At 44.1% G+C, this 72,089-nt stretch overlaps 1 protein-coding gene across 1 annotated transcript; it reads left to right on the top strand.

Annotated features, from left to right (window-relative positions):
• Positions 1–18,557: 18,557 nt before the first annotated feature.
• On the top strand, positions 18,558–59,422 carry LOC120991567 (INTS3 and NABP interacting protein). The gene is made up of 4 exons (XM_040420351.1): positions 18,558–18,687; positions 43,494–43,596; positions 52,568–52,658; positions 59,088–59,422. The coding sequence occupies exons 1-4, from the start codon at positions 18,663–18,665 to the stop codon at positions 59,181–59,183; spliced, it is 315 nt and encodes a 104-aa protein (XP_040276285.1). The 5' UTR covers positions 18,558–18,662; the 3' UTR covers positions 59,184–59,422.
• The last annotated feature ends 12,667 nt before the right edge of the window (positions 59,423–72,089 follow it).

Genomic DNA, 72,089 nt, shown 5'->3' with positions numbered 1-72,089 from the left:
GTTTAGTAGCTCTTCTCTGAACTGTCTCCAAAGTATCAATATCCTTCTGGAGATATGGTCTCCAGTCCTGAGCACAATACTCCAAATGAGGTCTCAGTAGTGCTCTGTAGAGCGGCATGAGCACCTCCCTCTTTCTACTGGTAATGCCTCTCCCTATATACCCAAGCATTCTGCTAGCTTTTCCTGCTGCTCTATGACATTGTCTGCCTACCTTTAATTCTTCTGAAATAATGACCCCTAAATCCCTTTCCTCAGATACTGAGGTTAGGATTGTATCACTGATTTTATATTCTGCTCTTGGGTTTTTACGCCCCAGGTGCATTATCTTGCACTTATCAACATTAAATTTTAGTTGCCAGATTTTTGACCATTCCTCTAGTTTTCCTAAATCCTTATCCATTTGGTGTATCCCTCCAGGAACATCAACCCTGTTACAAATCTTTGTGTCATCAGCAAAAAGAAACACCTTACCATCGAGGCCTTCTGCAATTTCGCTGCTAAAGATATTAAACAATATGGGTCCCAGAACAGATCCCTGAGGTACCCCACTGGTAACAAGACCATGGTCTGAATATACTCCATTGACTACAACCCTCTGTTGTCTGTCCCTCAGCCACTGCCTAATCCATTCAACAATATGGGAGTCCAAGCACAAAGACTGCAATTTATTGATACGCCTTCTATGTGGGACAGTATCAAAAGCCTTACTAAAGTCTAGATAAGCGGTCTACTGCACCTCCGCCATCTATTATTTTAGTCACCCAATCCAAAAAATCAATAAGATTAGTTTGACATGATCTCCCTGAAGTAAACCCATGCTGTTTTTAATCTTTCAATCCATGGGATTTTAGATGTTCCACAATCCTCTCCTTAAAGAGGACCTTTCACTAGAATAAAACATCTAAACTAACTATACAGACATGTAGAGCGGCGCCCAGGGATCTCCCTGCACTTACTGTTATCCCTGGGCGCCGCTCGTTCTCCCGGTATAGCCTCCGGTATCTTCATAGTTAGGCTCCACCCAGGGGAACCTGCCGGTGTCTCATTCTCCCATGCTGTAGTGCTGACCAATCGCAGCGCTCAGCTCATAGCCTGAGAGGCTTTTTTTCTCCCAGGCCGTGAGCTGAGCGCTGCGATTGGCTAGCGCTACAGCATGGGAGGAGACCCCGGCAGGTTCCCCTGGGTGGAGCCTAACTATGAAGATACCGGAGGCTATACCGGGCGAACGGAGCGGCGCCCAGGTATAACAGTAAGTGCAGGGAGATCCCTGGGCGCCGCTCTCCATGTCTGTATAGTTAGTTTAGATGTTTTATTCTAGTGAAAGGTCCTCTTTAAGTATGGTTTCCATTAATTTCCCCACTATTGATGTCAGGCTTACTGGCCTATAGTTGCCCGATTCCTCCCTACTACCTTTCTTGTGAATAGGCACAAAAATTCGATAGGGTAAGCTGGCAGTGGTTATTTGAAGTCTTAAACCATGTAGGCATAGCTGGTTCCATGATGGCCTGGATCCATTCCCTCTATAACAGCCCCTCTGCTGCAAAGAAAGTGAATGGAGTTTTGTCGCCCTCCTTTGAAATACGAAACAGGACCCGACAGGGTTGCCCCCTCTCCCCTTTAATTAATTAACAGTCCAGTTAAACCCCAATATCATGGGTCTCTCGGGGAGGGGGGGGGGGGGTCAGGAATATAAAATTGCAGCATACGCAGTTAACTTGATGTTCACAATCACTAGGCCTCTGACCTCTTTCCAGAACCTGATCACTAAATTTAATACATACCAGAATATGACCAATCTAAAAATTTACTTTTAAAAATTAGAGGCATTAAATATTTAGCTGACAAGCTCGCTGGATACTAATCTAGCGACCTCCTTCCCATTCCGATGGACAACAGGAGCGGTCAAATATCTGGGAACATGGATCCCAAGAGACCTACGAGAAATCTACAGCAGGAATTACACCCATCTGCTAGGTCGGAACCGGGGAGATCTCAATAAATGGGCAAAAAGCATGTACACATGGTTTGGCAGTTGTGCCGTTTTGGGTATAGAGCGGAGGCCATGGGTTGCTAGATGGCCGCTAGCACATCCGCAATACCCAGTCCCCATAGCTCTGTGTGCTTTTATTTTGTAAAAAAAAAAAGATTTTATACATATGCAAAATAACCTGAGATGAGTCAGAGCTTGAAAATATGACTCTTCTCTGGTCACACAAGATATGACTCTTTTATGTTAATTTGCATAAAAGGCGTGAAGTACTAGTAGATGCTGAAAAAGCTTTTGATAACGTACACTGGGGATGGATGGAGCAGGTACTTGAGGTGATGGGATTCGACGGGGCCTTCCGTCAATATATAAGGGCATTATACTCAGAACCATGGGCTAGGATTCATACCCCAGGGTTTTTGTCACAGCCCTTTAGGTTGGGCAAGAGTACTAGGCAGGGATGTCCTCTGTCCCCCCTTTTATTCAACCTGGCCTTAGAGCCCCTGTCCAGAAGGCTAGCTGGAGATAGCAAGATTGAGGGAATTAAGGTGGGGAATAGGGAACTTAAGCACGTGTTATTTGCTGACGACTTATTAGTCTTTTTAGAAAACCCTTTTAGAGACCTACCTCATTTGTTTCAACTACTTTCTTAATTTGGTGTTAGCTCAGGCTACCGAGTCAACGCAACCAAGTCTGAGATTTTATTTATTGGCCCAAATATTCCAAATACTGGCGAAAAGCCGCTAGGAGTCCCCCTCCAGGTTGCTACGAAGTCAATTAGATATTTAGGTATCCAGATAGGAAGGAACCCGGGGTCACTTTATTCTCTAAATTATCCACCTATTATCCAAAAGATCAACGGAGACTTGCAGAGGTGGATGCAATCCCCGCTGTCCTTAGGAGGTAGAATACAACTAATAAAAATGATGTGCACTCCAAAGCTTCTATATCCGATGCAAACGATCCCCATCTTGATCAAACATAAGGATATATTGGAGTTGGAATCGGCATTCAGAGCTTTTATTTGGAGGGGACGCAAACCTCGCATAGCTTTTCCGAAACTTCAACTGCCAAAAGGATCAGGGGGAATGGCATTACCTGACTTACGGTCATATAACTTGGCCGGCCTATTAAGACACGGTATTGATTGGATCTTCGGATCCAACTTCTACACTAACACACAGTTGGAGTCTCAATTAGCTAGACCATGGTCCTTGGGAGCACTTCTCCACACAAAATTCTCCGCTCTACCTCTTGTGGCCAAGCAAAGCACTCTGTTGACAGACACTATTGCGGCCTGGAAGGGAGTGCGGAAAATTTTCAAGCTCCCATTCATGGTTTCAAAGTTTATGCCAGTCTGGGGACACCCGGAATTCCCTGCAGGCATCGAAGCAAAACACTTTGAATCATGGAGGCGAAGTGGTGTGAGGAGGGTTCAAGACTTCTGGGATAGACAAACTAATACCCATTTGTCTTTCACTGAGTTACAAAATAGATTCCCACAAGTCAAACCACAGCACTTTCTGGCACATGCTCAGCTGATGAGCTTTCTCAGACCTAGAGTGAAAAACATGAATGGGGAGTTTTCTGTCAATGCTTTTGATCGTTTGGTGGGAGATGGTTCCAAAAAAAGATCACTTTCAGATCTATATTATGAGTTGCGGGATAGCAAGCAAAAGTGTCTGGCTGACAAGGTTTTCTCCCATTGGAAAAAAATATTCCCCTCACTGGATGCAGATACGTTAGTACTTCAAGGATGGAATATAGTCAATGAAGTTATAATTAACCAAGTCTGGAGGGAATCTCATTTTAGATTTATCCATAAGGCTATCTATGGGTTCCAATTCTCTTCACCCCTCCTATCCTCAGATAGGTTAACTAGATGCCCTAAATGTCACTTGGACAAATCTGATCTGAGCCATGGAATGTGGTCCTGTCCAGCCTCTCAGAAATTTTGGAAGCTAGTTAGATCTCAGATTAAAAGGTATCTGAAAATCTCAATTCCTTTGTCTCCTGATTTGATGCTTTTCCATGCCCAGGCGAATGGGACCAGTGTACAACCAGTTATCCACATCTTACTACTGGCAGCCAAACGCTGTATCCTTAAACATTGGCTCAAACCTCAATTACCATCAATGATGGAGGTCCTCAACCATGCTAAGCTTTGCCTGGATATGGAGAAGGTTGAAGCGGAACAAATGGGGGAGCGATTCATAAACTCCTTTTTCAGGAGATGGGAGTCTTTTATAGGAGTAGTATATTCAGACAGGGATATGCGCACTTTAATGACCCCATTCATTCTGTCAGAATGGTACTTAAAGAAAAAATTAAGCCAAGCCTTGGGGAGACTTCAGATTGACTGATAGCAATGTTAGCGCATTGGAGAACATTGGAGAAGTAGAGAGAGAGGGAGGGGGTAAAATGTTTTCCCAGTTGGGGGGAAGGGAGGGGGGAGGGTAGAGGAATTGAATGTATTATATTGTACTGTTTATGAATATTGTGCATATTGTCACTTTTGTGGAGACGAAAAAGTTGTACAATTGTCTTGCTTGAAAATAATTGGAAAACTTAATAAAAATTATATTTCAAAAAAAAAAAAAGGCATGAAGTACAAAAATGCATAATGCTTATTGAATTCGTCTGCAAATGAAATTAAAAAAGTGCAATTTATATGTTTAGGGTAACACAATGAACATTTAGAAACGCTCAGTTAGGGTAGCATAGTAGAGATGACAGGTTCCCTTTAACCACCTCCGGACCGCTGTACGCACAGACGCGTCCTGGAGGTGGTTGATTCATTCCTCCTGGACGCGCCGGCGCGTCCTCTCGCGAGACGCGAGATTTCCTGTGAACGCGCGCACACAGGCGCGCGCGCTCACAGGAACGGAAGGTAAGAGAGTTGATCTCCAGCCTGCCAGCGGCGATCGTTCGCTGGCAGGCTGGAGATGTGTTTTTTTTAACCCCTAACAGGTATATTAGACGCTGTTTTGATAACAGCGTCTAATATACCTGCTACCTGGTCCTCTGGTGGTCCCATTTGTTTGGATCGACCACCAGAGGACACAGGTAGCTCAGTAAAGTCCCACCAAGCACCACTACACTACACTCCACCCCCCCCCCCGTCACTTATTAACCCCTTATTAGCCCCTGATCACCCCCATATCAGACTCCCTGATCACCCCCCTGTCATTGACTTACCCCCCTGTCATTGATCAACCCCCTGTAAAGCTCCATTCAGCCATGTCCGCATGCCATTTTACGGATCCACTGATAGACTGGATCGGATCCGCCAAAACGCATCCGGACGTCTGAATGAAGCCTTACAGGAGGCATGATCAATGACTGTGTTTATCACCCAATATAGACTCCCTGATCCCCCCCCTGTCATTGATCACCCCCCTGTCAATTGATTACCCCCCTGTAAAGCTCCATTCAGACGTCCGCATGATTTTTTACGGATCCACTGATAGATGGATCGGATCCGCAAACGCAAGCCCGGACGTCTGAATGAAGCCTTACAGGGGCATGATCAATGACTGTGGTGATCACCCCATATAGACTCCCTGATCACCCCCCTGTAAAGCTCCATTCAGATGTCCGCATGATTTTTACGGATCCACTGATAGATGGATCGGATCCGCAAAACGCATCCGGACGTCTGAATGAAGCCTTACAGGGGCATGATCAATGACTGTGGTTATCACCCCATATAGACTCCCTGATCACCCCCCTGTCATTGATCACCCCCCTGTCATTGATTACCCCCCTGTAAAGCTCCATTCAGACGTCCGCATGATTTTTACGGATCCACTGATAGATGGATCGGATCCGCAAAACGCATCCGGACGTCTGAATGAAGCCTTACAGGGGCATGATCAATGACTGTGGTTATCACCCCATATAGACTCCCTGATCACCCCCCTGTCATTGATTACCCCCCTGTAAAGCTCCATTCAGACGTCCGCATGATTTTTACGGATCCACTGATAGATGGATCGGATCCGCAAAACGCATCCGGACGTCTGAATGAAGCTTACAGGGGCATGATCAATGACTGTGGTGATCACACCCATATAGACTCCCTGATCACCCCCCTGTCATTGATTACCCCCCTGTAAAGCTCCATTCAGACGTCGCATGATTTTTACGGATCCACTGATAGATGGATCGGATCCGCAAAACGCATCCGGACGTCTGAATGAAGCCTTACAGGGGCATGATCAATGACTGTGGTGATCACCCCATATAGACTCCCTGATCACCCCCTGTCATTGATTACCCCGTCATTGATCACCCCCTGTAAAGCTCCATTCAGACGTCCGCATGATTTTTACGGATCCACTGATAGATGGATCGGATCGCAAAACGCATCCGGACATCTGAATGGAGCTTACACGGGCGTGATCAATGACTGTGGTTATCACCCCATATAGACTCCCTGATCAACCCCCTGTCATTGATCACCACCCCTGTCATTGATCACCCCCCTGTCATTGATCACCCCCCTGTCATAGATCACCCCCCTGTCATTGATCACCCCCCTGTCATTGATCACCCCCCTGTCAATGATCAACCCCCTGTCATTGATCAACCCCCCTGTCATTGATCACCCCCTGTCATTGATCACCCCCCTGTCATTGATCACCCCCCTGTAAGGCTCCATTCAGACATTTTTTTGCCCAAGTTAGCGGAATTAATTATTTTTTTTTCTTACAAAGTCTCATATTCCACTAACTTGTGACAAAAACTAAATCTCACATGAACTCACCATACCCCTCACGGAATCCAAATGCGTAAAATTTTTTAGACATTTATATTCCAGACTTCTTCTCACGCTTTAGGGCCCCTAGAATGCCAGGGCAGTATAAATACCCCACATGTGACCCATTTCGGAAAGAAGACACCCCCCAGGTTTTTCCGTGAGGGGCATATTGAGTCCATGAAAGATTGAAATTTTTGTCCCAAGTTAGCGGAACGGGAGACTTTGTGAGAAAAAAAATAAAAAAATATCATTTCCGCTAACTTGTGCCAAAAAAAAAAAAATTTCTATGAACTCGCCATGCCCCTCATTGAATACCTTGGGGTGTCTTCTTTTCCAAAATGGGGTCACATGTGGGGTATTTATACTGCCTGGCATTCTAGGGGCCCCAAAGCGTGAGAAAGAAGTCTGGTATCCAAATGTCTAAAAATGCCCTCTTTGGAATTTGGGCCCCTTTGCCCACCTAGGCTGCAAAAAAGTGTCACACATCTGGTATCTCCGTACTCAGGAGAAGGTGGGGAATGTGTTTTGGGGTGTCATTTTACATATACCCATGCTGGGTGAGATAAATATCTTGGTCTAAATGCCAACTTTGTATAAAAAAAATGGGAAAAGTTGTCTTTTGCCAAGATATTTCTCTCACCCAGCATGGGTATATGTAAAAAGACACCCCAAAACACATTCCCCAACTTCTCCTGAGTACGGAGATACCACATGTGTGGCACTTTTTTTGCAGCCTAGGTGGGCAAAGGGGCCCATATTCCAAAGAGCACCTTTTGGATTTCACTGGTCATTTACCTACTTACCCACACATTAGGGCCCCTGGAAAATGCCAGGGCAGTATAACTACCCCACAAGTGACCCCATTTTGGAAAGAAGACACCCCAAGGTATTCCCGTGAGGGGCATGGCGAGTTCCTCGAATTTTTATTTTTTGTCACAAGTTAGTGGAAAATGATGATTTTTTTTATATTTTTTTTTTTTCATACAAAGTCTCATATTCCACTAACTTGTGACAAAAAATAAAAACTTCCATGAACTCACTATGCCCATCAGCGAATACCTTGGGGTCTCTTCTTTCCCAAATGGGGTCACTTGTGGGGGTAGTTATACTGCCCTGGCATTCTAGGGGCCCAAATGTGTGGTAAGGAGTTTGAAATCAAATTCTGTAAAAAATGACGAGTGAAATCCGAAAGGTGCTCTTTGGAATATGGGCCCCTTTGCCCACCTAGGCTGCAAAAAAGTGTCACACATCTGGTATCTCCGTATTCAGGAGAGTTGGGGAATGTGTTTTGGGGTGTCTTTTTACATATACCCATGCTGGGTGAGAGAAATATCTTGGCAAAAGACAACTTTTCCCATTTTTGTATACAAAGTTGGCATTTGACCAAGATATTTATCTCACCCAGCATGGTATATGTAAAATGACACCCCAAAACACATTCCCCAACTTCTACTGAATACGGAGATACCAGATGTGTGACACTTTTTTGCAGCCTAGGTGGGCAAAGGGGCCCACATTCCAAAGAGCACCTTTCGGATTTCACTGGTCAGTTTTTACAGAATTTGATTTCAAACTCCTTACCACACATTTGGGCCCCTAGAATGCCAGGGCAGTATAACTACCCCACAAGTGACCCCAATTTTGGAAAGAAGAGACCCCAAGGTATTTCGTGATGGGCATAGTGAGTTCATGGAAGTTTTATTTTTTTGTCACAAGTTAGTGGAATATGAGACTTTGTAAGAAAAAAAAAAAAAAAAAAATCATCATTTTCCCGCTAACTTGTGACAAAAAATAAAAAGTTCTATGAACTCACTATGCCCATCAGCGAATACCTTAGGGTGTGTACTTTCCGAAATGGGGGTCATTTGTGGGGTGTTTGTACTGTCTGGGCATTGTAGAACCTCAGGAAACATGACAGGTGCTCAGAAAGTCAGAGCTGCTTCAAAAAAGCGGAAATTCACATTTTTGTACCATAGTTTGTAAACGCTATAACTTTTACCCAAACCATTTTTTTTTTTACCCAAACATTTTTTTTTTATCAAAGACATGTAGAACAATAATTTAGAGCAAATATTTATATATGGATGTCATTTTTTTTTGCAAAATTTTACAACTGAAAGTGAAAAATGTCATTTTTTTTGCAAAAAAATCGTTTAAATTTCGATTAATAACAAAAATAGTAAAAATGTCAGCAGCAATGAAATACCACCAATGAAGCTCTATTAGTGAGAAGAAAAGGAGGTAAAATTCATTTGGGTGGTAAGTTGCAATGACCGAGCAATAAATGGTGAAAGTAGTGTAGGTCAGAAGTGTAAAAGTGGCCTGGTCTTTCAGGGTGTTTAAGCACTGGGGGCTGAGGTGGTTAAGATAAATATTCTCCCTTGTCTGCTATACCTATTTCAGACACTCCCAATAAAACTACCCCCAACTTCTTTGTTACAATACACAGAGACCTTTTTAAATTTATGTGGGGGAGGGGGGGAGGAGCCCGAGGCTGGCCCGCTCTCTGCTTTATGACCCAAAGGAGCGGGGGGCCTGGGGGATTACAGATCTCCGATAATACCATGCTGCTACCATGCTTCAGTGAGTATTGGACTGGTATTGCATGCTCCCTTCAAACAATGGTTGGCCATTGAACAGCAGTGCTCCCGGATCCCCGTCGTGCTCTTGCCTTTGGCAATGGTGCAGACTTCGACTGCCCACCCCACCATAGGTCCTACCTTACTCCAATTTCACAAATATTATCGCATGTTATCGCCCACACCTTCCCCACTATTTCCAGTCCTGGGACACCCAGATTTCCTAGTCAGTAGCTCTTCAGGCCCCTTCTTGCAATGGTGTTTGAGTGGTATATGTCGAGCTTCCTTCTATAGAACAGCAAGGAGATGGCTCACATATCCGAACTACAGAATCTGTCGGACCCTTGTGCCCTGGGACAGTGGAGAGCTAGGCAAATATCTTATTTCCTCTCCTCCTTCCCCAGGTTTCGACAGGCCTCTTACCCCTTTCGAAAAGGTGTAAATTGGCTCGTGTGTATACAGACACCCCTTGTCCAAGTTCTATAAGGCGTTGATAATGCCCTATGCAGGTTTCCACCCTCCATATATCGACAAATGGAGGTCTGATCTGGGAGTGGCCATTTCCCCCGACCAGTGGCCAAGACCTATACCATCTCACAAATAAATCATCCATTGCTAGTAAATACCAGGAAGCTAGTTACAAATTGCTGTCTAGATGGTACTCCATTCCCAACTCGTCTTCAGAAAATGTTTCCCTCAGCATCTCCACTGTGTTGGCGTTGTGAGTCAGCACAAAGGTTCTCTGATCCACACTTTTTGGCACTGCAGTAAAATCAGACCTTTCTTGGAATCGGTACATAAGACCTTAGCCTCAATCTTCTCCTTTCCCATACCAAATACCCCGGGCTTCTTTTTGTTACTCCTCTCGGACCCTACCCAACCGCTTGCTGAATAAATCATTCTTGCACCACCTAGTTAGCGCAACTAGGGCCTGTATCCCAGCCAGATGGAAATCACCTATCCCACCCTCCATAGACCTCTGGGTCAACAAGGTAGAGGATAGCCGGAGAATTGAGGAACTGACAGCTCTCATGAAAAAACACCCACGAGGCATTTATCTCTGCATGGACTCCATGGTTTGATTTTCAGAACACCCTGGAACATCAAGTTCTATTAGTTTAATGGATACCGCCTTCTTCATTTCATTCCATACCTTCCCTCCCCCTTTTTTTGTGACACACCTACTTACTTATTTACTTGTCCTTCCCTACTCCTTCTTTCGTGTTAGTTTGTTTCCCTCCTATAGATACTCCGATTTCCCTTAGTTTACAATTTGTGTTGCACTTAAAGTACCTTATATATGATATCTAACGATTGTTCTTATTCCTGTCACACATGAACTTCTCAGGATTGCCTTGCATCGAACCCCTTGGTATTATCTTGCTTTGTTGCATGTAGACCGAGTATTATTGTGCTGTTTTTGATCTGTCAAAAATTGCACCCCACACATCTGATATTGACATGTTTTATTATGATGATGAGACATTTGTACTTGTCTTTTTAAATTTTCTTAAATAAAGAATTTATTTTTGAAAAAAATCCTTATATGCAGCACTTTTTTGTCTGGTATAAAGACAGATCCTGAACGGATTCCATCATAATCGGCGCATGCGCGGACCTAAAGAACGGATCCGAGAATGCGGCAATTTTAATGCCGGATCCAGCACTAATACAATGGAAATTAATGCCGGATCCGGCATGTGTTCAGGATTTTTGGCCGGAGAAAAATATAGCATGCTGTGGTATTTTCTCCTGCCAAAAAACCTAAGAGGGACTGAACTGAAGACATCCTGATGCATCCTGAACGGATTGCTCTCCATTAGGATAAAACAGATTTTTCCGGTATTGAGCCCCAATGACGGAACAATACCAGAAAAGAAAAACGCTAGTGTTAAAGTACCCTCAGACAGATGCCATATTGTGGCATCCATCACCATAGAGTACCATTATTTTTTTTATATATATATATATATATATATATATATATATATATATATACACACACACTCACCTAAAGAATTATTAGGAACACATGTTCTATTTCTCATTAATGCAATTATCTAGTCAACCAATCACATGGCAGTTGCTTCAATGCATTAAGGGGTGTGGTCCTGGTCAAGACAATCTCCTGAACTCCAAACTGAATGTCAGAATGGGAAAGAAAGGTGATTTAAGCAATTTTGAGCGTGGCATGGTTGTTGGTGCCAGACGGGCCGGTCTGAGTATTTCACAATCTGCTCAGTTACTGGGATTTTCACGCACAACCATTTCTAGGATTTACAAAGAATGGTGTGAAAAGGGAAAAAACATCCAGTATGCGGCAGTCCTGTGGGCAAAAATGCCTTGTGGATGCTAGAGGTCAGAGGAGAATGGGCCGACTGATTCAAGCTGATAGAAGAGCAACGTTGACTGAAATAACCACTCGTTACAACCAAGGTATGCAGCAAAGCATTTGTGAAGCCACAACACGCACAACCTTGAGGCGGATGGGCTACAACAGCAGAAGACCCCACCGGGTACCACTCATCTCCACTACAAATAGGAAAAAGAGGCTACAATTTGCACAAGCTCACCAAAATTGGACTGTTGAAGACTGGAAAAATGTTACCTGGTCTGATGAGTCTCGATTTCTGTTGAGACATTCAAATGGTAGAGTCCGAATTTGGCGTAAACAGAATGAGAACATGTATCCATCCTCTGATGGCTACTTCCAGCAGGATAATGCACCATGTCACAAAGCTCGAATCATTTCAAATTGGTTTCTTGAACATGACAATGAGTTCACTGTACTAAAATGGCCCCCACAGTCACCAGATCTCAACCCAATAGAGCATCTTTGGGATGTGGTGGAACGGGAGCTTCGTGCCCTGGATGTGCATCCCTCAAATCTCCATCAACGGCAAGATGCTATCCTATCAATATGGGCCAACATTTCTAAAGAATGCTATCAGCACCTTGTTGAATCAATGCCACGTAGAATTAAGGCAGTTCTGAAGGCAAAAGGGGGTCCAACACCGTATTAGTATGGTGTTCCTAATAATTCTTTAGGTGAGTGTGTATATATATATATATATATATATATACACACGTTGGCCTATACTTTTTTTTTTTTAGGATCGAAAACTGGAAACTGCAACAGTGTTACACTATGCTTTCTCATCCTGCAGAGTCCTACAAAAAAAAACTATACTTTACAAAGGAACTCCATGGTGACAGATTTAACAGTATGGCATTTGATAATGTATAATTTTTTGTGTATATTGACAAAAATCCACCCTTACGTGCCCTATCCAGAGCTTCCGTTATTTTTGTTGTTCTGCTCATCTAACGGAGCAGAACAGAAATAAATAGGGGTGGTGTGAACAAGCAGAAAACAGTTACTGGTCTAAATAACATGAGGTAATTATAGTATAGTTATAAAGTCCGGTCCAATATGGCGGATCCTCCCTGTACTTTACCACTTGGCTTTAACCCCTTAAGGACACAACCATATTTCACCTTAAGGACCAGGCCATTTTTTTGCAAATCTGACCAGTGTCACTTTATGTGGTGATAACTTTAAAACGCCTTGACTTATCCAGGCCATTCTTAGATAGTTTTTTTTCGTCACATATTGTACTTCATGACACTGGTAAAATGAAGTAAAAAAAATTCATTTTTATTTATAAAAAAATACCAAATTTACCCAAATTTTTGAAAAATTTGCAAATTTCCAAGTTTCAATTTCTCTACTTCTATAATACATAGTAATACCTACAAAATAGTTATTACTTTACATTCCCCATATGTCTACTTCATGTTTGGATCATTTTGGGAATGCCATTTTAGTTTTTGGGGACGTTACAAGGCTTAGAAGTTTAGAAGCAAATCTTGAAATTTTTCAGAAAGTTTCAAAAACCCAATTTTTAGGGACCAGTTCAGGTCTGAAGTCACTTTGTGAGGCTTACATAATAGAAACCACCCAAAAATGACCCCATTCTAGAAACTACACCCCTCAAGGTATTTAAAACGGATTTTACAAACATCATTAACCCTTTAGGTACTCCACAAGAGTTATTGGCAAATGAAGATAAAATTTGAGAATTTCAATTTTTTGCCAAATTTTCCATTTTAATCCATTTTTTCCACTAACAAAGCAAGGGTTAACAGCCAAACTAAACTCTATATTTACTGAGGAAGGGAGAGCGAATCTACCCGAAACGCGTATGGTGAAACAAGTGATGTACCTGTATTGAGAAGCCTCCGATAAAACTGTATGGCCATACAGAGAAAGAAATTTTTTTTACAGTAAAGGAACAACTACTTTTATAGTCGAAAAGCTGTACCGAAGGAAATTGCGGAACAGAGTGTTAACTCCCGCGATCTTTGGAACTCCCGCGAAATTTGAACCAGCTTGCTGGAAGGAGCGATCAAAAAGGCCGGCAGACATTTAAAGCTCCACTCAAGCAACAGGGAGACAGCAGACACCAGACGGTAAGCCAAATACCGATTTAAAGTTTACCTCGACTTTAAAAGGAAATGCCATAAGAGACTTTTTATTCCAACATTATCAGGATTCCTGTGGACATTTTATGAATACACTACGTTCCCAGGGGAAATACACCTACAATATTTAAAGTGACACTCATTTTCCCAATCTGAGATAGATTCACAGAGGAATTACCTCCCCCTTCACAATAACAGCATATATAAGACCTGGACAATACTTGAAGTTTTTGGTGTGTGATTTATATCAGTGAATTTATCGACTATAGACTAGTATCGAATATTTTATTATCATATATTTTAGCATTCAATACAATATCGACTATACTATTATATCTACTATAGTTTATGTGATTGTAGTTTTTGTATGTCATTGCTATAATACGATTGTTTTTATTATTTTTATTACTTGAATTTTATGGGGATTTAATAATAAATATTTTCTGCATATGTCAATTTGGTTGCCAAGTGTATGAGTGCTCGCCCATTTTTCCATTGTTACATAAACTCTATATTTATTGCCCTGACTGCGGTTTACAGAAACACCCCATATGTGGTCGTACACTACTGTACGGACACACAGTAGGGCGTAGAGGGAAAGGAGCGCCGTGTAGTTTTTGGAAGGCAGATTTTGATGGACTGATTTATTTACACCATGTCCCATTTAAAGCCCCCCTGATGCACCCCTAAAGTAGAAACTCCCTAAAAGTGACACCATTTTGAAAACTACATCCCTCAAGGTATTCAAAACTGATCTTACAAACTATTTTAACCCTTTAGGTGCTGCACAAGAGTTATTGGCAAATAGAGATGAAACTTCAGAATTTCTATTTTTTGCTAAATTTTCCATTTTAATCCATTTTTCCCACTAACATTGGACACCATGTCCAATTTGAAGCCCCCCTGATGCACCCCTACAGTAAAAACTCCCTAAAAGTGACCCCATTTTGGAAACTACGGGATAAGGTGGCGGTTTTGTTTGGACTATTTTAAGGATACATATGATTTTTAGTTACTCTATATTACATTTTTGTGAGGTAAGGTTATCAAAAATAGAAATTCTAAAATTTCATCTCCATTTGCCATAAACTGTTGAGGAACATCTAAAGGGTTAATAAAGTTTGTAAAATCAGTTTTGCATACCTTGAGGGGTGTAGTTTCTTAGATGGGGTCACTTTTATGGAGTTTCTACTCTAGGGGTGCATCAGGGGGGCTTCAAATGGGACATGGTGTAAAAAAAAAGGCATCAAAATCGGCCTTCCAGAAACCATATGTCGTTCCTTTCCTTTTGCGCCCTGCCGTTTGGTCATACAGCAGTTTACGACCACATATGGGGCGTTTCTGTAAACTGCAGAATCAGGGTAATAAATATTAAGTTTTGTTTGGCTGTTAACCCTTGCTTTGTTACCGGAAAAAATTGATTCAAATGGAAAATGTGGCAAAAATAGTTGTTTTGGCACCGTTTTTAATTTTTTATTTTGGACTGTGTTAATCTGGGGGGTTAGGTCATGGGGTATTTTTATAGAGGAGATTCTTACGGACGCGGCGATACCTAATATGTCTCTCTTTTTTACATTTATTTAGGTTTTACCCTATATTATCCTTTTATAAACAAAAAAATAACATTTTAGTATCTCCATAGTCTAAGAGTCAGTTTTTTAAAAGTTTTTAGCCGATTATCTTAGGTAGGGGCTCATTTTTTGCGGGATGAGGGGACGGTTTTATTGGCATTATTTTGGGGGCTATATGACTTTTTGATCGCTTGCTATTACACTTTTTGTTATGTAAGGTGACAAAAAAAATACTTTTTTTGCACCGTTTTTTATTTGACCGTGTTAATCTGGGGGTTTAGGTAATGGGGTATTTTTATAGAGGAGATTCTTACGGATGCGGCGATACCTAATATATATCTACTTTTTATATTTATTTTAGTTTTACTAAATATCATTTTTGTCTCATGTCTGAGAACCATAGTTTTTTTTTCGATAGTCAGTGGCTAAATTGGGGAAGGGGATTATAAATGCAGTACTCCATGGAAGTGTGGTACTCCCTGAAGCAACCAATAATGCAGAGGCCCGGATGATCGGGGGACGTATCACACTGAGTGGTGGTGTTCTTTCGTATTCCCCTCCTGTGACACACTCTGCACCTTTTTTGGGTCCGTCCCTTCTTTCCAGTATGGGGGACCACACCTGGAAAGTGTTGGCTAGGGACGATCAGGGCGCCTCCAGTTCCCGAGGTACGCCCACCTGCTCTTTCCCGGTCAGAAAAGATCAGGGCCTTGAGGACTGCCTCATAGAACTGAAGGAATCTCCCTGTGTTGACAGCGCTCTGGGACAGCACAAAAGAGTTGTACAAGGCAACCTGCACCAAGTAGACCGCAACTTTTTTTTGTACCATGCCCGGGTTTTGTGCATGGCGTTGTATGGCTTGATCAGAGAGATCAACTCCTCCGATTGTAGTCGACGATACAATCGGGCTCGGGGAACATTGCCGCAGTACCTCGCACAAGTACAGGCGTGATGCCGTTATTGTTAATTGTGGACAGTACAAGGACATCCCTCTTGTCCTTATATCTGACCAGCAGCAGGTTTCCAATGGTAAGGGAACGGGTCTCACTCCTGGGAATAGGTACCTGGAGGGGGTAGGTAGGGAGGCCGCGCTGATTTTTTCCGCACGCTCCCACAAGCGGACGTGGATCTGGCGGCGAGGGACTGGAACAAAGGGATACTAGTATAAAAGTTATCCACGTACAGGTGGTAACCCTTATCTAGCAGTGGGTGCATAAGGTCCCACACAAGTTTCCTGCTAACACCCAGAGTGGGGGGACATTCTGGGGGTTGAATACGGGAATCTCGCCCCTCGTACAAGCAGGGTGTATGCCTCCTCGGCCAAGAACGTCTGGCGGGCCATACGGGAGTGTGTGTAAATCTTTATTCAGTGTGCGTGTGTGTGGGGGCACGGTGTTCGCGAACTTTGTCCTACAGCTAAAAAAATAAAGAAAAAAAATAATAATAGAAAAGAAAGTTACAAATGCGCTGTGGGGTGAGCGATGTGCAAACAGTGTCGGCCAGTCAGCACATGCAAAAAAAAAAACTAAAATCTTTCTCCCCCCCAAAAAAGTGTGGGGGAAGAGCACCCCTGCAAGCTGCAGCACCCCTGGGGGTCTAGGGTCACACAGCTAAGTGCTGTGGACCCCAGACACCTGATTAAGGTGCTAAAAGTGCTTTAGAAATAAAAGCACTTTTTCCCCCCTATCTATCCCTGCCGAAATCGCCTATCCCTACAGACTACAGTGCCTTATGGTACAAAAAAAACACTTTACTGCGCAGCACAGCCGAAGCTCCGGCAATTCAAATTTGCCGCTCCGCCTCCCTGCCAGCCAATCAGATGCGATCCTGAGAGGTGGCGTGGTATAGGACCCCCCCCCTGGGCATTGTCCCACAGTGCCTGCTGATTGATTTCAGCAGGCACCGGGTTCCAATCACTGCCGGCCGAGCGGCGGTGATCGGAACTACACATGATGTACCGGTACGTCACATGTCCCTAACAGGTTAATAGCCTGCATTTACTGCATGCATCTCTCTCACACACACACCAGTGTGTGGTGCATGTGGGGCAGCGTGTGATGTATGAGAAGCATGTGGGGAAATGCGTGAGGTAAGAGGTGTGTGGTGCAGTGTATGAGGAGCAGCATGTGATGATCACACACTGCACCACATCGATAGATTACACACTGCTGTCACCTTGTTCGGCACATCCATCTTGATGTCTGGGATGTAGTCTTCAGCTCCACAAATGCCATATTTGCCGGGGTCCTTGGGAAGCGTGCCTGGCTCTTACTATAGCAACCCCGGGAGCTAGCCCCTCCTCCTTACAGCTCCCGCCAGCTTTATCTGCTGCAGGACACTAGCTCCGTATTTCAGGCACAGGTGGAAAAGTCTACGGCTTATTGGTACACCGTAAAAAAAATTATGAGTAAAATAGCCTTTACAGGCGTCTATGACGCTTGTACATGTGTTATTGCGACCTCTGGTCTGAAGTCATCCGAACATTCCCATATCATCAATACAGTGTAATATGCCAGTAATTACCCGATGAACAAAAAAAAACGTCAAACCGTGCTAATTACAGTCTGCCGCTGGCAAATAACTGGACAGCATGGAGACAAGCGATGGTGCAAAGATCGCTCCTCCCCATACTGCAGACAAGATCGCTGCATGTAATAGGAGCGGTCTCCTCAGCAAGCGATTCCTTCCTTATCGCCTGGAAAATCTGCCTATGTAATACACACACTACCAACAACATACAATCCCACACAGCTGCCCCCATCTCAGTGTACAATCCCACACAGCCCCCTTCACATACAACCCACAGGCAGACACCTACCTAGAACACAGACCCTCAGTCTCAGCATAAATGCAATATAGCCCCCCATACAACCAGATATCCCCTCCCTCAGCATCCACACAGCTATCTCCAATCTCAGTGTACAATCCCTCAAATCACATCCCCAGCAGCACGTGCAACGTATAAAATGACACGTGTGGTACACAGAGCGCCATTTTCCTAACCACAGCAGCCCCCCACATCTCAGTGTACAACCTCTCACAGTACACAATAAGTATATTAGTAGGGCTCCGCGCTGCTGACAGCCTTACACTCCGTGTGAAAAAGCGCGCGAGTCTCCTGTTTCCTATCCACGTGATCTAGGAGTGCCACGTGATGTTGTGACGTCAGCAGGTCCTTTCCGGGTATAGTATTTAGCCATTACCCTACGTGCCTCCTTGACGTCAGAAGGTCCTTGCCGTTCATGGGAGCTTTACCCTTCTACTAGCGGTTGAGCAAGATGGCGGCACCGCCTCCGGCTACAGGTAAAATGCGCCGATATGAGGGCCTTGCTCTCGGTTTAGGGATAACTGCCTACAATGAAGGCGCTCCATAGCAGCCTGCGTCTGTGCTGTGGCTCCTCCTAGTGCGGTGTACAGTCTGGTTTGCCTCGTAGTGCGGGGGCGGGTCAAAGGGGACTTTGTAGTAGTGGAGCTTTTCTCTCATTTCAATGAGTGCAATGGCCTCTTGCAGCTTCCCCTGCCTAGAACAGCTGATACATGGCGGGGGCAATCCATGGCAATTGGAATTTGTCATTTATTGCTACCCTGCTTAATCCACTTAGTGCCCCCACACAGTAGTTATGCCCTCCGTATTGCCCTCACAGAGTAGATTGTCTGCTTAAAGGGGTTGGCCATCTTGCTCTTTTTATTTGGTATATCGCTAGGAAATGCCGCCAATGTCAGGTAGGTGCGGATTCCACCTCTAGAATGGGGCCCCCAAAGTGAACAAGGACACCTTGTGTAAGCCTGGCCACCATCCATTCCCGTCTGTGGAGCTTGGCTATTTCATGAACTCCCACAACTTAAACGGGTGCTCTCCTTCGCTTTGAGGGCCTCATTCTAGAGATAGGTGTGGGACCCGCACCTGTCAGACATTTGTGGCATACCCTAGCGATACGTCACCAAAGTGCGAGATGGCATTTACCGTTAATAAAAATAAATGGCAGGTCTGACGTCGCCGTGCCTGATTAGCTGCGCACAAGAGCAGATGGTCATCAGTCCCTGGCCAGTGAAGTCACCACTCGGGGAAGAGCACTTGCAGCGTGAATGGTGGAGCTGATGGTTCCCTACTTGCACGCAACTGTTTGTGTCTTCAGGGAATACATACAGTTTTTATCGCGCGTGTGCAATGTGTTTTGCACGTGCGTGATAAAAAACCGACTGTGGTATCCAGACCCAAACTTCTTCACAGAAGTTCAGGTTTGGGTTCGGTGTTGTGTAGATGTTATTATTTTCCCTTATAACATGGTTATAAGAGAAAATAATAGCATTCTGAAAACAGAATGCTTAGTAGGTGATCAATTGAGGGTTAAAAAAAAAATAAAAAAAAATTAACTCACCTTCTCCTCTTGTTCGCGTAGTTCCCGGTATCTTCTTTACTTCTTTAAAGATGAGCTATGGGCTAAAGGACCTTTGGTGACGTCAGATCACATGCTCCAATCACATGGTACATTACCACGGTTGGAGTTAATTTTTTCAATTTTTTTTTTTTAACTCTCAATTGATCACCTACTAAGCATTCTGTTTTCAGAATGCTATTATTTTCCCTTTATAACCATGTTATAAGGGAAAATAATATAGTGAATAGACTGTCACCTAGCAACCATGCGTGAAAATCGCACCGCATCCGCACTTGCTTGCGGATGCTTGCGATTTTCACGCAACCCCATTCACTTCTATGGGGCCTGCGTTGCGTGAAAAACGCAGAATATAGAGCATGCTGCGATTTTCACGCAACGCATAAGTGATGAGTGAAAATTACCGCTCATCTGAACAGCCCCATTGAAATGAATGGGTCGGGATTCAGTGCGGGTGCAATACGTTCACCTACCGCATTGCACCCGCGTGGAATACTCGCCCGTGTGAACGCAGCCTAAAGTGGGACTGCTACCAAAATCCAGGACTGTCCTGCTGGATCCAGACCAGCTGGAAAAAATATTCCTAATTCTTTCGGATGACATAAAAAGCGGATCTGTGGTATTTCCATCAGAACAATGCACAGGGTTATAAACTGCTGCTGCTTCCTGGATTGTGTTATAAAGTATAACACCTATGGGGGAGCTTTATCAGGACTGGCATGCACTTATGATGGTGTCGATATCCCCTGTACTCCTGGGGGATGCAGGCCTTGTCATAAACTAGGGACATCCTCTGGGGATCTATGTGCCTAAACTGACATCTACTGCTTCTTCATTTACACCAGAAAACTCCTGTAAAAGAAGAGAATTGTGGCAGGTCTGTTAGGCTTCGTTCACATCACCGTTCAGCCTTTCCGTTCTCCGGAGCAGGAGAACGGAAAGGACGGAAAAGGCACATAACTGACGCCAAACGGAGCCCTCAGGACCCCATAGACTATAATGGGGTCCGTTATGTTTCCTCTCAGAAGATTATTTTTAAGCAGAGACAAAAGTTGTGCATGCAGGACTTTTTTTTTCTGGCATTTTGCCAACAACTTCTCTATAGGGGGTGTGGGGTTTCTCTCTGGTAGACAGGATTAGCGGACACAGTATAGAGGCAACAACAAGTTCTTTGGATCAAACAGTTCAGTGTTTTATTCACACTTTAGGCAAGTGACAAAACAAGCAGTCATAATCAAGCAAAAAGTCACCTTGCGGTGTTGGTGGTAATTCACACCATGCAGCAATTCTACCTCAGAGTCCTTTAGCATAGCAGCACCAACCTGTTTTCACGCCAAACAGGTAGCACGCCTTCATCCCGGCACAAGGCTCCAAGATCCCAACACAGAGAGACCTGGCTTCTGAGCCCAGCTGCCTATTTAAGGACTGCCAGGTGCTGCCAAAACCCAGACCGCCACTTAAAATCCGGTCCTGTTTTTGACCCCATCTGGCTGTAAATCAGCCTAGCAGCACATGCTGGGAGGAAAATACCTATTTTCCCAGACCAAACCTCTCACTGTGTCACAGGTGGAAAAAAAATGCCATGAAGAAAACATTTGTGGTAGGACACACTCGGACACATATTTATTTTGCACCAGAATGTTGTGTATGCTGCATTTTAACCTCCTGCCGTCTCGCTAACGCCGAAAGGCGTGATTGCGGCGGCTCTCCCAGGTCACACTAACGCCGATCATCTCGCGTGAGCCGAGATTTCCTGTGAACGCGCGCACACAGGAGCGGAAGGTAAACGAGTTTATCTACAGCCTGCCAGCGGCGATCATTCGCTGGCAGGCTGTAGATGCGATTATTTTTTTTAACCCCAAAAAGGTATATTAGACGCTGTTTTGTTAACAGCGTCTAATATACCTGCTACCTGGTCCTCTGGTGGTCCCTTTTGCTTGGATCGACCACCAGAGGACACAGGCAGCTCTGTAAGTAGCACCACACTACACTACACCCCCCCCCCCCCCCGTCACTTATTAACCCCTGATCACCCCATATAGACTCCCTGATCACATAGACTCCCTGATCACCCCCCTGTCATTGATCACCCCCCTGTAAGGCTCCATTCAGACGTCCGTATGTGTTTTGCTTATCCGCGGATCCGCAAAACACGGACACCGGCAATGTGCTTTCCGCATTTTGCGGATCCGCACATTGCCAGAACTATATAGCAAATGCCTTTTCTTGTCCGCAATTGCGGACAAGAATAGGACATGTTCTATAGGCTCTACAAAAAACGCAGTGTTCGCCCAATCAGGCCTGATCTTGTGTGCACACTTGCGTTCAGTCCGCCCCACCGCAGTGACAGAAATTATTTTTTGCTGATCACGGCAAAAACACAGTAAAATCGCTGCGGCGCTATAAAGATCACTTTTGAGGGGCATGGCGCGTTCATAGAAGATTTTTTTTTTTGGCACAAGTTAGCGGAAATTTTTTCTTTTTTCTTACAAAGTCTCATATTCCACTAACTTGTGACAAAAAATACAATCTCACATGAACTCACCATACCCCTCACGGAATCCAAATGCGTAAACATATTTTTTAGACCTTTATATTCCAGACTTCTTCTCACGCTTTAGGGCCCCTAAAATGCCAGGGCAGTATAAATACCCCACATGTGACCCCATTTTGGAAAGAAGACACCCCAAGGTAATTCGTGAGGGGCATGGCGAGTTCATGTAAAATTGTATTTTTTGTCACAAGTTAGTGGAATATGAGACTTTGTAAGAGAAAAAAATAATAATAATTATTTTCCGCTAACTTGTGTCAAAAAAATATTCTAGGAACTCGCCATGCCCCTCACGGAATACCTTGGGGTGTCTTCTTTCCAAAATGGGGTCACTTGTGGGGTATTTATACTACCCTGGCATTTTAGGGGCCCTAAAGCGTGAGAAGAAGTCTGGAATCCAAATGTCTAAAAATGCCCTCCTAAAAGGTACTCATTGGAATTTGGGCCCCTTTGCGCACCTAGGCTGCAAAAAAGTGTCGGGTGAGTATTCCGCGCGGATGCGATGCGTGAGTTGAACGCATTGCACCCGCACTGAATACCGACCCATTCATTTCTATGGGGCTGTGCACATGAGCGGTGATTTTCACGCATCACTTGTGCATTGCGTGCAAATCGCAGCATGCTCTATATTCTGCGTTTTTCACACAACGCAGGCCCCATAGAAGTGAATGGGGTTGCATGAAAATCGCAAGCATCCGCAAGCAAGTGCGGATGCGGTGCGATTTTCACACACGGTTGCTAGGAGACGATCGGGATGGAGACCCGATCATTATTATTTTCCCTTATAACATGGTTATAAGGGAAAATAATAGCATTCTGAATACAGAATGCATAGTAAAATAGTGCTAGAGGGGTTAAAAATAAAAAATTTAACTTACCTTAGTCCACTTGATCGCGATGCCCGGCATCTCCTTCTGTCTCCTTTACTGAACAGGACCTGTGGTGAGCATTCATTACAGGTCAAGGACCTGTGGTGACGTCACTCCGGTCATCACATGATCCATCACATGATCTTTTACCATGGTGATGGATCATGTGATGACCGGAGTGACGTCACCACAGGTCCTTGACCTGTAATGAATGCTCACCACAGGTCCTGTTCAGTAAAGGAGACAGAAGGAGATGCCGGGCATCGCGATCAAGTGGACTAAGGTGAGTTAAATTATTTTTTATTTTATTTTTAACCCCTCTAGCGCTATTTTACTATGCATTCTGTATTCAGAATGTATTATTTCCCCTTATAACATGGTTATAAGGGAAAATAATAGCAATCTACAGAACACCTAACCCAAGCCCGAACTTCTGTGAAGAAGTTCGGGTTTGGGTACCAAACATTCGCGATTTTTCTCACGCGAGTGCTAAACACATTACATTGTTTTGCACTCGCGCGGAAAAATCGCGGGTGTTCCCATAACGCACCCGCACATTTGTGTGAAAGAGGCCTTAGGATTTCACAGGGCATTTTTTACGCATTTGGATTCCAAATTACTTCTCATGCTTTAGGTCCCCTAAAATGCCAGGGCAGTATAAATACCCCACATGTGACCCCATTTTGTAAAGAAGACACCCCAAGGTATTTCATGAGGTATTTCATGAGGGGCATGGCGAGTTCATGTAAAATTGTATTTTTTGTCACAAGTTAGTGGAATATGAGACTTTGTAAGAAAAAAAGAAAAAAGAAAAAAATCGTTTACCGCTAACTTGTGCAAAAAAAAAAAAAAAATTCGAGGAACTCGCCATGCCTCTCACGGAATACCTTGGGGTGTCTTCTTTCCAAAATGGGGTCACTTGTGGGGTATTTATACTGCCCTGGCATTTTAGGGGACCTAAAGCGTGCAAAGTAATTTGGAATCCAAATGCGTAAAAAAATGCCCTGTGAAATCCTAAAGGTGCTCTTTAGAATTTGGGCCCCTTTGCGCACCTAGGCTGCAAAAAAAAGTGACACACATGTGGTATCGCCGTACTCAGGAGAAGTTGGGCAATGTGTTTTGGGGCGTCTTTTTACATATACCCATGCTGGGTGAGAGAAATATTTCTGTAAAATGACAACTTTGTATAAAAAATAAATGGGAAAAGTTGACTGTTACAGAGATATATTTCTCTCACCCAGCATGGGTATATGTAAAAATACACCCCAAAACACATTGCCCTACTTCTCCTGAGTACGGCGATACCACGTGTGTGACACTTTTTTGCAGCCTAGGTGCGTAAAGGGGCCGAAAGTCCCACGAGTACCTTTAGGCTTTACAGGGTTGCTCACAATTTAGCCCCCCCCCCCCCCCAAATTCCAGAACAGTAAACACACCCCACAAATGACCCCATTATAGGGGTATAGTGAGTCCGTGGGAGATTAAATTTTTTTTTTTTACCAGAAGTTAGCAGAAATGGAAACTTTATTTTTATTTATTTTTCCTCAAAGTGTCATTTTCCGCTAACTTGTGAAAAAAAAATTAAATCATACATGAACTCACCATGCCCCTCCGCGATTACTTTGGGGTGTCTTCTTTCTAAAATGGGGTCATTTGGGGGGTATTTATACTATCCTGGCATTCTAGCACCTCAAGAAACATGACTCAGAAAGTCAGAGCTGCTTCAAAATTCACATTTTAGTACCATAGTTTGTAAACGCTATAACTTTTGCGCAAACCAATAAATATACACTTATTGGATCTTTTTTAATCAAAGACCTGTAGCACAATAAATTCTGACACAAACTTGTATAGAAATGTAATTATATTTGAACAATTTAACCAGAGAAAGTTAAAAATACACTTTTTTTTTTGAGAAAATTGCGGCCTATTTTGATTAATATCGGAAAAACTAAAAATGTCAGCAGCAATCAAATACCACCAAAAGAAAGCTGTATTTGTGAGAAGAAAAGGAGGTAAAATTCATTTGGGTGCCAAGTTGCATGACCGAGCAATAAACCGTTAAATTTGTGGAGTGCCGATTTGTAAAAAAGGGCCTGGTCACTAGGGGGGTATAAACCTGTGGTCCTTAAGTGGTTAAAATTGCTCCAGATTTATTATTTGGGTTGTTAAATGTGTCTAAGGGCTCATGCACACGGCCTTTGCCTGGCCATGCCCGTATTGCGGTCCCAAATATGCGGACACCGGCTGTGAGCAACCCGCATCACTGATGTGGATTCATTCACTTGAATGTGTCCACAATCCGGAAGGTCCGGTGCAGAACGGAGGCATAGAACTTCATGGAAGCACTACGGAGTGCTTCTGTATAGTGTTGAGCGAACTTGTGTTTCGGCATCTAAAGTTCGGGTTATCGAAGAATCGCGTTATGGATTCTAAATTCTGTTATAGTCCGTGGTAGCGGAATCCATAACTCGATCCTTCGATAACCCGAACTTTAGACACCGAACTTAAAACACAAGTTTGTTCAACACTGCTTCTGTTATGTTTCTATCCGTGCCTCCGCACCGCAAAAAAGTAGTACATGCGTTATATTTTTTTTTACTGTGCAAATGGGCCACAAATCCATTCAAGTTGAATGCGTCTGGATCCGTCTGCGGATTCCGCACGGATGTTGCCTGTGCATTGGGGATTGCAAATTTCCGTCCCCAATGCACGGAACAGCCGTGCAACGGCCGTGTGCATGAGCCCTAAATCTGTGATGTTTTATAAGTGGTGAAGGGAAGATGTGACATACTGGTAGTATGCCACAAAAACCCTACTTGTGACACAATGCGACATAGGGCTTTATACTATCAGAAAGTTACACCAATTGGAGCTGGTGTAGTACTCGTCTAAGACTGCACCAAAACAAGGCGCACCATAGCGCTAGGCAAAAATCTGGTGCAAAAGTTATCTAAAAAAAAAAAAATAGCATGTCGTAAATGAAAGGAAATTGTGGTGAATGCACGTCATATATTTGGTGTAGCAAACATGTCCTGCACACTCAACTGTGTGCAAAACACACCAGAAAGAAAATGCTGCGAAAAACCCCAAAACTCTTGCACTTTCACATTCAGTTGATTTATTATTATTTTTTTTTTTTACAGGTTAGGCTACTTTTACACTGCCGTTTTGGCTTTCAGTTTGTGAGATCCATCATGGGCTCTCAAAAGCGTTCCAAAACAGATCAATGCATTCTGAATGGAAAAGGATCCGCTCAGAATGCATCAGTTTGCTTCCGATCAGTCTCCACTCCGCTCTGGAGGCGGACCCCAAAACACTGCTTGCAGCGTTTTGCTGTCCGCCTGGCGAAGCGGAGCCAAACGGATCCGTCCTGGCACACAATGTAAGTCAATGGGGACGGATCCGTTTTCTATGACACAATCTGGCACAATAGAAAACGGATCTGTTCTCCATTGACTTTCAATGGTGTTCAAGACTGATCCGTTTTGGCTCTGTTACAGGTAATACAAACAGATCCGTTCAAGATGGATGCATGCAGTTGTATTATTGTAACAGAAGCGGTTTTTGCAGATCCATGACGGATCCGAAAAAAAACGCTAATGTGAAAGTAGCATAAGAAAACGCCAGGGCCAAATTCATGTGTGTAAGGACCCATAGGAATAGATTCACACACAGGTTTTCAGTGATGTTTTTGCACTTGTGTTTTATTTTTATTTTTTTGCTGAAAAAAACACCAGCTCCAGATAATAGCTGAAGTTCTACAGTGGGATCGGCAATCCTCTGCACGCCATCTGCTGTGAAACGATAACTCCCAGCATACACACTTATGCCTTAGGCCTCTTGCACACGACCGTATGCGCTCCGAGATGTACGGTCCGCGAGCGGGCCATATGTCTTGGAGCAGCATTGACCATGCGCACGGGAGTACACAGCATCATAGATTACAATGATGCTGTGCACGTCGGGCCGTCCCCGGGGCTATTGTCTCGCACTGATGAGATCATATGAGTGCAGGACAATAGCCCTGTGGGGGGCCGACGTGCACAGCATCACTGTATTCTATGATGCTGTGTACTCCCGTGCACATGGTCAATGCTGCTCCAAGACATATGGCCCGATCGCGGACCGTACATCTCAGAGCGCATACGGTTGTGGGCAAGAGGCCTTATTCACATGTCAGTGTTTTGGTCCGTGATTTCCATCAGTGACTGTGAGCCTCCACAGTTTGCCCCTTGCACTGTCGTTAGATTTGTCTAATTTTTGATGAGACGTGGCAGTACTTGCAGTTGGGGTAAACACTAGTTTTTCGCTAACATTTACGCCTGTAAATGCTGCTGTTAGTATATTCCCGTCACGTTTTCTAAGCACAGCATGTTAAAGCAATAAATAAAATCACAAGTATGGTAATAACTGGGCTCAAACAATCTGCTCAAACAGGTCTCGCTCCTCTCTGCAAACACCACCTAAATGAACAACCATAAACCAAGTAGGAAAGTCTTTGCAATGGTAATAATAAGCAGCAGTGCAGTTAGTGTCAAAGCACTCGCTTTACTCCAAGGGGAGTGATCTTCTCACCATCCATGCAGGCACTGTCCCTTTACTAGCCTCCTCGTAGCATGCTCTTCGATGTTCCTTCCTGTAGACTTTTATAGATGACCAGAATGTTGCTGTAGATGGCCACACCGCAGCCCCATCAGACTTTCAGGTCACTTTTTACTAGCTGGAGCTGCTGGTTTTGCATCAGGAATATGGAGACACAACGAAACAGAGCCTTATACAGAATCATGTAAGGTAAAACCTGCTGTGTTTATTCAAAATACAAGGTGTTATAAAATGGTAAAAACCATCTCAAAATGGAGCTTGTAACTAGGGATCGACCGATATTGATTTTTTAGGGCCGATACCGATACCGATAATTTGTGAACTTTCAGGCCGATAGCCGATAATTTATACCGATATTCTGGGAATTTTCATTTTTGAGAAAAACAAAAAATTCCTACACAAATCTGCTGAAAATTAATATGTTTATTGTTAATGTGTATTTTTTTTTTTTTTTATAAATCTTTTTCATTTATACTTAATATTTTTGTGTTTTTTTTTTTTTTTACTAACTTTTAACCCCCTTAGGGACTAGAACCCTTGTCCTATTCCCCCTGATAGATCTCTATCAGGGTGAATAGGATCTCACACTGTCCCTGCTGCTCTGTGCATAGTGCACACAGCAGCATGGAGCTGAACATGGCAGCCAGGGCTTCAATAGCGTCCTGGCTGCCATGGCAACCGATCGGAGCCCCAGGCTTACACAGCTGGGGCTCCGATCGGAGGAGCAGGGGAGAGGGGATCCTGTGGCCACTGCCACCAATGATTAATACTGGGTGGGGGGGGGGGGGGGCGCACTGCGCCACCAATGTTTTTACTATTGGCCGGGATTTGGACGGGGGTGGGGGCCGCACTGCGCCACCAATGAAGATAAGTCTATCGATCATTCATATACAGGAGGCGGGAGCTGGCTGCAGAATCACATAGCCGGCTCCCGACCTCTATCAGCGGTAGCTGCGATCCGCGGCACCTGAGGAGTTAACTACCGCGGACCGCAGCTATTGCTCATAGAGGTCGGGAGCCGGCTATGTGATTCTGCAGCCTGCTCCCGCCTCCTGTATATGAATGAATGAGAGGCTTATCTTCATTGGTGGCGCAGCGGCCACAGCCCCTCCCCTCCTCTTATGTTCTATCCCCTCATTGGCGGCAGCGGCAGCAGCAGCACAGGGGGAGGAGACACTGCTTCCTTCTCCCCTGTGCTGCGGAGGGAACACAGAGAGCGCTGTCAGCAGCGCGTTCTGTGTTCCCCATACGTTATCGGTATATCGGCAAAATAGATGCCGATACCGATAACGTTCAAAATCCTCAATATCGGATAATCGGTCGATCCCTACTTGTAACGACCATACTAGTCTCAACTTCCAAGGCTTCTTGAAAGGCGAAACTGTTTGGGTCGTTACAAGCTCCATTTTGACAGCCCCTTTAAATGGATTCTCCGGTAATAATAACATTTTGCCAAGTGCCAGCAGTCTGCCCCAATAAGCTAAGGATTCACACTTACCTGCTCCGCGCCACTCCAATCCTTCATGCTACCTCCGGTGTCTCCATGTTTGGGTCCCTGGAGTGTTTACATCCGACACAGCATGGGTACAGTCACATGCTCAGCTGCAGCCAATGATTGGCTTTGGCCTCTTTCACACGGCCGTTTTTTTTTCCCGTTTACTGGCCGTTTTTTGCGGTCCGTATACGGTCCGTATACGGAGCCATTGATTTCAATGGGTCCGCAAAAAAAACGGAATGTACTCCGTATGCATTCCGTTTTTCCGTTCCGTTTTAACATAGAACATGTCCTATATTTGGCCGCAAATCACGTTCCGTGGCTCCATTAAAGTCTATAGGTCCGCAAAAAAACTGAATGCATACGGAAGTGCATCCGTATGTCTTCCGTATCCGTTCCGTTTTTTGCGGATCCATCTATTGAAAATGTTATGCCCAGCCCAATTTTTTCGATGAAATAACTGTATACTGTATTTGCCATACGGAAAAACGGAACAGAAAAACGAAACGGAAACACAACGGAAACAAAAAACGGAACAACGGATCCGTTTAAAACGGATCGCAAAACACTGAAAAAGTCATACGGTCGTGTGCAATAGGCCTTTAGCTGTGATGTAGCCACAGGGGTCACGTCTTCAGTGGAGAATGTGACCATGGCCATGCTGCACCAGGTGTGGTGGACACCGGAGGCAACACTGCAGCTGCTCGGAGCAGGCAAGTGTGAATCATTACCTTTTTGGGGCAGGCTGCCGGCACTTTTTGTAAAATGTACTGGAGAACCCCTTTAGGTGAGTATTGTTGCGTTTTTTTTTTTTTTATATATATATATATATATATATATATATATATATACACATACATATATATATATATATATTTTTTTTTAAACAATTTAGGCGGCTGGACAATCCCTTTTTTAAATCCATTGAGACAACATATCACCTATCCATAGGTAAGTGTCTGATTGGCAAAGGTGTGACCACTGGGGTCCCTGCCATTTGAATTTGGCAGCAGGCACAAATGGGTGTCCAGTGCTCCATTCAGCTCTATGGGACTACTGGGGATCGCGTACAAGTGTTCAGCTATCTCCAGCAGCGGAGCTGAACATACTGGAGTGCTGTCCCCATCATTTGCGGCCCCATTGAAGTGAATGGGTCCGCATCCGAGCAGCCACAATTGTGGCTCCGATGTGGACCAAAACAACTGTCGTGTGAATGAGGCTGTAAACAGGATGATCACAATGCTGGAATCCTGTATGCTTGCTACTGCTCCATTTATAGAGTCCCCGTCACCAGTTCCAACTTTTAAATCCAAGTACCTCTCCACTGAGTAAACCAATGCTGTTTTATTTCACTTTTGGGGCCAGTAGTTCCATTGCCGGTTAGCCAAAGTGCCGTCCCCTGTACTATGTGGGAAGTGACTCTGTCCAGACAAGGATGTACTCTGTGTTTAAGGCCTCATGCACCCGACCGTATGTATTTTGTGGTCCGCAAAAAATACGTTTGTGTTCATTCCGTATTTTGCGGCACGGAACAGCTGGCCCCTAATAGAACAGTCCTATCCTTGTCCGTAATGCTGACAATAATAGGACATGTTCTATTTTTCTGTGAAACGGAATGCACACGGAGTAACTTCCATGGTTCCGCAAAATACTTTTGTGTGCATGAGCCCTACGGCATAGCTTGGGTCAGACTTTTAGCTGTAAACATAAATTTTTATGTGGATTCCGTTTTTATTTTTTACACAAAATAGTTTTGTTGCAGTACTGCATGATGGCCCCAATCTGTGTAGACTGCTTCAGTGAAAGGGTTAATGGTAAAATCATAGGCTTCTGCTGGTTTTACGTTGATGAGTACACCCGCTGTCATTTGTGACGTGTGTCGTATGTGCAGAGTTGTATTCAGCCCTGCATAAGAATATTGTGAAAACAGCCAAAAGGTCAATAATATGAGTCAGATGTTCGCGCCATGTCAGTGTAATGTCATTAAGATACTTCTGTGTCTACTTCCATCATGTTGTGTAGCACTTAGCTGTAAATACGCTGTTAAGAGTGCACTTGCATCTAGTTTCCATTAGTGCTCAGTGTTAGCAGCACTGGCTATATATAATTCAGGTAGCCTAAGGTCTCTTTCACACGAGCGGATGCCGTGTGGGTAATCTGCTGCATGAAAGAGTGCCAAGCCCCGTTCCGGATAGCAGAGACACGGAGCATTAACATGATTGATAATACTCTGTGCCTCTCTGATCTTTTTACTACAAAATCACAGTGAGATAAAGTTGTCACCGTGATTTTTTTAATAGTAAAAAGATCACATAGAGGCACGGAGTATTATCAATCATGTTAATGTCTCTGCAGTCCGGAACGGGGCTTGGCTCTCTTTCTCACAGTGGGTTCCACGCACTGGATCCACTCGTGTGAAAGAGCCCTAAGGGATGATAGTATGTGACATTTCATGTGTTTGCTTCAGGTCAGGTTTGCTGTAAATAAGGATTTGGGGGTAGATTTATCAAAACTGGCTTAGTTGCCCATAGCAACCAGATTCCACCTTTCATTTTTCAGAGCTCCTTTGGAAAATGGAAGGTGGAATCTGGTTGGTTGCTATGGGCAACTAAAGTAAAGGAAGCGCTCCTTCCTGGCAATCACCTGCTAGTCAGTGGAGGGGATGGCTGCATGTAAATCTCCTCCACAGTATGGGGAGGAGCGATGGCGAATCCCATCACCTGTCCCCATACAGACTAGTTGTTTACTGGCAGCACAGCGTTATCATACAACGCGATCTGTTGCCGCCAGCAAACGACGATTTAGGTGCCTGCACAAACTAGCCTGTTACCTGACAAACGGGCATTTTGCTCGTTCATTAGGTAGTTGGCAGTACGTTTTGATTGAAGCTAAACCACGAGCAGATTCCCTATGGTGTCCATGCAGTAACCACACCAAAAATAGACATGTAAAAGGTCTTCAGCCATAATGCGAGGTGGTTTTTCGGCGCAGAGCAGAATCCACACGGAACACTGACACACAAATCTGTTGCGTTAATTTACCTTAAGGTGTGGATTTGTATGCAGAAAATCAGCATAAAATGCACATGAATGAAAAACTATTTATCATGGTTTTGGTGAGTTCTTTTGTGCGGTTTTTGGTGTGGATTTTCTGTTTAACAATTGGATTGAAGTCTATGGAAACCACTATATACAGTAGGTGCAGAATCGCACAAACAATTTTAAAATTCACATAACAGGTCAATATCAGCACATAATAAATATGGCAAGTGTGCGTAAGATTTGTTAAATCTCATTCACTTTGCTAGTGCTGTACTATGCTGTGTGGTGTGTGTGTGTGTGTGTGTGTGTGTGTGTGTGTGTGTGTGTTTTTTTTTTTTTTTTTTTTTTCATGAAAATCTATAATGTGTCCAGGTAGCCTAAAGATATGTCCATGCGTAGTTTAAGTGCTGCAGATTTTCCACAGCGTTTACAGTCTCAGTCCCCATGCTGCAGAAAGGATCCGCTATGAAATCACAACTTGACGTATACATTTCAAATCTGCAGCCTATCAATTTATATTGCGAATGTCATCCTTAGGAATACAAAGATGAAATCTGCGACAAATCGGCAGCATTTCTGCCCCAAAATCCACACTATTCTGTGTGGACTCAGACATACCCATATTCAGCTGTGGGACAGCACCTACATTGGCCATTAGTCACTATCACCTGCAATCCGCAGCCACCAGTATGAAGTTTCTGACATACAATGCATTCAGGATGACCCTTTCCCTTTTTTCATATCTTATGTTGCGGCCTTGTGCTGAAACTGAAAAAAAATTCAAAATTTTTCCCTATCAATCTGCACTTTATTATAATGAGAAAGCGAAAACCAAAGGTTTGAAAATGAAAAACTAAAATCTTCCACTGACATTAGGGATCGAACATGTGAACTTTCAGGCCGATAGCCGATAACTTTTATACCAATAGATATTCCCTATTCACCCTAATAGAGCTCTATTAAGGTGAATAGGACTTCACACTCTCCCTGCTGCCCTGTGCATAGTACCATGGCAGCCAGGGCTTCAGTAGCGTCCTGGCTGCCATGGTAACCGACCGGAGGACCGGAGCCCCAGGATTACACTGCCGGGGTTCTGATCAGAACTGGTACAGCCGGCACCTGTCTCCTGTAGTTTGTATTAAAATTGTCATTGGTGGCACAGTAGGCACTATGCTGGCTGCTTGACTCTGGGGAGGACACTTAGGAGGCTACTGCCGTTCGCTGAGCACACTAGCTGAGATGGTGCAGCGGTAAACCCTCCTCTGTCCCTCCTTCTGCTTTAATATTAGCCAGACATTCAGTGGTGCGGGCAAATTCAGAGCCCGCTCATTGTATTGGGCTCTGCGGCAGCCGCGTCATAGGAGGGAGGGATTCCCTCCCTCCCTCCCTCATTCTTCACTGAACATGGCAGCGTGCGCCAAGCGCCATGTTTTCTCATAATGCGTCCAGCGCTGGACGCATTATCGGCAAGGTTCGATGCCGATAACTTTGAAAATCATGAATATCGGCCGATAATATCAGTAAATCCGATAATCGGTTGATCCCTAACGGACATAAGTATTCATACAGTTTAGGGCTCATACATGAATGTGTGCCAGCTGTGCCCGTATTGCAGCCTGCAAACAACGGGTCCACAATACACAGGCACCGGCCGTGTGCACACTGTATCACGGATGTGGACCCATTCACTTGAATGGGTCTGCAGTACGGAAGATACAGAGTGGAAGGCCATGGAAGCACTGCTTCCGGGCATTTTTGTCCATGCCTCTGCACTGCAACAACATAGAACATGCTCTAATTTTTTTTGCTGTGTGGATGAATCGCAGACCTATTCAAGTTGAATGGATCTGCATCCGTCAGCTCTGGCCACACGGACTTTGCCCGTGCATTGGTGACTGCAATTTGCGTTCCCCAATGCACTTCATGGCTGGCAGACATCGTGTGTATGAGCCCTTACTCTGTATTTAATTGAAGCACCTTTTGACAGCAATTACAGCCTCCTTATTTGGTATGATGCAACAAGGTTTCCACACCTGGATTTGGGGATTTTCTGGTATTCTCTGCAGATCCTCTCAAAGCTCTGTCAGCCTGGATAGGCACGGTTGATAGACAGCCATTTTAAGGTCTCTCCAGAGATATTCGATTGGCTGGACTAGTCAAGGACATTCATAGAGTTGTCCCTAAGCCACTCCTGTGTTGTCTTGGCTGTGTGCTTAGGGTTTTTGTCTTGTTGAAGGTAAACCTTTGGCCCAGTCTGAGGTCCAGAGAACACTGGATCAAGTTTTTATTAATAATATCTCTGTACTTTGCTCCATTCAGCTCTTCCTCAACCTTGACCAGTCTCCCTGTCCCAGCTGCTGAAAAACAACCACACAGTGTGATGCTGCCACCACCATGCCTTATTGTAGGGATGGTATTGGGAAGGTGATGAGCAGTGCCTGGTTTTCCCCCCGGATGTGACACTTAGACTTGAGTCCGAAAAGGTCTATGTTGGTTTTATCAGTCCAGAGAATCTTGTTTCTCATATTCTGACAGTTTTACTGAGGACAGGCCTCTTTCTGGCCAGTGTGCCATAAAGCCCAGATTGATGTAATGCTGCAGTGATGCTTGCCCTTCCAGAAGTTTCTCCCATCTGCATACAGGATCTTTGGAGCTCAGCCATTGGGTTCTTGGTTACCTCGCTTACCAAGGTACTTCTTCCCCGATTACTTAGTTTGGTAGGACAGCCAGCTCTAGGAAGAGTCCCGACGTCTTCTATTTATGAATTATGGAGGCCACTGTGCTCTTCGGAACTTTCAGTGCCACAGAAAAGTTATTGTACCCTTCTCCAGATTTGCGCCTCCACACAATCCTGGGCCCTACAGGCAGTTCTTTCCTCTTCATGGCTTGGTTTTTGCTGAGATATGCATGGTCAGCTGTTAGACCGTATATAGACAGGGGTGTCTCTTTCCAAATCCTGTCCAGTCAACTGAATTTACCACAGGAGGAATCCAATCAAAGTGCAGTCTCAAGGAAGATCAAGAGAAATCAGAGCGAAATTTCAAGTATCATAGCAAGGGGTATTGAGTTCAGATTGGTAGACGAAAATAGATTTTTTTTATTTTAGCACATAACAAAATGTGGAAGGGTCTGAAAACTTTCCAAATGCATTGTTACATAGTAACTTGGTTAATATGGTTGAAAAAAGATATATAAGTCCATCACGTTCATCCAAGGGTTAGGTGGGGATGTGAATCCAAGAAGGAAGATTTCTACACATTTTCATAAGCACTAGACGGAATGCACACGGCAGTGTTCCACGGCCGTGAGCGTTCTGTGGTATCCCGGCCTGGATTCCTGTTGAGAGCAGGATCATACGAGTGTATTACTGTAGTGCAGCGGCGGCATGAAACGCACAGCGTCATGGCAACCAATGACGCCGTGCGCTCCTGCTGTCAGCAGGAATCCAGGCCGGGATACCACGGACCGCTCACGGCCGTGGAACACGGCCGTGTGCATTCGGCCTTAGGCTCCATTCACACATTTCGTTCCGCATTTTGTTTAACGGAATAGCGGACCCATTCATTCTTATGGGGCAGCACAATGTGCTGCCTGGACACGGAATTGCGGATCCGCACTTCTGTTCCGCCAAAAAATAGAACATGTCCTATTCTTGTCCGCAATTGCGGACAAGAGCAGGCATAGTCTATTAGAGCCGGCAATGTGCGGTCCGCAAAATGCGGAACGCACATTGCCGTTTTGTGGATCCGCAAAACATGTTGCGGACGTGTGAATGGAGCCTTAATGTCATTTACTTTTAAGAATTCCTCTAAACCAGGCATGTCCAAACTGCGGCCCTCCAGCTGTTGCAAAACTACAACTCCCAGCATGCCTGTATAGCTTACAGCTATTAGGGCATGCTGGGAGTTGTAGTTTTGCAACAGCTGGAGTGCCGCAGTTTGGACATGCCTGCTCTAAACCTTTATAGTTGCATTGTATAGGACATGTTTGTACTTGAAACAGCTGATTGCAGATGTTTAAAGGGAGTCTGTCTCCAGTGTGGCCTGTTTTTCACCATTTGCATCACACTGTAGCATTTCTTATGTAATTTCCGAATATACCATTTATATCGTCATCCCTCTTTTTTAGCCCTGAAAAATTGTTTTTTGGTAAATATGCAAATGAAGAAAAAAGAACCCATGGGACTTTACTTCTCTCCAAAGGATCCGAGCTGCGCCCATTACATTGCAGAGTTACCTCTATGTTCATCAGGAACCAATGATTAACATTGTAGCCATTTACATCCGCATATTATCATATCGTGCAGGATGTTCTGTATCTTTTTTCCGTGATTTGTTTAACTTGTCTTGAAGGAGTGGCACCTTCATTTGTGAATACGCTCCTATCTTGGGAGTAGTATTCATGTGCACTTTTGCCCCACCTATCTAATAGGCGACCTTGATTAACCCCTTCCCGACACATGACGTACTATTACGTCCTGGAAGACACTGCTTTCCCACATTTTGACGTAATAGTACCTCATGGTGATCGGGCGGGCACCGGAGCGGTGCGCGCATGATCACTGCAGGGGCCCAGCAGTCCCTGGTAGCCAGGCCCCTGCTGTAATCCGCCGGCATCGACTTTTAACACCTATGCGGCTGTCCGCGCTAACCGTGACATAGAAGGGGTTAGGGTGCGGGGACTCGATGTGTCAGAAGGCAGCCCGAGGACCTGCTTTCTACGGGTGCCGAGGAGATCCAGTCTCCTAGGCAACCTGTTAGTGTACTATTCACTGTAGTACACAACAGGCAATGCATTACAATACAGATGTATTGTAATACATTGCAGATGGGATCAGACCCCCAAAAGTGAACATCAGAAATAAAGTAAAGTAAAAAAAAGTGTTTAAATAAAGTAATAAAATGAATAAAGTAAAAAAAGAAAAAAAATGCCCCTTTCACCTTATTTTATAAAAAAAAACACACATTAGGTATCGTCGCGTCCGTAATGACCGGCTCCATAAATATATCACATGATCCACCCTGTCCGATAAACACAGTTAAAAAAAAAAAAACTGTCACCTTACATCACAAAAATTGCAACAGCAAGTGATCAAAAAGGCGTATGCCCCCCCAAAATAGTACCAATCAAACCGTCGCCTCATCCCACAAAAAAATTAGTCCTTACCTAAGACAATTGGTAAAAATAAATAAAAAAGCTCTGGCTCTCAGACTATGGATACACTAAAATATCATTATTTCATGACATATTAGGTATTGCCACGTCCATAACGATCTGCTCTCTAAAAGTCACATGACCTAATCCCTCAGGTAAACGCTGTAAAAATAAATAAAAACTGCGCCAATTTTTTTTGGGGTCACCTGGCCCCATAAATTATAATAATGAATGATCAAAAAATCATATGTACCCAAAAATGGTACCAATAAAAACGTCAACTCTTCCTAAAAAAAAAAAGGGCCCCTGCACAAGACGATCTGCAGAAAAATTCAGAAAATGGATACAAAAACGTAATTGTTTTCAAAAATGCTTTATTATGTAAAGCTGAAACAAACATAGAAAGTAGAAATATTTGATATCATTGCGTCCGTAACAATCTGCTCTATAAAAATAGTGCATGATCTAACCTGTCAGATGAATGTTGTTAAAAAAGAAATATAAAAACTTTGGCAAAACATTTATTATTATTATTTTTTTTTTGGGGGGGGGGGGGGTTACCTTGCCGTATTAATTAAAAATCATATGCACCCCAAAATAGTACCAATAAAACTTGCACTTTATCCCGTAGTTTCCAAAATGTGGTCACTTTTTTGAGTTTCTACTGTAAGGGTGCATCAGGGGGCTTCAAATGGAACATGGCATCTAAAAACCAGTTCAGCTAAATCTGCCTTCCAAAAACCATATGGCGTTCCTTTCCTACTGCGCTCTGCCGTGTGGCCATACAGCAGTTTACAATCACATGTGGGGTTTCTGTAAACAGAATCAGGGTAATAAATATTGAGTTTTGTTTAGCTGTTAACCCTTGCTTTGCTACTGGAAAAAATTTATTAAAATGTAAAATCTGCCAAAAAAGTGAAATTCAGAAATTTCATCTCCATTTTCCTTTTTATTCTTGTGGAACACCTAAAGGGTTAACAAAGTTTGTAAAATCAGTTTTGAATACCTTGAGGTGTGTAGTTTCTAAAATGGAGTCATTTTTGGGTGGTTTCTATTATGTAAGCCTCATAAAGTGACTTCAAGCCTGAACTGGTCCTTTTTAAAAAGTGGTTTTTGGAAATTTTCCTAAAAATTTCAAGATTTGCTTCCAAACTAAGCCTTCTAATGTCCCCAAAAAATAAAATTGTAATTTAAAAAATATTCCAAACATGAAGTAGACATATGGGAAATGTAAAGTAATAACTATTATATGAGATATCGCTATCTATTATAAAAGTAGAGAAATAGAATTTGAAAAATTTAGGAATTGTTCAACATTTTTGGTAAATTTTGGGATTTTTTATTTTTTTTTAAAAGGTGAAATATATAGACTCAAATTTATGACTATCATGAAGTACAATGTGTCACGAGAAAACAGTCTCAGAATGGCTTGGATAAGTAAGTGTTCCAAAGCTATTGGCCTGGGCAGAAGAGCGAAAACTGGCCCGGGGTAGAAGGGGTTAAGGTGGTACATATAAGTGTGTGTGCTCCTCCTACCACCGGTTGCTGCTGCACATGGAGGTAACTAGGAGCAACACACTATTTGTGCTGGGTCTGTGCTCCTGAACATACTTTTTCTTGCAACTGGATGTGAACTAGGGATCGACCGATTATCGGTTTTACCGATATTATCGGCCGATATTCAGGATTTTGACAGTTATCGGTATCGGCATCTATTTTGCCGATTATTCCGATAACATATGGGGAACACAGATCGCGCTGCTCTCAGCGCTCTCCGTGTTCCCTCAGCAGCACAGGGGAGAAGGAAGCAGTGTCTCCCTCCCCCTGTGCTGCCGCTGCCGCCAATGAAGAGACAGAAGAGGAGGGGAGGGGAGGGGCTGTGGCCACTGCGCCACCAATGATATTAACTCATTCATTCAAATTGAACAGGAGGCGGGAGCTGGCTGCAGAATCACATAGCCGGCTCCCGACCTCTTTGATCGGTAGCTGCGATCCGCGGTAGTTAACCCCTCTGGTACCGTGGATCGCAGCTACCGCTCATAGAGGTCGGGAGCCGGCTATGTGATTCTGCAGCCAGCTCCCGCCTTCTGTATGTGAATAAATGAGAGATTTATCTTCATTGGTGGCGCAGTGCAGCCCCCACCCCTACCCCAGTATTAAAAACATGGGGGGCGCACTGCGCCACCAATGTTTTTAATCATTGGTGGCAGTGGCCACAGGGTCCCCTCTCCCCTCCTCCTCCGATCGGAGCCCCAGCAGTGTAAGCCTGGGGCTCCGATCGGTTACCATGGCAGCCAGGACGCTATTGAAGCCCTGGCTGCCATGGTAAGCTCCATGCTGCTGTGTGCACAGGGCAGCAGGGACAGTGTGAGCTCCTATTCACCCTGATAGAGATCTATCAGGGTGAATAGGACAAGTGTTCTAGTCCCTAAGGGGGCTAAAAGTTAGTAAAAAAAAAACACAAATATTAAGTATAAATAAAAAAATAAGATTTACAAAAGAAAAAAAAAACTACACATTAACAATAAAAATATTCATTTTCAGCAGATTTGTGTAGCAATTTTTTATTTTTTTTTCAAAAATGACATTTCAATATCGGTAATCAGCCTGAAAGTTCACAAATTATCGGTATCGGCCCTAAAAAATCAATATCTGTCAATCCCTAATGTGAACCCTTTGGAATAATATGGATTTCTGCACAAATTGGTCATAAAATGTGATCTGATCTTCATGTAAGTCACAACAATAGACAATCACAGTCTGCTTAAACTAATAAAATACACAGAATTAAATGGTACCATGTTTTTATTGAACACACCATGTAAACATTCACAAGGCAGGTGGAAAAAGTATGTGAACTGTAGACTAATCACTTCTCCAATAGCTAATTGGAGTGAGGTGTCAGCCAACTGGAGTCCAATCAATGAGATGAGATTGGAGGTGTTGGTTACAGCTGCCCTGCCCTATAAAAAAACACACACCAGTTCTGGGTTTGCTTTTCACAAGAAGCATCGCCTGATCAGGGCTCCAGACTAAAAAAAATTTGAAGGAGCCATTGGCTCCTAACCTGAAAAATTTAGGAGCCAAATGAAATTTTTAGTCGCCAAATTTAAAAAATATATATAATATAGCTGGGATGCTTAGAAGCATATAAGACATCTAAGGCCTCATGCACACGAACGTGTATATTCTTTCCATGTCCATTTCCATTTGTTGTTTTATTTGCGGGCCGTATACAGAACCATTCATTTCAATGGGTCCGCAAAATAAACGGAAGTTACTCCGTGTGCTTTCTGTTTCTGTATGTCCGTACTTCTGTTCCGCAAAAAAATAGAACATGTCCTATTATTGTCCGCATTACGGACAAGGAGAGGATTGTTCTATTAGGGGCCCGGCTGATCCGTTCCGCAAAATACAGAATGCACACGGACGTCATCCGGATTTTATGCAGAACCATTTTTTGCAGACTGCGAAATGCATACGGTCGTGTGCAAGAGGCCGAAGTCTGAGTGTCTGGAGCTGGATAACCTATCACCACGTGACCTACGACTATAAGGTCTCTCAGCCCGAGAGCGACCATTGAACCTGTAGCCCTGTTCTTTGCCCTTAGAAAGATCCATTGATTCAGGATGATTTACTTTGCTGGATGGGTGAGGGGAGCCCATCCAGGGGAGAATGTTTGGAGAAGCTCCATTAGGGATCTCAGAGGGAATGTTAGGAGTCTGCACTTTTTCAGTGGAGACGCCTCTGGTTCTGTTTCTGAGGCAGAAGGGTCCATTGATGGGATAATGTGTCTGTTCTTGGGGGATCAGGTGGTGTGTCTGGAGGAAGGACACTATGGACTGGTCCCTGAAAAGGGGGGCCTTTGTGGATGGGGCTGGATTCAAAGGCACTTGAGGTGTTGGAAACCAAGGAACCAGGCAGCGAGGGGGTAAGCGGCAAAATTTGAGACTTGTTAGTCACATCAGTTCGTCGAAAACTGGAGTCCAAGGTCTGCTAGGAGCTTGACAGGATTTGCGATGTAGGAGTGCCGAATTCACACGACGTCTCTGAGATCCCGGCCCGGAGTCCTGCTGAGTGCAGGAGCGCACGACGTCATTGGTTGCTATGATGCCGTGCGCTTCCTGCTGCCGCCGTAGTACAGTAATACACTGGTAACCAGCGAGCGGATCTTCATCCAGCAGACGGCTGCAGCGTGTGTCTGCTGGATGAAAGCCTTTTTTTCTTAGAGGCAGAGCAGCTGAGGGTTTAGGCGCAAATGGCGACAAGACTACAAAGTCTTGTCGCCATTTTGCAATTCCAAGTCGCATTGGCGACCATTTTGGTCGCCATCTGGAGCCCTGCTGATGTGAATGATGCCTCGCACAAAAGAGCTCTCAGAAGACCTACGATTAAGAATTGTTGACTTGCATAAAGCTCGAAAGGGTTATAAAAGTATCTTCAAAAGCCTTGCTGTTCATCAGTCCACGGTAAGACAAATTGTCTATAAATGGAGAAAGTTCAGCACTGCTGCTACTCTCCCTAGGAGTGGCCGTCCTGTAAAGATGACTGCAAGAGCACAGCGCAGACTGCTCAATGAGGGGAAGAAGAATCCTAGAATGTCAGCTAAAGACTTGCACAAGTCTCTGGCATATGCTAACATCCCTGTTAGCGTCTCTACGATGCGTAAAACGCTAAACAAGAATGGATTTCATGGGAGGATACCACAGAGGAAGCCACTGCTGTCCAAAAAAAACATTGCTGCACGTGTACAGTTTGCACAAGAGCACCTGGATGTTCCACAGCAGTACTGGCAAAATATTCTGCGGACAGATGAAACCAAAGTTGAGTTGTTTGGAAGAAACGCACAACACTATGTGTGGAGAAAAAGAGGCACAGCACACCAACCTCAAAACCTCACCCCTACTGTGAAGTATGGTGGTGGGGGCATCATGGTTTGGGGCTGCTTTGCTGCATGAGGGCCTGGTCGGATTGCTATCGTCAAAGGAAAAATGAATTCCCAAGTTTATCGAGACATTTTGCAGGATAACTTAAAGCCATCTGTCCACCAGCTGAAGCTCAACAGAAGATGGGTGTTGCAACAGGACAAAGAGCCAAAGCATAGAAGTAAATCAACAACAGAATGGCTTAAACAGAAGAAAATACGCCTTCTGGAGTGGCCCAGTCAGAGTCCTGACCTCAACCTGATTGAGATGCTGTGGCATGACCTCAAGAAAGCCAGACATCCCAAGAATATTGCTGAACTGAAACCGTTCTGTAAAGGAGGAATGGTGAAGAATTACTCTTGACCGTTGTGTACGTCTGATCTGCAACTACAGGAAACGTTTGGTTGAAGTTATTGCTGCCTAATGAGGTTCAACCAGTTATTAAATCCAAGGGTTCAGATACTTTTTCCACCTGCACTGTGAATGTTTACATGGTGTGTTCAATAAAAACATGGTAACATTTCATTCTTTGTGTGTTATTAGTTTAAGCAGACTGTGATTGTCTATTGTTGTGACTTAGATGATAATCAGATCACATTTTATGACCAATTTGTGCAGAAATCCATATCATTCCAAAGGGTTCACATACTTTTTTTTCTTGCAACTGTAAATGCATAACGGCATAGGCAGGTTTAGCGTAGGACCTGCCTGAACTGAGACCACCTTGGCGCTGGGTAGGTGGGCACAGATGTATTTTGATCAAAATGTATTGGCTAAGAGTCTCAGATTTTATCATTGGAGTGAGGGCTTAGTCCATATGTTGTGTTTGCATCTATTACTATAGTGCATTATTTTCTGTATGAATGTAGCCATGTACATCCGCAACATTCATTATCGTATCGTGCAGGATGTTCTGTATCTTTTTTTCCGTGATTCACATCCACAACCAGACAACCGCAAATATTAAACTGGTTCATTGTCTTATGCATTTAAAATTTATTTATTTTTTCATTTAAAAATCAAGATAATTTTTTTATCAAGGGTTATTGCATATCCATTTGTTTGTCCATAGGCTTTGCAAGCAAGAACAGAGTTGCTATTTTGGCAGAACTAGACAAGGAGAAGAGAAAATTGCTCCTGCAAAATCAGTCGTCAACAAACAATCCAGGGGCAAGGTAAGAAAAAGTGATTTTGAGACATAGAATGACTACGGTTTGTGGTTGTCTTCACCTTGATGATTAGTATGGAGAAAAATTCATACACATACAAGGCATATATATATGTGTGTGTGTGTGTGTGTGTGTGTGTGTGTGTGTGTGTGTGTTTTTTAAATCTGAACAAAATATCTGGTGGGCCTGCCTTCTGGTGAAAAGACTTTGGATCAGAGTTTATAACCTTATTAACTTCGTAATGGGTTCTAATATCCAGAAGAACGGGTATGAGGCATTACTTAATAAGAGAATCCTGAGAATCCCTCCACTCTCCCGACTGTTTCTATTTCTTGACTACCAGACGATTGTAGCAGCCTGGAAAAAACCCTCTCTGGACTTCTCCGAAGTAAAGCGCAGACTAGTGGGGAGATTTATCAAACTGGTGTAAAATAGAACTGGTTTAGTTGCCCACAGCAACCAATCAGATTCCACCTTTCATTTTCCAAAGGAGCTGTCAAAAATAAAAGGTGGAATCTGGTTGCTATGGACAACTAAGCCAGTCCTACTTTACACCAGTTTGAAAAAGACCCCATAGATTTTTATGTGGTCAGCAAAAAATGTACCTCTATTTTAGCAGACCGTCATAATCAATTCTTAAATATGGACACCTTGGGTGGAATGCTTTCTTCCGAACAGACCTCTGCTGTCCATTTAAGAATCTAGCTATACATGCTGGTGAGTGCCTACCTTTTTAGTCTGCCACCCAGCAAGAGATCCTCTTCCCTCCCCCTCTTGCGGCCTTTCCAGCATCACTCCGATATGATTAAATGGTGGTAACGACGGAATGCTGGCCTAAAAATAATGGTTTATACCCTTTCTACTACCTCAATATTGTTTTGCTATTAGTTCATTGACTGGGCCGTGTGAGCACTGTGGACTGTGACTTACAATCGACCAAATGCCAATCCTGGTGCCTTTCATCCGACTGACAGTTTACAAAATGCCCTGTAACTAATAGGCAAAATAATAAAACATTTTGTTGCAGTGCTGCTTTAAGTGGCAGACCAATGAAATCAGCATGCCTGTCATTACTTTATGGTGCCCTCAATAATAGCAGCATAAAGTGGATGACCGTTTCCCTTTTATAGACCACAGTCATAATGAATAGAGTTGAGCGAACACCTGGATGTTCGGGTTCGAGAAGTTCGGCCGAACTTCCCGGAAATGTTCTGGTTCGGGATCCGAACCCGAACCGAACTTCGTCCCGAACCCGAACCCCATTGAAGTCAATGGGGACCCGAACTTTTGGGCACTAAAAAGGCTGTAAAACAGCCCAGGAAAGAGCTAGAGGGCTGCAAAAGGCAGCAACATGTAGGTAAATCCCCTGCAAACAAATGTGGATAGGGAAATGAATTAAAATAAAAATTAAAAAAATAAAAATGACCCAATATCAATTGGACAGAGGTCCCATAGCAGAGAATCTGGCTTCACGTCAGCAGAGAATCAGTCTCTTCATGCCATAGCAAAGAATCTGGCTTCATGTCACCCACCACTGGAAGAGGCCACTGTCACACATATAGGCCCAGGCACCCAGGCAGAGGAGAGAGGTCCCGTAACAGAGAATCTGGCCTTATGTCAGCGCAGAATCTGTCTTCATGTCATAGCAGAGAATCAGGCTTCACGTCACCCACCACTGGAACAGGCCACTGTCACATATTTAGGCCCAGGCACCCAGGCAGAGGAGAGAGGTCGCATAACAGAGAATCTGTCTTCATGTCATAGCAGAGAATCAGGCTTCACGTCACCCACCACTGGAACAGGCCACTGTCACATATTTAGGCCCAGGCACCCAGGCAGAGGAGAGAGGTCCCGTAACAGAGAATCTGGCCTTATGTCAGCGCAGAATCTGTCTTCATGTCATAGCAGAGAATCAGGCTTCACGTCACCCACCACTGGAACAGGCCACTGTCACATATTTAGGCCCAGGCAGAGGAGAGAGGTCGCATAACAGAGAATCTGTCTTCATGTCATAGCAGAGAATCAGGCTTCACGTCACCCACCACTGGAACAGGCCACTGTCACACATTTAGGCCCCGGCACCCAGACAGAGGAGAGGTTCATTCAACTTTGGGTTGCCCCGCAATATAATGGTAAAATGAAATTAAAAATAGTATTGAATGAGGAAGTGCCCTGGAGTAGAATAATATATTGTTAAGGGGAGGTAGTTAATATCTAATCTGCACAAGGGATGGACAGGTCCTGTGGGATCCATGCCTGGTTCATTTTTATGAACGTCAGCTTGTCCACATTGGCTGTAGACAGGCGGCTGTGTTTGTCTGTAATGACGCCCCCTGCCGTGCTGAATACACGTTCAGACAAAACGCTGGCCGCCGGGCAGGCCAGCACCTCCAAGGCAAAAAAGGCTAGCTCTGGCCACGTGGACAATTTGGAGACCCAGAAGTTGAATGGGGCTGAACCATCAGTCAGTACGTGGAGGGGTGTGCACAGGTACTGTTCCACCATGTTAGTGAAATGTTGCCTCCTGCTAACACGTTCCGTATCAGGTGGTGGTGCAGTTAGCTGTGGCGTGTTGACAAAACTTTTCCACATCTCTGCCATGCTAACGCTGGCCGTGACACAGCTGCGTTGGCGACCTCTTGCTCCTCCTCTGCCTTCGCCTTGGGCTTCCACTGGTTCCCCTGTGACATTTGGGAATGCTCTCAGTAGCGCGTCTACCAACGTGCGCTTGTACTCGCGCATCTTCCTATCACGCTCCAGTGTAGGAAGTAAGGTGGGCACATTGTCTTTGTACCGGGGATCCAGCAGGGTGGCAACCTAGTAGTCCGCACACGTTAAAATGTGGGCAACTCTGCTGTCGTTGCGCAGGCACTGCAGCATGTAGTCGCTCATGTGTGCCAGGCTGCCCAGAGGTAAGGACAAGCTGTCCTCTGTGGGAGGCGTATCGTCATCGTCCTGCGATGGGCCCGAGCTGCTTTGGGTGCCACCCCGCTGTGAACATGCTTCATCCTCATCCTCCTCATCCTCATCCTCGTCCTCCTCCATCCTCCAGTAGTGGGCCCTGTCTGGCCACATTTGTACCTGGCCTCTGGTGTTGCAAAAAACCTCCCTCTGAGTCACTTCGAAGAGACTGGCCTGAAAGTGCTAAAAATGACCCCTCTTCCTCCTGGGCCACCTCCTCTTCCATCATCGCCCTAAGTGTTTTCTCAAGGAGACATAGAAGTGGTATTGTAACGCTGATAACGGCGTCATCGCCACTGGCCATGTTGGTGGAGTACTCGAAACAGCGCAACAGGGCACACAGGTCTCGCATGGAGGCCCATGCATTGGTGGTGAAGTGTGTCTGATCCGCAGTGCGACTGACCCGTGCGTGCTGCAGCTGAAACTCCACTATGGCCTGCTGCTGCTCGCACAGTCTGTCCAGCATATGCAAGGTGGAGTTCCACCTGGTGGGCACGTTACATATGAGGCGGTGAGCGGGAAGGCCGAAGTTACGCTGTAGCGCAGACAGGCGAGCAGCGGCAGGGTGTGAACACCGGAAGCGCGAACAGACGGCCCGCACTTTATGCAGCAGCTCTGACATGTCGGGGTAGTTGCGAATGAACTTCTGCACCACCAAATTCAGCACATGCGCCAGGCAAGGGATGTGCGTCAAACCGGCTAGTCCCAGAGCTGCAACGAGATTTCGCCCATTATCGCACACCACCAGGCCGGGCTTGAGGCTCACCGGCAGCAACCACTCGACGGTCTGTTGTTCTATACCCCGCCACAACTCCTGTGCGGTGTGGGGCCTGTCCCCCAAACATATGAGTTTCAGAATGGCCTGCTGACGTTTACCCCGGGCTGTGCTGAAGTTTACCCCGGGCTGTGCTGAAGTTGGTGGTGAAGGTGTGTGGCTGACTGGATGAGCAGGTGGAAGAAGAGGAGGAGGAAGCTGAGTAGGAGGAGGAGGAGACAGGAGGCAAAGAATGTTGCCCTGCGATCCTTGGCGGCGGAAGGACGTGCGCCAAACAGCTCTCCGCCTGGGGCCCAGCCGCCACTACATTTACCCAGTGTGCAGTTAGGGAGATATAGCGTCCCTGGCCGTGCTTACTGGTCCACGTATCTGTGGTAAGGTGGACCTTGCCACAGATGGCGTTGCGCAGTGCACACTTGATTTTATCGGACACTTGTTTGTGCGGGGAAGGCACGGCTCTCTTGGAGAAGTAGTGGCGGCTGGGAACAACATACTGTGGGACAGCAAGTGACATGAGCTGTTTAGGCTGGTGGACACACACAGCTTCAAATGACAGCATTTCATAGGCCAGTAGTTTAGAAATGCTGGCATTCAGGGCCAGGGATCGAGGGTGGCTAGGTGGGAATTTACGCTTTCTCTCAAATGTTTGTGAGATGGAGAGCTGAACGCTGCCGTGTGACATGGTTGAGATGCTTGGTGACGCAGGTGGTGGTGTTGGTGGTACATCCCATGTTTGCTGGGCGGCAGGTGTCAACGTTCCTCCAGAGGCAGAGGAAGAGGCCGAGGCGGCGGCGGCAGCAGCAGCAGCAGAAGAGGCCGAGGCGGCGGCAGCAGCAGAAGAGGCCGGGGCGGCAGCAGCAGAAGAGGTAGCAGGGGGAGCCTGAGTGACTTCCTTGTTTTTAAGGTGTTTACTCCACTGCAGTTTATGCTTTGCATGCAGGTGCCTGGTCATGCAGGTTGTGCTAAGGTTCAGAACGTTAATGCCTTGCTTCAGGCTCTGATGGCACAGCGTGCAAACCACTCGGGTCTTGTCGTCAGCACATTGTTTGAAGAAGTGCCATGCCAGGGAACTCCTTGAAGCTGCCTTTGGGGTGCTCAGTCCCAGATGGCGGCGGTCAGTAGCAGGCGGAGTCTCTTGGCGGCGGGTGTTCTGATTTTGCCCACTGCTCCCTCTTTTGCTACGCTTTTGGCTCGGTCTCGCCACTGCCTCTTCCTCCGAACTGTGAAAGTCAGTGGCACGACCTTCATTCCATGTGGGGTCTAGGACCTCATCGTCCCCTGCATCGTCTTCCACCCAGTCTTGATCCCTGACCTCCTGTTCAGTCTGCACATTGCAGAAAGACGCAGCAGTAGGCACCTGTGTTTCGTCATCATCAGAGACGTGCTGAGGTGGTATTCCCATGTCTAATCATCAGGAAAAATAAGTGGTTGTGCGTTAGTGCATTCTATCTCTTCCACCCCTGGGGAAGGGCTAGGTGGATGCCCTTGGGAAACCCTGGCAGCAGAGTCTTCAAACAGCATAAGAGACTGCTGCATAACTTGAGGCTCAGACAGTTTCCCTGATATGCATGGGGGTGATGTGACAGACCGATGGGCTTGGTTTTCATGCGCCATCTGTGCGCTTTCTGCAGAAGACTGGGTGGGAGATAATGTGAACGTGCTGGATCCACTGTCGGCCACCCAATTGACTAATGCCTGTACCTGCTCAGGCCTTACCATCCTTAGAACGGCATTGGGCCCCACCAAATATCGCTGTAAATTCTGCTGGCTACTGGGACCTGAGGTAGTTGGTTCACTAGGACGTGTAGCTGTGGCAGAACGGCCACGTCCTCTCCCAGCACCAGAGGGTCCACTAACACCACCACGACCATGTCCACGTCCGCATCCCTTATTAGATGATTTCCTCATTGTTCCCGTTCACCACAATTTTGAGAATGGCAAATTTGGGAATAGTTTTTCAACCCAGAACAAAAAATGTGCTTTTACGGTCACTACAAATAACTTGACCAGATAAAACAGTACAGATTTGGTTGAATAGAAATGTCAGGCCTGTTTTTTTTTTGCGCTATGTGACAGGTATAGGTTTAATCACAGAATCAGACTTCTATCTGCATGGTAGCGTGTGTCTTAGGTTTTTCTGAATGACACTATCAGCACCTTCAATGTAAGATATCCTTTTTGGGATAGATTTCAAGTAGGCCTCAAATACCAGAAACTAGTTATTTTGAGAATGGCAAATTTGGAAATAGTTTTTCAACCCAGAACCAAAAGTGTGCTTTTACGGTCACTACAAATAACTTGACCAGCTAAAACAGTACAGATTTGGTTGAATAGAAATGTCAGGTCTATTTTTTTTAGGCGCTGGGTGACAGGCTCAACTTGCCCCTGATGTAGTATATGGCCAAAAAATAACCACACTGTTGATGGTAAATGCACTTGGATGACACAGGCTCAGCCTGCACCAGATGTAATATATGGCCAAAAAATAACCAGACTGTTGATGGTTAAATGCACTTCGGTGACACAGGCTCAGCCTGCAGCTGATGTAGGATATAGCACAAAATAACCACACTATTGATGGTTAAATACACTTGGTGATAGCTTGTGCTGGCGCACCACAAGTCACAAAATGGCCGCCGATCACCCCAGAAAAAAGTGATCTAAAAACGCTCTGGGCAGCCTCAAAAAAGTGAGCAAGTCAATATTAGCACTTCAATGATCCACAGCTGCAGATCGATCACAGAATGAAGTCTTTTGGAGGAGTTAATCTGCCTAATCTCGCCCTAACGTCGCAGCTGCAACCTCTCCCTATGCTTGAATCAGCAGTGTGACGTGCAGCGCAACGTGACCCAAGCTTATATAGAGGCTGGGTCACATGCTGCACTGGCCAATCACAGCCATGCCAATAGTAGGCAAGGCTGTGATGGCCTCTTGGGGCAAGTAGTATGACGCTTGTTGATTGGCTGCTTTGCAGCCTTTCAAAAAGCGCCGAACACCGAACCCGAACCCAGGCTTTTACGAAAATGTATACAGTTCGGGTTCGCTCATCCCTAATAATGAACCTTCTAGCTTAAATGATAGTAAATCTGTCGGGCCATGGGAGGCCCCGCACCCTGCTAAGCCCAACGCATTTTTCTCACCAGATTTAAAAAGTGGTCAGAGAACTGAAAAGTCACAAATTACGGTGAAGGTATGAGTTGTGCCACAATGGTGGAGTGAAACTCTTGATAAATGTCACTGGGTTCCAGCCACGTCCAAGTTTTGCACTCTGAGGCTGCTTCAGTTAATATAACATCAAAACCACAGGTGTTGTGAATAACATTCATCTTGTGACAATATCCCAATGGGATATATTACATTGCAAGGGAACAGTCAGTTCTTGAAGATGATGTGTTTGGAAGTAGAAAAATATGGGCAAACGTAAAGATCTGAGTAAGGACCCTTGCACACGATACTCCCCCCACCCCCGAGATATACGGTCTGTGAGTGGGCCATATGTTTCGGAGCGGCATTGATCGTGTGCACGGGAGCATACAGTATCATGGATTACAATTAAGCTGTGCTTGTCGAGCCGCCCGCGGGGCTATTGTTCCACACTCGTACGATATTATGAGTGCGGGACAATAGGGCGGCCCGACGGGCACAGCATTATTGTAATCTTTGATGCTGGGCGCACGATCAATGCCGCGCCAGGACATATGGCCCGCTCACGGACCGTATATCTCGGAGGGCATATGGTCGTGTGCAAGAGGCCTAACACTGACAAGGGCCAACATGTGTTAGCTATATGACTGGCAGGTTTTGTGGGGTAATCCTGGTATCCAGTGGTTAGTACTTGATTTACATAAAGTAGTCCAAGGAAAGACAGTGACCAGTGAGCATTCACAGGGTCACTGATGCGTATGGGGGTGGAGGCTAGCCCATGTGATCCGACCCACAGGATAGCTAAGCAGTCTAATGAAACAAATGGCAAAAATAGTCAACAAATAGATACAGTAACAGTGACCAAAAATTAGCATGGTGTGATAAGGTACATCACTGCAACCTAGAGTGAAAAAGGAAGGAAAAGCATACAGAAAATAAAAAAAGAAATATGGAAAAGAAAGAGAAGAGGGAAAATAATGAAGGGGAAGAAAGTTGTTTGGAAAGAAATGTGGGAGGAGAGCAGGAAGCATATATGTGGTCTCCACAGTTATCTCTGCTATAAGCGCTTTCTTTTGCAAAAGTCAATTAAGGCTACTTTCACACTAGCGTTCGGGGTTCCGCTTGTGAGCTCCGTTTGAAGGCTCTCACAAGCGGCTCCGAACGCATCCGTACTGCCCCAATGCATTCTGAGTGGATGTGGATCCGCTCAGAATGCATCAGTCTGGCAGCGTTCAGCCTCCGCTCCGCTCAGCAGGCGGACACCTGAACGCTGCTTGCAGCGTTCGGGTGTCCGCCTGGCCGTGCGGAGGCAAACGGATCCGTCCAGACTTACAATGTAAGTCAATGGGGACGGATTTGTTTGAAGTTGGCACAATATGGCTCAATTTTCAAACTGATCCGTCCCCCATTGACTTTCAATGTAAAGTCTGGACAGATCCGTCTGAACAACTTTCACACTTACAATTTTTTCTAAACTATAATGCAGACGGATCCGTTCTGAATGGATCCAAACGTCTGCATTATAGGAGAGGTTCCGTCTGTGCAGACATCAGACGGATCCGCTCTGAACGCTAGTGTGAAAGTAGCCTAAGGTTTATTGCCGTTGTCTTAGCCAATATATTGTGATCAAAACACATCTGTGCAGCGCCAAAGTGGTCTCAGTCATGCAGGTCCTACGCTAAACCTACCTATGCCGTTGGGCATCCACATTCAGGAGCGCAAACCCTGCACATATAGTGTGCTGCTCCTAGTTACCTCTGTGTGCATCAAGCATCCAGTGAGAAGAGGCGCACGCACAGCTATATGTACCACCTAATCAAGATATAAAGAGAGCAGCAGGCAGGCTTAGCTCTTCTGTTTTTTGGGGATATTTCCCCATTGTTAGCAGTAGGATGCAGAAGAATTGCTCAGAGGAGATTGAGGAGCTCTAGAAGACACATCCTCATGCTTCCATAGCTGGACCATGCGCACCAGCTGAGTATAGATGTCATAGGAAATTAAAGTACATTTTGACTGGGGCTATGTTTTACAGGCTGTATTATAAAGTGCAAAATTACTTCTCTTTTTATTATTTGTATTTCTTGTATCTTCTCACAGTGTAGCCCTGTCAAGACCAAATGTTAACAAGGATTTCCGTGACCACGCAGAGCAGCAGCATATAGCTGCCCAACAAAAAGCTGCACTTCAGGTACGTTCTGTGTTTAAATAAAAGGATATCAGCTGAGTTTGTCTGCGGCACACGATGTGGGACCTGTTAACCACCTCCGGACCGCCTAACGCAGGATCGCGTTCCGGAGGTGGCAGCCCTGCGCAGAGTCACGCATATATGCGTCATCTCGCGATGGGCGAGATTTCCTGTGAACGCGCGCACACAGGCGCGCGCGCGCTCACAGGAACGGAAGGTAAGAGAGTTGATCTCCAGCCTGCCAGCGGCGATCGTTCGCTGGCAGGCTGGAGATGTGTTTTTTTTTAACCCCTAACAGGTATATTAGACGCTGTTTTGATAACAGCGTCTAATATACCTGCTACCTGGTCCTCTGGTGGTCCCATTTGTTTGGATCGACCACCAGAGGACACAGGTAGCTCAGTAAAGTCCCACCAAGCACCACTACACTACACTACACCCCCCCCCCCCGTCACTTATTAACCCCTTATTAGCCCCTGATCACCCCTGATCACCCCATATAGACTCCCTGATCACCCCCCTGTCATTGATCACCCCCCTGTCATTGATTACCCCCCTGTAAAGCTCCATTCAGATGTCCGCATGATTTTTACGGATGCACTGATAGATGGATCCGATCCGCAAAACGCATCCGGACGTCTGAATGAAGCCTTACAGGGGCATGATCAATGACTGTGGTGATCACCCCATATAGACTCCCTGATCACCCCCCTGTAAAGCTCCATTCAGATGTCCGCATGATTTTTACGGATGCACTGATAGATGGATCGGATCCGCAAAACGCATCCGGACGTCTGAATGAAGCCTTACAGGGGCGTGATCAATGACTGTGGTGATCACCCCATATAGACTCCCTGATCACTCCCCCTGTCATTGATCACTCCCCCTGTCATTGATCACTCCCCCTGTCATTGATCACTCCCCCTGTCATTGATCACTCCCCCTGTCATTGATCACTCCCCCTGTCATTGATCACTCCCCCTGTCATTGATCACTCCCCCTGTCATTGATCACTCCCCCTGTCATTGATCACTCCCCCTGTCATTGATCACTCCCCCTGTCATTGATCACCCCCCTGTCATTGATCACCCCTCTGTAAGGCTCCATTCAGATATTTTTTTGGCCCAAGTTAGCAGAATTTTTATTTATTTTTTCTTACAAAGTCTCATATTCCACTAACTTGTGTCAAAAAATAAAATCTCACATGAACTCACCATACCCCTCACGGAATCCAAATGCGTAAAATTTTTTAGACATTTATATTCCAGACTTCTTCTCACGCTTTAGGGCCCCTAGAATGCCAGGGCAGTATAAATACCCCACATGTGACCCCATTTCGGAAAGAAGACACCCCCAGGTATTCCGTGAGGGGCATATTGAGTCCATGAAAGATTGAAATTTTTGTCCCAAGTTAGCGGAACGGGAGACTTTGTGAGAAAAAAATTAAAAATATCAATTTCCGCTAACTTGTGCCAAAAAAAAAAAATTTCTATGAACTCGCCATGCCCCTCATTGAATACCTTGGGGTGTCTTCTTTCCAAAATGGGGTCACATGTGGGGTATTTATACTGCTCTGGCATTCTAGGGGCCCCAAAGCGTGAGAAGAAGTCTGGTATCCAAATGTCTAAAAATGCCCTCCTAAAAGGAATTTGGGCACCTTTTGCGCATCTAGGCTGCAAAAAAGTGTCACACATCTGGTATCGCCGTACTCAGGAGAAGTTGGGGAATGTGTTTTGGGGTGTCATTTTACATATACCCATGCTGGGTGAGAGAAATATCTTGGTCAAATGCCAACTTTGTATAAAAAAATGGGAAAAGTTGTCATTTGCCAAGATATTTCTCTCACCCAGCATGGGTATATGTAAAATGACACCCCAAAACACATTCCCCAACTTCTCCTGAATACGGCGATACCACATGTGTGACACTTTTTTGCAGCCTAGGTGGGCAAAGGGGCCCATATTCCAAAGAGCACCTTTAGGATTTCACAGGTCATTTACCTACTTACCACACATTAGGGCCCCTGGAAAATGCCAGGGCAGTATAACTACCCCACAAGTGACCCCATTTTGGAAAGAAGACACCCCAAGGTATTCCGTGAGGGGCATGGCGAGTTCCTAGAATTTTTTATTTTTTGTCACAAGTTAGTGGAAAATGCTTATTTTTTTTTTTTTTTTTTTTTCATACAAAGTCTCATATTCCACTAACTTGTGACAAAAAATAAAAAGTTCCATGAACTCACTATGCCCATCAGCGAATACCTTGGGGTCTCTTCTTTCCAAAATGGGGTCACTTGTGGGGTAGTTATACTGCCCTGGCATTCTAGGGGCCCAAATGTGTGGTAACGAGTTTGAAATCAAATTCTGTAAAAAATGACCTGTGAAATCCGAAAGGTGCTCTTTTGAATATGGGCCCCTTTGCCCACCTAGGCTGCAAAAAAGTGTCACACATCTGGTATCTCCGTAATCGGGAGAAGTTGGGGAATGTGTTTTGGGGTGTCATTTTACATATACCCATGCTGGGTGAGAGAAATATCTTGGCAAAAGACAACTTTTCCCATTTTTTTATACAAAGTTGGCATTTGACCAAGATATTTATCTCACCCAGCATGGGTATATGTAAAAAGACACCCCAAAACACATTCCTCAACTTCTCCTGAATACAGAGATACCAGATGTGTGACACTTTTTTGCAGCCTAGGTGGGCAAAGGGGCCCACATTCCAAAGAGCACCTTTCGGATTTCACAGGTCATTTTTTACAGAATTTGATTTCAAACTCCTTACCACACATTTGGGCCCCTAGAATACCAGGGCAGTATAACTACCCCACAAGTGACCCCATTTTGGAAAGAAGAGACCCCAAGGTATTCGCTGATGGGCATAGTGAGTTCATAGAACTTTTTTTATTTTTTGTCACAAGTTAGTGGAATATGAGACTTTGTAAGAAAAAAAAAAAAAAAAAAAAAAATCATAATTTTCCGCTAACTTGTGACAAAAAATAAAAAGTTCTATGAACTCACTATGCCCATCAGCGAATACCTTAGGGTGTGTACTTTCAGAAATGGGGTCATTTGTGGGGTGTTTGTACTGTCTGGGCATTGTAGAACCTCAGGAAACACGACAGGTGCTCAGAAAGTCAGAGCTGCTTCAAAAAGCGGAAATTCACATTTTTGTACCATAGTTTGTAAACGCTATAACTTTTACCCAAACCATTTTTTTTTTACCCAAACATTTTTTTTTTATCAAAGACATGTAGAACTATAAATTTAGAGCAAAATTTCTATATGGATGTCGTTTTTTTTGCAAAATTTTACTTCTGAAAGTGAAAAATGTCATTTTTTTGCAAAAAAATCGTTAAATTTCGATTAATAACAAAAAAAAGTAAAAATGTCAGCAGCAATGAAATACCACCAAATGAAAGCTCTATTAGTGAGAAGAAAAGGAGGTAAAATTCATTTGGGTGGTAAGTTGCATGACCGAGCAATAAACGGTGAAAGTAGTGTAGGTCAGAAGTGTAAAAAGTGGCCTGGTCTTTCAGGGTGTTTAAGCACTGGGGGCTGAAGTGGTTAATGGCCAACCTCCACAGCAGTAGCTTTAGTAGGGTCTACTCATTCATCTCTTCATGAATTACTGGCAGGTGGTAGAGGGAGAAATAAACATCTTTTCCAGGCTCTATTGTAAGGCCACATTCACACAACAGTGAAAATAAAGCCTGTTAAAAACAGACACACTATTCAACGGTTGTGCATCCATTTTCCATTTATAACTGTCATGATTTTTCAGAAAATGGATGCACAAAATGGCCATGAAAAACTGACAGTGTGCCGACCTAAAAAAAATAATAAACCAGCAGAACCTTACGTTTCCAGCTTGTAACCTCACAACGCTGGTCCTGCTGCGTTCAGTAAATAGCAAGGTTTTAATAAGCGAGTGTCCCAGAGCGGTCAAGTGGATGAGGTGAGTTTTTTGTATTTTAACTCCTGAGACCCTTGTAGCTGTTTTTAACAGTCGTTGGACCAGTGCACTACTTATATGTGTGAATGTAGCCTAATGATGTTAACCAGCTTACAGTCTACAAACTAGACTTGGTACAGTAAATAGTTGATTACTGACATGAATGCATATTAAAGCCAATTAAACTCTTAACTTACTCTACAACAATCATAGGAATAATCTTTTACATGAAAAATCATCCCAGAACTTGCATTGATTTGCTTATGTTGGAAGTTACCAGTACATGCTTCAAGTTTGTAATAAAAGGAGGTTAAAGGGGTATTCCCATTGTCTGATAGGTGCGTGTCCCACCTCTGGGTCCCTTACCTACAAGGAGAACTGAGCGGGGAGAGCTGTGGCTGGAGGACACAGGGTTTCCTGGGGTCCATCCACCACCAAGCGCTACTCCCATACAGTGAATGGGAGTGCACCGCGCACGCGTGGCCCCTGCTCCCGTTCATTTCTTTGGGCAGGCGATATGCCCCCATTGTATTTGATAGTAAAACCCCTTTAAAGCTCTGCTCCTCAGACGGCTGGGGACCAAATTTATCAAATGCGGCACATAGTTTTAAAAATGTGTAAAATTTTACAAACAAACACTGTTGTCTAGAAATGCTACTCCAGTTTTATATACCACCCCCTACTGTGACTTTGGGACATTTTTGCTAATTTTTAAAAAGGTCCCAGTGATCAATCTGGAGTGAAACTCGTTAACCTAGCTTACATTGTCCACTTTCCCACCATTTTTGCACAAATGATGCCAAAAAGTCCCAAAAGCCCTATTTTGTGACTATTTGTAGAATTCTGGGGTGCAGGGCTTGATAAATTCCCCACAATTCTTCTCGTAGCTTATGTAGCTCTCAATGAGCGCTGTGCTGTGAATAGAGGAAGCTGCAATGCCACTTTTGCTATTGGACCCAGTGATCACATGCTTGCTGGGTATCTCTAGGCATAACAGACCCCAGATCAGCTCTGCCAGTGATTGTTTTTTCCCTGTAAGTGGGGCATTTTATGGATGCTGCAGTTCCAGTGAAAAAGTGCAAAATACTAAAAAGTGTAAATGTCCCTAGAGGTCTTTCAAGAACTCTTGCAGAACATATTATGTAACAAATATATACAAGATAGTTTGCATATTTTATATCAAAATGACTAACACAAATTAGGGAATCTATTTTAAATACAAATTAATAAACATGCCTATGTGTAAAGGGAAAAACCCTGTGAAATATTATTTTGGTAGCAAATAATAGTTCGTGCCATTAAACCACCTTGTGCACCAAATAAAATAAAAAGTGCCAGATCATTAAAGGGGTTGTCTCACCTCAGCAAACAGCATTTATTATGTAGAGAAAGTTAATACAAGTCGCCTTCTAATGTATTGTTGTTATCCATAGTGCTTCCATTGCTGGCTGGATTAATTTTTCCATCACATTATACACTGCTCGCTTCCATGGTTGCAACCACCCTGCAGTCCATCAGCAGTGGTCGTGCTTGGACACTATAGAAAAAAATGCTGGCCTCTCTGGTGGCCGGTACCGTTGGAGCTCACATAGGCTGGTGCTTTTGTGTAGGGACAGGGATTCGAAGCATTTTTGTTCTGTGCTTTATTAGGAAAATGTGTATTTTTACTAGAAAACAGTATGTAAAGGGTGGGGTGATTCCCTCTATATGAGCTTGCAGCACCACCCTGTAACTACTAAGGAGAGAGCCACTACAACCCACTACTATTTTCAGTATGTAAAGAGTCTCCTTAGAAACACTCTTGAGTGTTGGGCTATTCTTACCATCTTCAGCATCTGCTGAACTCTGAAGACAGCTATGTGGAACATACAGAGACAGACTTCTCAACTTGTATCTTATCTCACTGACCTTTGACTCCCTATATGTGCCCTAACAATCTGTGTCTGTTAGTTACTTGAGCGCAGGGAAGAGCAAGACGAGCGTGTCCGGATGCGTCCTGTTGCTTTGCGGCAAACCTGCGCGAGTAGGAACACAATTGCAGTCAGTTTTGACTGCGATTGCGTTCCGATGTTCAGTTTTTATCGCGCGGGTACAATGTGTTTTGCACTCGCGTGATAAAAAAAACTGACTGTGGTACCCAGACCCGAACTTTTTCACAGAAGTTCAGGTTTGGGTTAGTTGTAGTTGTAGCTCATTTGCATAAGGAATAAAGTGGATTTTTTTCAAGATAGAAACCAAGCGGCAAGGAAAGAAAAGCACATCTGGAAAGGAGGTAGTAAGTACCACAAGACAAGACAATAGTTTTAGTTTAATGGTGATGATTCTGGTGACAGATTCCCTTTTAAGGGGGTTAATGATCTGAAAACATTTTAGACTTAATAGCTTACCATTTGAAGATTCTTTGCTTTTGATTACAAATGCTCAGTTTCAAATAGTTTCTAACAATTATTGCAACTAATATGTATTTTCTCTCCGCAGCATGCACATGCACATTCAACTGGATACTTCATTACCCAAGACTCTGCTTTTGGAAACCTAATTCTTCCTGTTATCCCACGCCTGGAGGCTGATTAACACTGCACACAAGGACAGAACTTAAGCCACTGTTTAAGCTGTCCATAAGCGTTATGTAACTTATGTGTATATATAATTTTTTTACTTTTTGCTATTTTTTTATACAGACAGATGTTTCCTCACAAGTCATGATTTAAAAATGTGCCAGACATAAATTATGCCAAACTGTAGACTTAAGACTAATGTAAGAAAACACAGCGGATTTATTTGCCCATATCAATAAAAATGAAATAATTTCATTATAATCTTTCAGTTTTGTAACTTTTTATCTGTTTACTCCACAACTGCATGGATACCATCTTCTACAGAATCCATTGAAAATGATAGAACATGTGTTCAGTTGCTGACAGTCTCAAAGCTGTAAAAAAGTAATTGCAACCACAAACATTGAGGCTGGGTTTACACATTCACGTTTTCAGATACAGATTTTGAAGCCAAACCAGGTGTGGATCATAAAGGGAGAGAACATATAAGGTATTTTATTTATTTTTTTCTCCAAAAACTTGTAAACCCAGCCTCAGTAAGTCTATAATACATACAAGTGTGTTGGATCAGGTATACCAATAATGATTAGTGCTAGAATTCACAGTAGGGTAGGACTTCATTACGATGAAGAGTGAAAAATAATTTAAAATGATTTTGTCGTGCTAATTACTAAAATGGTAGCTTAGTAAATAAAATACATAGGAAAATAAAAACGGAGGGTGGTCTGCCTCCAGTACAGGTCCCACTCCGTGTACTGGCACAGATTATAACTGAAATCTACACCCTAAGTCTTGCCACAAGAGCTTGCATAAGTGTTTCCCCTGCTTCCTTATAAAAAAGGCTTTCAGAGGCTACTTTTGGGTAGTATACCTCTTGAGACATTGCTGACTGCCAGACATGCCTCTACGAAACACTTGAAGACATTTTGCCTAGTTGACAGACTGCATCTCAAAACTGCCTGCCAAGTAAGCTGTTCTGACCTAGCTGTGTTTGGAGCAGTGGTTATGTGAGGGAACACAAACAGGCCCTGGTCAGCCCAGACAGACCAACAGTAGAGAGGATCACTTGATCTGCCAACAAGCACAAGCAGATCCCAGAGTTTCGTTTTCCACCATCCAGACCCACCTTCATTTGGGCACCTCTCTCTCTGCCCAGACCATATATAAGCATTTAGAACAAGGACATTTAGTGTCATGGCACCATTATATGTCCTGCCATTGACAGCCAGCCATCATCGTCTTAGTTTGCAGAGGTGTAGTTGGCAAGAAACCTGTAATGGTACAGACTAGAACTGTCATCTTTAGCTACGAATCCAGGTTTGAGATCCCACGACAGTCGGGTTTGAGTATGGAGGCCTGTTGGTGAGCTCTTCAATCTTGCTGTGGAGCACCACATACGACAGTGAGTCACCCCTTGTAGTGATACGAGGGACACTAACAGCTCAGCGACATCTGCAGCCACGTGTTGCTTCTCGTGCTAGGATTCTAAAGCATTTTTAAGCAGGATAATTCTTGCCCACAGACAGCAAGAGTTTTAATGTCTCTGCCAGATTGCAATACTTCCTTGGTCTGCCCAGTCACCAGATTTATGGGCTGCCAGCTTCGACAAGTGATGAGTGTGCAGGATCTACAGGCCCAGCTGCAACATCTGTCTGCAAATTTGCCACTGGATACCATACGAAACCTGTATGACTCCATTCCCAACTGTATCTCAAAGGCAGCCCAACAGGGTACTAGAACCTCCTTTCCATGTATGGAACATCCTAAAATTGATGCAAATATACCCTTGTACCAGCAATTGTTGACTTTTCCAGTAATTCTTTGGAGAGAAGAGACACTCCTGTTTCCAACAGAAGGCAATTTTAGCCGTGTCGCAAATAGTATATGAGCAATTACTGTTTGAAGTTCATATGCAAAGGCATGAGGCCAATTGCGAGAAGAGCTAGAGATGGTGTAGGAGTGACTGTAAATGAACGCAAATGGGATATGAGGTCAAAGGCTTTTATCCAGAGACTGTGGATCACTTGACAAGACTAACATTGATTTATAGAAGTTCCCTTTTGAACATGACATTTCCAGCAATTTGTAGAAGTTTCGGGGAGGAATCTATTAATGTACGTAGGAGTATAGTACCAGTGGTAGAACATTTTTCTAGCATTTTCTAAGTGACTAATGCTTTTTAAAAGATTAGAGGAAATGGTGAAGGATTCCATCCATTTGCCAGGGAAAATGGAGGTTTGTCTTTTTGCCAAATAGTTTTTAATGACTCAAGGGGGTCAAGAGGAGCAATCTTCAGCAGTTAGTAGCCCCTAAAAATACCCTTATTTGCTAAAGTGGTGGAGTATAACCAAGCCCTTAATTAGGTATGTGCTGGTTTTAAAGTACAGGGTTTATAAGATTGTAAGAGGTGGCACAATTGTCTTTGGACAGAATGTTATATTCATCTTTGAGCTGTAAAAAAGGCAACAAAAACATTATTTACCCATAATTGAGATTTGTTAGTAAGGTCATTAGATTTCCACATTGAGAGGGATAGATCTGGTATTGCTATTTCACAAATCTCAATAGAAGAATCATAGAGAGATTGGGATAGTAAGGTTATGTTGACCGGAATAGAGTTCCAGATGTGGAATAGCGTTTTGAGAATTAGCAGTGGCGTTTAGATTGTAGTTTAAAAAAAGACTTGGGAAGCCAAAAAATGGGAAAGGGGACGATTCTTCAGAATATCTAGATATTTTAGATATGTCATTCATTAGGATAGCTTTCATTTGGTCTAAAAATAATGGCTTTCGTGGTAATGTAGTATGGAAGGTGCATTTAAACCCCCTTGTTTGGGATGTAGAAGAAGAATAGAGGCCTTAATTCTAGTTTTTTTTCTTGCCCCATAAGTAATAGGATAACAAGGACTGCAATTTGTTAATGTAGGCTTTAGGAAAAAGTATAGGTACTTTTTTTTTTTTGGCTGCCTCTTGGCTTCAGGGCCCGGTTGGCTGCCTCTTGGCTTCAGGGCCCGGTTGGCTGCCTCTTGGCTTCAGGGCCCGGTTGGCTGCCTCTTGGCTTCAGGGCCCGGTTGGCTGCCTCTTGGCTTCAGGGCCCGGTTGGCTGCCTCTTGGCTTCAGGGCCCGGTTGGCTGCCTCTTGGCTTCAGGGCCCGGTTGGCTGCCTCTTGGCTTCAGGGCCCGGTTGGCTGCCTCTTGGCTTCAGGGCCCGGTTGGCTGCCTCTTGGCTTCAGGGCCCGGTTGGCTGCCTCTTGGCTTCAGGGCCCGGTTGGCTGCCTCTTGGCTTCAGGGCCCGGTTGGCTGCCTCTTGGCTTCAGGGCCCGGTTGGCTGCCTCTTGGCTTCAGGGCCCGGTTGGCTGCCTCTTGGCTTCAGGGCCCGGTTGGCTGCCCCTTGGCTTCATTGAATTCTAATGACCTGTGTATGCCTGTGTGGCTATGCCTGTCTGTCTGAACATTTTTGCATGTATTCTGGCTTTGTTAAATGCCTGGTTGGCAGTCCACCTGTGCATCTCTATGCTTGCTTAGCTGAATGTCTTGCATCTATACCTGCTTTGTTGAAAGCCTGGTCTGCTGAGTGCCTGTGCATCTATGCCTGGTTGGTTGAACACTTGTGTGTCCATGCTGGGTCAGCTGACAGCCTTTGGGTCTATGCCTGGTCGGCTGGCTGCTTTTGAGTCTCTGTTTAGCAGGCTGGCTGCCTTTCATGGCCGACTGCCTTTGAGTATATGCCTGGTTGGCTTGTTACTCCTTTTGGGTCCATGCCTAAAAAATGATGGCTGCCTTGGAACCTGGGCCTTTCTGGTTCACTGCCTTGAGTCTGTGGTAATAAAAAATAAAATAAAGTCAGTCTTTGTGGCAGGGTGACTATTTTCATGGCCTCATGTTCCTATGGAGCTGATTGTTTCTATGTTATGCTTGTCTGAGATGATGCTTCTCCAGCTTTGCATTGTAACTGGCTGCTTCTGCTGCTGGGCCTATCGAGTGCAGCTGTGCTTGTTCAGCTGCTTTCTTTGCATGGGCCGTGTCTTCATGGTTGGCGGCTTCTGTGGCTCTGTCTGCTTGTACCGCCGTGTCTTGATAACTGACTGTTCTTGCAACAGTATCTGGATGATGGTACCTGGCTCTGAGCGGATGTCTGTGACCAGCTGTGCCTGAGATGCAACCATGTCTTGGTGGCGGTCTACCTTGATGGCTATGCCTGCATGGTGAACTAGTTCTGTGGCTATGCCTGATTGACAGTTTGTAGTTTAATGATCTACAATAAGCATAGTACACCATAGAAGCCCTATAATAATCCTAGTGGAGAATGAGAAGACGGGCTGGACCAGATGGTTTAGAGCCCTATAAGTCTCCTAGTTGGGAGTGAAGGTATGGGCTGGACCATGTTGTTTGGACGGCCTACAGGACATATGGCGTACCAACAAAGTCCTCTATGGCTCCTGGTTGGGAGTAAGAAGATGGGCTGGTCCATTTAGTCTGGATGGCCTACAGGAGGTATGGCTCACCAGCAAAACCCAATAAATACTTGCAGCCGATCTAAAACTTCCCAGGGAGTCCCTGGAGGGTCGGCGGTGTCGCTGGCCAGCTAAGACCTGCCCTAGGTTGCTAACATAGCTTATATGTTTATACAGCTAGACCTGCCAATAACCTTAATACAGTTCCTATGTTTGTGTGTTAAAGACAAAAGCAGAGTTATTTATAGTGACTTCATGTTTGGATGTCATATAACTTTTATATTTTGTGTTCACAGAATCAGAAAAGATAGTATGCCTTTTAAAATTCATTATAAAATGTAAGGTAAGCTCAATGACAGCCAGCCTCTCACACATCCTGTGTGGGAAATTCCCTAGCAGGAGCTTCTAGAAATTATTATTCATCAGAGAGAGAAGCTGAACCGACATTCACTCCACTAAGTGCTGTGTTTTATGGAAGCAGAGAGGCCAAAATAGGTATTTAAAACAGTTTTATATAATGTTCCTACTGTTAATATAGTGATTAGAACTGTATACTGAACCAGTTATACACTCACCTAAAGAATTATTAGGAACACCATGCTAATACGGTGTTGGACCCCCTTTTGCCTTCAGAACTGCCTTAATTCTACGTGGTATTGATTCAACAAGGTGCTGATAGCATTCTTTAGAAATGTTGGCCCATATTGATAGGATAGCATCTTGCAGTTGATGGAGATTTGAGGGATGCACATCCAGGGCACGAAGCTCCCGTTTACCACATCCCAAAGATGCTCTATTGGGTTGAGATCTGGTGACTGTGGGGGCCATTTTAATACAGTGAACTCATTGTTATGTTCAAGAAACCAATTTGAAATGATTCGAGCTTTGTGACATGGTGCATTATCCTGCTGGAAGTAGCCATCAGAGGATGGATACATGTTCTCATTCTGTTTACGCCAAATTCGGCCTCTACCATTTGAATGTCTCAACAGAAATCGAGACTCATCAGACCAGGCAACATTTTTCTAATCTTCAACAGTCCAATATTGGTGAGCTCGTGCAAATTGTAGCCTCTTTTTCCTATTTGTAGTGGAGATGAGTGGTACCCGGAGGGGTCTTCTGCTGTTGTAGCCCATCCGCCTCAAGGTTGTGCGTGTTGTGGCTTCACAAATGCTTTGCTGCATACCTCGGTTGTAACGAGTGGTTATTTCAGTCAACGTTGCTCTTCTATCAGCTTGAATCAGTCGGCCCATTCTTCTCTGACCTCTAGCATCCACAAGGCATTTTCGCCCACAGGACTGCCGCATACTGGATGTTTTTCCCTTTTCACACCATTCTTTATAAATCCTAGAAATGGTTGTGCGTGAAAATCCCAGTAACTGAGCAGATTGTGAAATACTCAGACCGGCCCGTCTGGCACCAACAACCATGCCACGCTCAAAATTGCTTAAATCACCTTTCTTTCCCATTCTGACATTCAGTTTGGAGCTCAGGAGATTGTCTTGACCAGGAGCACCCCCCTAAATTCATTGAAGCAACTGTCATGTGATTGGTTGACTAGATAATTGCATTAATTAGAAATAGAACAGGTGTTCCTAATAATTCTTTAGGTGAGTGTATGTGTGTTTACTTACAGTTCCACCAATTGCAAACTACGAAGTTCACAATTCAAATTCCATATTGCAATCCAAATTGCATACAACCATACCAGATCATACTCCACCAATCTGCCAATAGTTACTGCTAACTGCATATTGCAAATTGCGACCAATTTCAGCAAGTGAACTATTAGTTAGACCTCAGATATACCTCTTGGAGAGATCATAAAGTGCTTAAATAACTTAAAGTGAGAGTACAGATACTCAAGAGAGAAATATATCCACCATTTTATGTTGAATGACAAGATTGAACACCATCTTATGCATACTGCCATTTTGTGATATCTTTTCAACACGTGTTATGTACATAGACTGCTGCGGAGGCAGCAGTGTTATATATGAAGAAAAGTTGAAGTTAATAAAGAAGTTAATTCAAGCATTTGGTGTGCTCTTTAAACCTACTGTTTTCATAGAACGGTGCTAGAGCAATTACAGAGTAATAGACAGTCTGGTTACACTAAAAGTCAGAGATACCAAAATTCTTCTAATGCCACAGCGCAAAAGGCACTTGCCACAGGCGGTTGTCTGCTGGGGTCCTTAGTGCAGTAGATTCCAGCGGTGGGGACCCTAGGAGGTCTGAAGGGTTCAGGGGGCTCTTTGGACCTCTTGCAGCAGATCCGTGAGCTCCTACAGATAAGGGATTGATGCCACGGTAAGGTTCCATCATGGATGCCGGATTGCGAGAAAATTTGGAGATTTTGGCATCTGAAGTTCTTCTGGTCCTTCAATGGATCTTGGATCACTGGGTGGGGAGCTTGCCGGGTGAGCTCCCCGCTAAGCTCTTCCAACAGTGCAGGTGGCGTGCCTTGGAAGGGCCTCTCCTGGGAAACTTTTGGTGAGGCAGGAAGAAACATCTGTCTCGGAATATAATCTGTACCAAAGGAATCGGTGTTCAGATATCCTCTTCAGTTTAATCACTCTGCGTCAAGATAGGTACTTCTCTAAGATGTTTTGTTAAATCTGTTGATTTATGTTAACACTTGATGAGAGACCCATATAAGATTTATTTTATAAGATTATCCTGGGTTTAAGGTATAATGTTGAAATTCCTAGGTTTATTGTTCTCACTTTTTTAGTTTGGACCTCTTGTTAGCTTTTGGGGTCTTCTTCATAGTTTAAGATTACTTTTCAAGCACGTCCCTCCCAAGGGGTGTTTTTTATCTCTGGTATTCGATCTCTCTATGGTACTGTCATGGGTGAAGGGAAAAATTATAATTACACTTACCGGTAATTGGATTTTCCAGAACCCATGACAGCACCCCTCTAGTTCCCTCTCTGGTGCTTATGGTCCATTTTAATTTCAGCTTGCTTCCCTAACCAAGAGCGGTTCTGGAGCTTCATAGAGAATAGGCTATGCTTTAATGGTGTCTAGTAAGGGTATAAAATTGCTTTTAAACAGGCACGAAGTTGGCTAAGTAAGATGCCTAAATATGGTAGAGAATGATTGGCTAGGGAAAAACCGAATGTCTCAGTAACCTGAGTTATGCTCGACAGGGCCAGTTTTACATATATATATTTTTTTTTTTAATCTGTTAATTCATCTTATGATAAAATAATAAACAGATAAAGAATAGAAGTGGGGCACTCTCTATAAGTAAGGGGATCTTTTATTGCATATAATAAGATTTAACAATAAAATTGGCAATAAATATCACAATAAAAAATCAACAGTATTATAAAAAATCAATGATAAAGAAAAGGATTGCGCTGCAAGAGAAGATTCTTTTTAAATGTTCCTATTCTCTTCTTATATTCGGAAAATTCTTCAGTTAGATGGACCACATTCAATCATTAATTTGCATGGAAACCTAAAATGCAGTGAAAAAAACGCACTATGGTGTAGTATGTTCCAAACACCAATCGCATCGGATGTATGCCATATACTCACAAGGATCGCTCGTACTGCGCACAGAAAAAGACCGGTGTGTCTTCAATCAAGGAGCTCTAGTTGTAAGACCAGCAGGGACCAGGAGCCGCTTGTTCAGGAGATGTTTGGTCTGAACTCTGATCTCACTAGACGAGCGTCACTTCAAGGTAGCAACCGTCTCTCACTTCCATAGTACTCAAAGAAAGGGAGGTGCAGAAATAGTAAAGTACGTCTCAGCGGTTACAGATGAAAATGGTTTATTGTACTTACAAAAAACACAGGATTAAAATAGTATTTAAGAACAAGGTGTGTTGCCCGACCCGGGTTTCGCCATAATGCTTCGTCTGGGGCGTTAATTACTGAATGGGAACAGCTGAATATAAATTCACAAAAGGTACCTCCCTTCTGATATACGTCAGCATGACCTCCTAAATTTATTTAAAATATAGTAGCTCATAAAAAAAAAAAGGGGGAAAGAGGGAAATAAATAAGATTCCTACCACGTGTGTGTGTATATATGTATGTGTGTATATATATATATATATATATATATATATATATATATATATATATAAAAACAACAGAATCAGATATTATCATGGGAACTAGATAAAAATAAAAGTAAAAATAGGTTGAGGCTCCTCCTATTAATGAATAGTGCTAACTTCTCCCTTCACATCTAGACTATACATGAATTTACATCACATTCAATGTTCAACCCGTGAGGTTGGATCGTATTCAACAAATACATCCACTCTACCTCCCTCCTATTTAAAATTGCAACAAAATCTCCACGTACGGGTATGTGGACTAACTCGATCCCAGTAAAACGCAGACCCCTGGTTTTTTTTTGATGATGGATTTTAAAATGCAAGGAGACACTATGTGTCTCAAGTCCCTTTTTTATATTGCAGATGTGTTCCTGCACTCGAGTCTTGAGACTGCGTGTGGTTCTACCCACGTATTGGAGGCCACAAGGGCACTCCAATAGATAGATAACACCCACATTATGACAAGAGAAGTTACCTCTTATTTTGAAAGTGGCTCCGTTTCTTTTCTTGGATTGTATGGTTTTGGTAGACATTACTCGATCCTTTTGGATGCGGTTTCTGCAGGGTATACAGAAACTGCACCATGTGAATTTGTCCTTATTATTTATTGGGCGTATTTTATTAGTTGCAAAACTGCCACTATGGACCAATCTGTTGGTCAAGTTGCTGGCTCTCTTAAAGACTATAGGGGGTTTATCTGGAATCTCCTTACTAAGGACGGGGTCATTTTTTAGTATATGCCAGTTTTTAATAATAATGTTTTTGATATGGCCCACCTTGTTATTATACTGGGTCAAAAAACTGAACCTAAAATCATTTTTTCGCTGTTATCCCTTTTCATTCTTTGGGGGCTTATTCTTATCACGTTTTTCTTCTATTTCTATTCTGCAGTGGTCCAGAAATTTTTCCTCATACCCTTTTTCCAAAAATCTCATCATCTGGCCCTGTTCCCTATAATCTTCTGTTTTGGTGCAATTTTTAGAAATGCGTTGAAACTGGCTTTTTGGTATATTTTTAAGCCAGGAGGGATGATGGCAACTATTAAGTCCAATATAGGTGTTCACAGCTACGGTTTTAAAGAATGTTTTGGTTTTTAGCCTGCTGTCTTCTACAAAAATAGCTAAGTCAAGGAAATCCACGGAGGTAGAGCTCATGTGGCTAGTGAACTTAAGGTTGAACTGGTTCGCATTGATGTCCATTATAAAGGATTCTAAACCCTCTCTGTCTCCAAGCCACACCAGAGTGCTGGAGGTAAAAAGAATCTCTGTATAAAAAAAAGATTCTTTTTACCTCCAGCACTCTGGTGTGGCGATGGGGGCAAAATTCGCCCCCAGCCTTGCTAACCTTTTCATGACCATGTGGGAGAGGGAGAGAATCGACACAGTCCTGAATAAAAATCTAGAAGGGGGCAAACTGATAGTTTGGCGAAGATATATCGATGACTGCCTCCTCATCTGGCTTGGAGACAGGGGGGGTTTAGAATCCTTTATAATGGACATCAATGCGAACCAGTTCAACCTTTAAGTTCACTAGCCACATCAGCTAGACATTTAGGTATTGTTTCATTTTAGGAGTATTACAAAGCTTAAGTTTCTTGTATGCCTGAGTAAGTTTTTTTTTTTTTGGGTTGAGGATGAGGCCATTCGTTTTTTCTCTTAGAGAGAGGAATAGGCGTAATTAAGGACAACTCAAGAAAGACTGGTGCATGATCCAAAATATAAATATCCATAATTCGGGACGATTTCAAAAGGTGAATGGAAGTATGTGGAATCAACCATTAATCAATTCTGACATGAGAGTTATGTACATATGAGTATATTCAGAGTCTGTGGGGTGCAATAATTGCCAGGGATCTATCAGATCTAGATGATCCATAAGGGTTTGAATAGCATTGGATACAGGTCTCAACAACGAGCTTCTTTCCCCACCTCTATCTAAAATCATGAACATAATTAAAATCCCCCCCCCACTATGCAGCATCCTGGCAACAGAAAACAGAACATACAGTAAAGCAAATTACATAACCGGAGTTCAGAATGTGCTTACAAAGTAGAGCAAATAAAATTGTAACTTTACACCAAAATTCACATGTGACCCCCGCGTTCAAGTAGTTGCAGATGGCGAAGAGGGCGTAGCTAGACCTGAAGCCTCAAGATGGGCTAAAGCCTTCTGGGGATCGTTGAACACCCACATTTTGTTGCCAATGGAGAATCGGTGAGTGGCGGGATACTGGAGGCTGAAACAGACAGATTTGTCTAGCAGGAGCTTACAGACGGGGTTGAAGGCTCTTCGTTTTTCTACCACTGCTGAGGAAAAGTCCTGAAAAAGTAGGAGTTTGGAATTCTCATAGTTAACTTTAGAAGCTTGGCGAAAGACAGCCATAATTCTAAGTTTATCCTGGTACTTGAGGATTCGAAAAATAACAGGTCTCGGCTTAGATGAGCTGTCTGCACGCGGGGTGCCCACTCTGAGCGCGTTCCACTGGTATTTTGTATATGGAGTCTCCCAACTTTAATTCCTGGGGCAACCATTCAGAGGCGAGCCATAAGAGTTCATTGGGGCGGACACTTTCAGGAACTCCAATTAGGCGTAAGTTGTTACGCCAGGATCAATTTTCTAAGTCGTCCACCTTGTTTTGCAAAGTGATAAGCAGTTGCTCCTTTTCTTCTAATTGTTTGTGGCAGGAGTGGACAGTGTCCTCCAAATCAGAAACCTGCTATTCGACTTCTGTGAGGCGGGTATTGTGGGCAGTTACTTGAGAGACAATAAGATCTAAGGAGGACTGAAAGTCTGCCAACCTAGTATCGATAGTTGGCATTAGTAGATCAGAAATAGCCTGAGCAGTCGCCTTTGAAGTATCCATCATAGAATCTGTGGACGTATTTACCGGAGAAGATGGGGTTTGACTGCAGGTTAGGGTTCTGTGTCACTTAGTGGCAGCGGTACTTTTCCCCATAAACCTATCCATGGGATGGCAAGTAAAAAGGGGGTTATTCACTGTATAGGTCGAGCTTCAATGTAAGAAGATCAGCAGAGTCACATTAGCAATTGTATTGTATTACATGAAGAATCAAGAAAATGTTCCTAAAGAGAAGCAATGAGGTGCTGAATATATAACTCTTACAGCAGATGTAGATTAAATTCCTTAAAATGAAGATCCAGGGGTGGGCAATGCAATGAGAAAATGTAGGCTTAGGTATAGATAATTGCCCAACAGTATGAGGGTTAATTAGATCAAATAGATAGTCTAAGGGGATTTATGCTGCCCTCCTCGGGGCCGGTAGTAAACTTTTAGAGGTGTAAGTTCTATTATTGCAGAGCCAGAATAGTATCGGTGACAAACCGCTTGTGATTATAAACTGATATATGAGGCAGAGACCCACTCTGCAGCGCTGGGGCAGAATCCGCCCTTTTGTCTATGCTTTTTACTTAATGGCGCAAAACTGGTGGTGCACCTGCCGGTATGTCCACCAATCTAATAAACAAGCATTAAATGCCCCTGTATTACTCTGTAGGCTTACCCGGTCTAGTGGCACAGCCTGAGGAAAGGTGCAGCAGCAGCGCTAGGTGTTGAGTGCTGCGACTGGCTGGTAAGGCCACTGCCGCCACGAGGTAATGCTGGGCGGGTTGCGCAGGCCGCAGTAGTGAAGGCGGTCTCCAGGACCTCTGGGGATTTAGCGCTTGTCCGGGTAGTGGCCGCCCTCAATGCCCGACAGGAAGTATGTAGGGCAGCCTCAACAGAGCGGTGGGTCCGGAGCTCATCTAAGATGCGGCCATCACACTGCGCCGCCTCCCGAAAGTCCAGTTTTAATTTCTAAGATTGAAGTAGAAGATCTGATTTGTTCGGGAAAAAGTTCCATAAATAGGGAGAAGATTAAAGGAGAGAGGGGATAACCCTGGGCTGTACTGTTTGATATGGAAATATAGAAAAGCAGAGGAGTATACTGAAGCTGTAGGATTAGTATATAATGCCATAAGAGCAGTGAGAGAATCCCAAAATACCAAATTCGGAAAGAGTAGCTTAGATATAATCCCAATGAACCCTGTGGAATGTCTTCTCCGTGTCCATGTATAGGAGCAGAGAAGGCATTCGAGTAGAATGAGCAACATCTATCAGATCAATAAACCTCCTTTTTCCATCAGAGGACTGTCATGATTAATGATAGTTGGGAGAATGTCCACTAATCTGGAAGACAAGATTTTAGAATATATTTTAAAATAAATGCCTGATGTTGGGCACATGATCTATTGGTTTACATGGTTTGGGAAGGGTGATGATTAATGCCTGTAACATATCAGGAGGCATATTACCAGAATGGGACATTTGATTGAAGGTTCTAAGCAAGTAGGGAGATGAGATATGGGCATATTTTTTATATTATAGTCATTAGATA

This window comes from Bufo bufo, chromosome 2 (genome assembly GCF_905171765.1).
Source record: "Bufo bufo chromosome 2, aBufBuf1.1, whole genome shotgun sequence".
Taxonomy (NCBI): domain Eukaryota; kingdom Metazoa; phylum Chordata; class Amphibia; order Anura; family Bufonidae; genus Bufo; species Bufo bufo.
Note: the sequence above shows the minus strand (reverse complement) of the source record. Positions and strands in the feature narration are given on the sequence as shown.

Coding starts and splice junctions, on each gene's coding strand:
- LOC120991567 (XM_040420351.1), top strand. CDS start 18,663: ATGGCGGCACCGCCTCCGGCTACAG. Junction 18,688..43,493: donor GGCACCGCCTCCGGCTACAG/GTAAAATGCGCC, acceptor GTTTGTCCATAG/GCTTTGCAAGCAAGAACAGA. Junction 52,659..59,087: donor AACAAAAAGCTGCACTTCAG/GTACGTTCTGTG, acceptor TTCTCTCCGCAG/CATGCACATGCACATTCAAC.